This window comes from Lupinus angustifolius, chromosome LG09 (assembly GCF_001865875.1).
Source record: "Lupinus angustifolius cultivar Tanjil chromosome LG09, LupAngTanjil_v1.0, whole genome shotgun sequence".
NCBI classification, from domain to species: Eukaryota; Viridiplantae; Streptophyta; class Magnoliopsida; order Fabales; family Fabaceae; genus Lupinus; species Lupinus angustifolius.
Window position 1 is genome coordinate 17,558,600 of NC_032017.1, and position 71,249 is coordinate 17,629,848.

The window sequence follows — 71,249 nt, forward strand, 5'->3', positions numbered from 1 at the left end:
GTGAAACCGATCTGTGCTCTCAAGTATTCTCACTTAAAAATTGGTTGCCTGTGTGCCCCATGCACCCTGGAGCATCTTTACTTTTTTGACCCACCAAAATTCATATTGCTTGGATATTTTCGCTACATGCATGGTGTATAGTCTTCCATGTGGATGTCTGTTTAACTCTCACATTAAGTAATATGCTTAATCATATGTATGATATGAAATATTGAGACAATTGGCATGGTTTTAGACCTAGATGACCTGTCCTCAGTGAACATTTTCTTTGCAAAAATCCCCCAATTGCCATTTCACATGGGGTATAACCCAACTTACAAACAAGGACATATTTTGATATGAAATAGAACAGTTCAATATTGCTATGTATTAATTTCTAAGATATATGAACTAATTGAATACTAGTATACTACAAAGTACTTACCAGAAGTATGAAATTTTATGTAGCTGTGAAGGGAAAGGGATTCATTGCCAAAGACATAGGCTTCCACAACACTGCAGGTGCAGAAAAGCACCAGGCTGTGGCATTACGATCTGGTTCGGATCAATCTGTCTTCTACAGGTGCTCATTTGTGGGCTTCCAGGATACTCTCTATGCTCATTCCAACCGCCAATTCTACCGCGACTGTGACATTACAGGCACAATTGACTTCATATTTGGGAACGCGGCTGTTGTGTTTCAAAATTGCAAAATCATGCCTAGGCAGCCAATGTCAAACCAGTTCAACACCATCACAGCACAGGGCAAGAAGGACCCCAACCAGAACACTGGGATTGTAATTCAGAAATCAACAATCACTACTCTTGATAATGACATTCTCACAGCTCCAACATACCTTGGCAGGCCTTGGAAAGATTTCTCCACCACTATCATCATGCAAACTGATATTGGGTCATTCTTGAAACCAGTGGGTTGGATTAGTTGGGTCCCTAATGTGGATCCCGTAAGCACCATATCTTATGCTGAATACCAGAATAGTGGGCCAGGAGCAGATGTGTCCCAAAGGGTTAAATGGGCTGGTTATAAGCCCACTCTCACAGATGATGAGGCAGTGAAGTTCACAGTGCAGACCTTTATCCAAGGCCCAGAGTGGTTGCCAGATACTACTGTGGAGTTTGAGTCCACCTTGTGATTTTATTAAGGGACTCGTGTAACTTGTATTTCAATTATTTATTTATTTTTACCTTTTTGTAAAATTCTTTTAGTTAAAATGGCAGTTTAGAAAAGAATTTCAAAATATATCAAATAAACATATTGACTTCCAAGGTAAAAATCTACTGCTTGAATATCCTGCAAGCTGGCCAAACAGTAGGATTCTACAATGTTGCCCAAAAATTAACTATTTACTAATTGAAAGTTACGTTTTGTTTGTATGATATTCTCAATGTATTTGTTCTAAAGTTTAAGGAATCAACTAGGTAGAATTGGTAAATAGTTGGGCCCTTACTATTTTTATACGGGTTCAACCCCTACCTGTGCATGTGAAAAATGTTTTGAAGATATTAGTCTTGAACATGAGATGTGATAATAGAAATCATTGTGTATATGCTGCACCGTAAAGATTTTATATATAGTTAGTATATTATTCACCATTTATTTATATTATTATTTTTTGAAGACGATAAAGATTAAAAATGATAGTAAATAATAAATTGATAGTTTATAAAACTCTTATTTTCTCTAATTCAAATAGAAATTATTACATGATACACACGAATAGTTCTAATGGCATATGGATATTGATTTGGGATTAACCCATTTACTTTTAAATTATGGATGATCATGAAAATTTATTTGGGACTTGATGTTGGAAAATTTATTTGAGAATAAAATAAATTTTTATATTATGAGATAACTTATTTCTTTCAGTCAGTCAAACTATAATATGTGTATTATTTTGTTTAATTTTAGAAATATTTTTTATAGAAAATAATTAAATAAGACACATGTCATAGTTTTAATGGTAAAGAGATAATTTATCGAGAAAATTTAATATCTTTAACCATTTATGACAAAATATATACACCAATAGTGTAAAATCTTATATATTATCATTTATTACTTATATTTAATCAATTAAATTTTAAATAAAGTAATTCAAATAATATAATAATTATATATAAATCTTTGTAGATACATAATATAAGCAATTAAACACTCGTATTTTATTTGGCGAACTTACAAAAGCAAGAAAAAGTGAGGTTGAATTATAGAAATATGCAACCACCTATGATTGGCAAAGTGATGCCACTACAGGATAATCCATATCCAACCACGTATATTTTCAAAACAAATGCAACACGTGTTCATTCGAGACATGACAAAACAAAAGGACAAGAAACTTGCACATAACCGTTTTTTTTTTGCAAGTTGTCATTTGTTGAATTGTTGGTATTCTCTATAAGATAGCCACCTACCATCAAATATTTCAATTTTCAACTTTGGATGGTGCCTCTAGTTTCTACCTTTGTCTACAAACTTAGGCCTGTTCTATTTTCAGAAGTGTCCAATAATGTGTAAAGATGTTGGGATATAACATAAATAAATTTAGATAAAAATTTGCATATAGATATATACGCCACATTATATTTAGAGATAAGTATGTTTATATTTTTTAATGTTATTATTTATGATTAAATTTTAATTAGAATTAAATTTTTAATGTATTATTAATTTTTTATTGGTTGTCTCCCCATAAGTATTTCTTTTTTAATTAAATAATTATAAATCCTTCACATTCCAATTGTATAGAGTCCAATATTAAAAATGATTTCAATTCAGAAGCCAATAAACATGAGCCAACATATAAAGACTTGATTGAGATTTTAGAAGCATCCATCGTTGCCATTTGCCAAACCCCAAAAACAATTCATCACATTTGATTTGATAGTGTTGGATTGGTTTTTATAAATCTCCTCGGTTTAGTTTTTTGGTTCAATTTTAGGAATTAGATTGATCCTGTTCGAACCATTACATAATACATATACATATAAAAAGAAAAAGATTTTAGTTGTGAATCTAATTAATATTGCATTTGATGATCTATATTTTTTTAAACGTGGGGTTTAATTTGAAAATAATGTACCTCATGGATGACCTATTTCTTTCATCATTAATTTGACCTAAAATAAAAGCAAAATGATTATGCACTATCTATATGAAAAGTGAATCTGGGTTGAAATATGATATAACTCATTTGGTAATGAGGTTCATGTAGGCAAATTTTACATGCAATACAAGTACTCAAGATTTTCTAAAAAGTTGTTCTCTCCCTAACAAAGTGGTCCATGTTGCACTTAAAAAGCTGATTTAAGCATATTCTTTGCTTGCTTAATGCCAAACTATCATATGTTATTATTAAAAATACATATTTGAACTATTCATTTCATTCTATACAAATCTCACACATGAATCCTTATGCTTTAATTCATTTATGTACTACTCATGATTACATAAGTTCATTTCAACCGTGCATCACACTAATATACACATACTAATAATGTTTTATATCCAAGTCTATAAAAAATAGATTCTTAGGCATTATCCCCTTAATTTTTAACTAAATTCTAATTAATCAAGTTCATTGAGTCCAAAAAAAAAGGTTGAACAAAGCAGAAACTGATTTTTAGATTCACACTATTAAAGAGAAAGAAATTTGGCAAAACCAATAGATTCGCCCAAATATTATCTATTTCTGAACTGGTTTTATATTTTTTTTCAAGTAAGTTATTTTTTATTTTCAATTTTTTGTTTAAATTGTTTTTTTAAATTGGTGCTATAGCCTTTTTCCCCACATTGATATCTTTAAACTTTTTTTAAATACTATAGTAATAGAAAACTAATAATGAATTTGATAGACTTTTAGCTTTGAACTCAATGGTACACTAAAAGTAAAATAATGAATTTCATGCTAGATTTTCCAACATATTATCAAATTTGGTTTCAAAATTTCCATATTTGATTACATATTAATACTTAAAATATATTAGAAAGAGAATAAGTAATAAATAATTTTGAATGATACATTTTGTTGGGTAGAATGAACCATACATTTAATAAATACTAATTTCTCAGCCTTTATTGAACGATGAGATGAAAATTTCATAAACTGTGGGCTGAACTGTTTTGGATAGAATTGACGTGGAGAAGTGGTGGACAAAAAGATACAGAAATGTATACTCCATCTCAATCATGTCCTTTCTTTCCACCGTACAAAAAAAGTAAAATGATATATAGTTTTTTATAGATATGAGTATTTACCATGACAATATAATATTACTCCTTAAAAAAAACCTCATTTAATATTCAGTTTTTTTTAGTGATTTTTAAGAGTATAATATATGAGGTTAGTGAAGTGTTATAAAATCTTGCAATTATAGAATAATCTAAATGATAATAATTCCATTCATGATAGTATTGGTAATAGAAAAAGGTTACTTTATTAATCCAAACTTGACAAATAAGGTGCACACAGATTCTGCCATATTTTCAATTTAAACCCTTCATTTCTTGTATAATAATCTGAATCACCATTCATAACATTCTTCTCTCTGCTCACCCTGATCACACTATCGTTTCTTGTCTTCTTCTGCTGCTCCTTTTCCAATGGGTTCTTACTCTTCTGATTCATCCTTCCCTGTCACCGCTAGTAACATCAATCCCAAGGTTTATTTCTCTTTCCATTGCTACCCAGATTTTTATTTTTTATTCTTTTATTCTCATGTGTGCTAAAGTTGAAAGCTTTGAATGGTCCTGCATATGGGTTTGCTTTTGCTTCTTCTTTCTTATTGGTGTTTGTCATGTGTAATTTGGAAAATGATATATCATTTTATGTAAAGTGAATGATTGTTTTACAAGTAACATGTATCACTCTGTTGTAGATATGATGATTTAGGAGGAGAATATAACATTACTCGTGTAATTTTTTGGTTTAGAGTGACATTAATTTCTCTCATTATTTGGAAATCAATGTCTGACGTGTTTAAATCACCATTGTTTTTTGGGTTGCAAGTATTGATCAATTTTGTTATTGATCTGTGACTGAAGTTTCAGGTTTCACTTTGTTTTTCTTCTATGTTGATTTTCTCTCTAGTTGTGTGGCTGAGTTTTTTCCACTCATCAGTGGAGTATTGTGAAAGATTAATAGCTCATTTTTCTTGTATTATACTCCATTTAGTCTTTTTTGTACGAGTTCTGCCTACAACATTGAGATCAGTACAGTAATTGTAGCAAAGAATTGATTCTTATATTACTTCCAAATAGAGGCAAGTTTAACATATAGAAATGGTTGGCTAGTTTAAGCTTGATACTAGACTTAAATATTGAACTATTTGTTTATGGGATTGCCTTTTGCATTTGCCCCACATTTGTTTTTTTTACACTCAAGTTAGATATGCTATCACTGGTTTATATATTATTCACTTGCTTATTTGAAACTTATTCAGTTGTTTATTTGAAACTAAGTTTTTTCTCCTTTCTCTAGGTTGTGAAGTGTGAGTATGCTGTTCGAGGAGAGATTGTCACACTTGCCCAGGTACTGTGATTTTACATTTTAGAATTTGATCATTCATTGTAATAGTATCTTGTCTCAGCATATTCCAAGATAGGAACAGTTTATAATAACTATGAAACAATTGCTGCAATGTTCTTCTGGGACTAACATTTATAATACTGCTTTTACTGGAATATAGCTTAAAAGTGCTGTTTTTGCTGTTTAAAATCTGAAATGGATCTCTTCAGAACTTGTATTGGCAATTATTATAATATTTTCACCTTACAATTCCTTAATGCTGCAGAAATTGCAAGAAAGTTTGAATGCAAATCCAGGCTCTCATCCATTTGACGAGGTACGTTTTTTTTCTTCAAATTCATATCTTCTGGAGTATAGTTTTGGGTTTCTGATTCTTAGTATGACTACTAAAGCAAAGCTCGGTACTACGAAGCGTACCATATGCGAGGTCTAGGGATGAGTCTGGTCCACCAAGTGGGTCTATAATAGGCACTTAGGCAGCCTTAAGTTGCATTAGCAAAGTGCTGTTTCCATGACTTGAACTTGTGGTCTTTGGGTCACATGGTGACAATTCTAACCACTGCGCCAAGTCTTTTCTTCTGTGATTCATTATTTATTTTAACCCTTGATTCTTTGGATCTGGTGCATTAATTATGATATATGGATTTGGATCCTCTAAGACATTATTTTTCTGCATCTCTCTAACTTATAATTTCCAAGCATTGGATTCCTCTTCAACAGTTCAGATCTTAAGAAATAAATTAACACCCTGTTTTCATTTTTGTGATCTAAACGGTCAAGGGGAACCCAATGGTTGGAAATTGTGAGCTAGAGAGATGCACATAAATACCAAGTTAGAGGATCTTTTCACCTGCTACAATGATCCCTTTAATCATAAGATTGTTTGAAATGAACCTTGGGGTTTTGTTTGAAAAACTGATCAACGAAAACAACCAACTGAGCAGGATAGATTTCTTATCCTTTGGCTTCAAAATTCACTTTAAGAATGGCATGAGCAAAATATAAGATTCACTTTACATTTGGTTTCCTTTTCTTTTTCAACTGCCTTCTCCTGAAGGTTAAGGGGAAGGTCTATCTTAATTTCTCACACCGCCTCTAAGTTTTGATGAATATATTCATGAGGCATTCTGCAGTTTTAACTAACGGTATTGTTTTTCTACTCTCTTTTTTTGTATCTCACTTCTCTTTTGTCTGAAAATAGATACTCTACTGCAACATTGGAAATCCGCAATCTCTTGGCCAGAAGCCAATAACTTTTTTCCGTGAGGTTTGTTTCTTATAATTCTGTGGTGAAACAGAACAAATTTGATAAAATTAAGCAAATGCTTATTCTTACCTCATTTCTGCCAGGTTCTTGCATTATCTGACCATCCTGATATTTTGGATAGAGCTGAAACACAGGGTTTATTCAGGTACCGAGGAAAATATAAAACCAAGTGGCATCTAGATAGCTAATCATAGTGTAACAGCAAATTGACTTGAAGCTTTTCTTAATAGACCAACTGTATTGGAGCTAAAATCATATACCAACAGTAAGCTAACAGTTTCATGGCTGCTGCTAGTAAAACTCTAGGAATATCAGTTTCAGACTTTTAAAATTTATTTTTGGCTTTCATTAAACCATGTGAGCATAGCATTAAGACAAAAATATTTGCGTGGATGGATGCATTGAATGTGTCAATTTTTTAGTCCCTTGTCTTTTTGTAATCTGCAATATATCCTGTGAAACAGAGTAAAAGTTGCTTTTGTCACTGATGGTTTGATCTTAAGAGTCTCTAAGTTGTAGATTCTAATATTTCTTTTTTACCGATCTATTTATTTTTTCCCCGTGGTTTCCGTTTGACATATTGCAGTGCTGACTCAATAAAGCGAGCTCAGACTATTTTGGGTCAGATTCCTGGGAGAGCAACTGGCGCTTACAGTCATAGTCAGGTATTCACTGGCTTATCTAATTTGTCTTGTTTCTTTCTTTATTGTACATGAGGTAGGGAATGAAATTGTTGTTATTATTCCCGTACCAGGGTGTTAAGGGCCTGCGTGATGCAATAGCTGCTGGAATTGAAGCCCGTGATGGCTTTCCTGCTGACCCCAATGACATTTTCTTGACAGATGGTGCAAGCCCAGCGGTGACTCTCTACTTCACTTTTGATATTTTCTTGTTTTTGTTTTAAATGCTGAGTGTTGAGAGTTTTATCCAAATATGTTTTAAGACTATCATTTCTCTATTTTCAGGTACATACGATGATGCAATTACTCATAAGATCGGAAAATGATGGTATTTTGTGTCCCATCCCCCAGTACCCTCTGTACTCTGCCTCAATTGCCCTCCATGGTGGCACATTGGTAACGTTTTCTCTAAGCTCTAAATGCATAATTTAATCTAGGTCACTATTTAGATGCACTCAATTGTGAAATATATAGCAGGGTACAGGCAATATTTGAGAATACAAATCCTGAAAATGGTCTATATAACTTAGCATATCTATGTGCTTTTTGGTAATGAAGAAAAAACTTATGTGCTTGATTGGCTAGGAATCACTTGAAATTTTGACAACTTGAAGTTGGACTATCTTGTTATGATACTTGAACATCGGTTGGAAATCAGTTTAACTTTGATGTTTTATCTGAAGGTACCTTACTATCTTGATGAAGCAAGTGGTTGGGGGTTGGAACTATCTGAAGTCAAGAAGCAATTGGAGGATGCCAAGTCCAAGGGCATCAGTGTTAGGGCTTTGGTTGTTATAAATCCCGGCAACCCAACTGGACAGGTGATCTGCGAAGAACAACATAGTTGTAATATAAGACAGTGCTTACTACTTAGAGTGTGATGCTAAGCTGTTTTAATTGTATAACATGGAATTTTGTTGTACCTTCAGGTTCTTTCTGAAGAAAACCAGCGTGAAATAGTGAAATTTTGCAAACAAGAAGGCCTTGTTCTTTTGGCTGATGAGGTAAGTGGGCCGTTTTTAAAAATCTTATATATCCAATCAAATTGATGTTAAACAAGTTAAGTTAATAAACTTGGAAGTTTAAGTTATTGAATTTCATATGAACCTTTCACTAATGTCAAAGTACAAGATTCAGTTTCACAATATATGAGTGTGGAACTGTTGTTTTATTGAACTTATATAGCACAATTCAATTACTGATGCATGAAATTCAATTCGTAGGTATATCAAGAAAATGTGTATGTTCCTGAGAAGAAATTTCACTCGTTCAAGAAGGTATCTCGTTCTCTGGAATATGGTGAGAGTGATATCACACTAGTATCTTTTCAATCTATATCCAAGGGTAAGTTGATTCGCAATTAATTCAATATTTAGGATAACAAGAGAGAATAAATTGTTATGTCTATATGTGATCCATACTGAAGGAAGATGCCTTTCTCTTTGGCTTCAGGCTATCATGGGGAATGTGGGAAGCGAGGAGGTTATATGGAAGTGACTGGTTTTTCTGCTGAAGTGAGGGAGCAGGTATACAAGTTGGCATCGGTGAATCTTTGTTCGAATATCTCTGGTCAAATTCTATCAAGCTTGGTCATGAGTCCACCACAGGTTATTTCTTTGCCTCTTAATGTCAAATTTCTTTTATAGGAATGATTCTGTACTTCGAGAATATAAAGAACATTTAACATAATACTCACCATTGTAAGATGGGTAATGAGTAAGGCAAATTCTGACAATAATGAATTTACTCTTAAATGTCCTCACAACACCATATTTTGGAACATTGGTATCCTATGCCTTTGGCTTGTTAAAAGTAAACTAAACCTAGAATCCCTCTAGAAATTTATTTACAAATCAGAAAGTTGATTCTGTGAAATAATAAAGCACATTGTTAGTGATAGCCCCCATTAGTATTTACAAAAAGTGAGGGGCATGGGGTTTGTATAAAGAAATCAGCATTTCACTCATTTTTATCACTAGTATGATACTAAGGACATTATCTCATTTAACATTCAGTGAATTCAATGGATATGTCTGCAGGTTGGAGATGAGTCCTATGAGTTATACAAGGCTGAGAAGGATGCAATTTTATCTTCCCTTACTAGGCGTGCAAAGGTTAGTTACAACAACAACAACCAAACCTTTATCCCATTAGGTGGGGTCGGCTACATGGATTGAACAATATCATAATGTTTTATCATAAATTATGTTCAATAACAAAGCATTGATATTTAAAGCCTTTAATCATTCTCCTATGGTTTTTCTTGAAGTTTTCCACTGTTAGATGAGTACTGTTCTAGAATATTTCTAAGTCTCCCTTCTTTAACCTCAATGGCAATCTAGATTAGCTTAATTTAGTTTACTTTTTTTTGTTCATAAACTCTATCACAGTTCATTTTAATGGAATTCTCCTACACTACAAAGTAACCACCAAAGGTCCAAACCTACATAAGCATTTTCAAAATTTGCTATTCCTATTCCCACTATGACTGAAACCCTTTACCAATACTAGTGCTTACTCTTTTCATTGTTTATTTGACACAGGCACTTGAAGATGCATTGAACAAATTAGAGGGTGTGTCATGCAACAAAGCAGAAGGGGCAATGTATTTGTTTCCCCGCATTCGCCTGCCGGAAAAGGCAATCAAAGCAGCTGAAGCTGTAAACAAAGCTCCTGATGCCTTCTACTGTGCACGTCTCCTGAATGCTACCGGAGTAGTTGTTGTCCCTGGTTCTGGTTTTGGACAGGTTAGTTTATATACTGATTTGTAGTAAATGTCTTCTATCTTTAATTTTATACATAATTTATTTTCTGAGTGGACTACAACTCTACGAGAGTGAACCTCGGCACAACCGTAAGACTATTGCTTACTGATCAAGAGTTCATGGGTTGAAATCCTAGATATAATCTATCTGCTTATGAGATAAGACTATGTATATCTACTCACTCCAGACCCTACTAGGTGGGGGCCTCGTGCACAAGATTGTTGCTCAGTGATTATAATGTCACATGTTCAAATCCTAGAAACTGTTTCTCAGCTTACAAAGATAAGGCTGAGCATATCTACTTTCCACAGACCCCACTAAGTAGGAGCCTTGTGCACTTGACTGCCTTGGTTGATTTTTTCCATCCCCGTGGTTATTATCGACTGATTTGTATATTGTATTGTGTCTTGCAAGGTTCCTGGTACCTGGCATTTTAGGTGCACCATCCTTCCCCAGGAGGAGAAAATTCCAGCTATCGTTTCCCGCTTGACGGCATTCCATGAAAAATTCATTGATGAGTTTCGTGACTGAGCACTCTTAGTTCTGAGTTTTTCTCATCCCTATTTAAGGGTAGCCTATTGAGGTTTGACATGGATTTTGTGGTTAAAAAAACTGGCCCCTCCTTTGTTTTCTTAGGATGAATAATTCTGCTGTTAATTCAAGTTACATTTTGAATATGCAGACTTGAAAAGATAATTTCTAACTCTTTTATTTTACTTCTATGATGTAAGATGAGTTTGGTAATAATCATTTTCTGGTTCTTAATAAATTAAACATTTGTAGTCAAACTGCCAACTAATAAATATTTGATAATTGTCCATGGTAGAATATCGTAATGTAAACAAATTATTTGGATTTAGAAGTATTTAATTTTAGATAAAAATTACTTTTATACTTTTCTGTTTGACCTGAAAAATTATTTATATGATGGAGGTTGACATCAAATGATTTGCAATATAATGTCCTGTCAGTTGAAATCAAATTATTCTAACAAGGCAACTGTTTCAGCAAATAAATAAGCAATGAACAAAACAATAACAAAAGCTGTCATTTCCACCTGATTACAATGCAAACGTTTATGTATTTCAAATGAAATAGTCAAACTTTCACCGACTGGTCGTAGCTAATGAATCTTGCTTGTGAACTACTATATAATTTATTTATGCAGCCATGCATATAAATATGTTTAAGTCATTTTCTTTTATTCAAATCAGTTTGTTTAGAGGTGAATAAGTTTTTTTTTGGTATATAGAGTAGAATGAGTTTGATAACGTAGTAAAACTTAATGTGATACTTAAGATAGGAGGTTTTCTCATTTAATAGTGAGTGTATTAGGTTGAGCTTTCTCATGTATTGAAGTCTTAGCAATTAGTGTTTTAATTGAAAGTAGAAAATCCTATCACATAAATGGTCATCTATTATGGTAAAAATTTTAAACTTACTCCCCATCCTAGTCACTAATTCTAGGGAAATTCAATAGTTTGAATTAGTGAGTAAATCTATATCATTATATGTCCATAAAATTGATGGCTAGCATGTAGAGTGAGTCTAAAAACTACACTCTTAGAGTAAGTGGATCCTCACTCTAAGATATATTACCGAATATTATGGATGACAAAAATATTCGCCTCATGAGTACCCGCTAAAATACTCGTGCGGACATCCGTAAATAGTGCAAGTAGGGGTACGGAAAACACTACACGTGTCCATTTCGCCCCATTGCCATCTCTACTGAATACTGATAGATGAGTGAAACTGCAAAAAAAGAAAGGACTTCCATTAGACTAGTGTCAATAGAGTTAAAGTTATGATGGACATCGGTCACAACAATGTAGGAATCTCACATTGAGTAACATAATAAACTCTAGTACTTGCCATGAGATTCTATCACCTAATTGTCAACTCAATGTGGTACTGGCCATGAGGTGCCTTGCCACATAATTTCAAACTATATTTGCAGGAGACCTTATCACCTAATTGCAAACTCAATATAGTGATTGCAATATAGGCTCCTCCACCTGGTTGTAGATTAGTGGCTCTCAATGAAAACGCTAATGTTAAGGTTGAGAAAGACTTCAAGTCTTATAAGTAGAAAAATAGGTAAGAATTTGCCCCTTAGAATCATCTTCTTGACTTTATTAGTGAAGGTTTTAGACCAAAAAGTTTACACAAGCTATCATATGAGTCCACCAGTTTAATGGTTGGTGTCAAATTAATGGTGTAAAGTATTTTTAGGTGTATGTTGTTGAGGAGTTACGTGTGAATGGTTCAAATGTTGCATGCGTCATTGCGTGTGAAGAAGGTTCAAATAGTGAAGAAGACATGTGTGATTATTAGTTAGCTGAAACTAGAACAATAATAATGTGACAGTAATATTACACCAAAGTGTAAAATCTGAAGCAAAGCAAAAGGTCCTGCATTTTGATAAAGTAACTTCAAATGGAAAGTGACTCTTACTTGTGCCCTCATAACAGACACAAGTTTTAGTCCTGCATGAAAAGCAAAGGTCTTTTAAACTTTAAAGTTCAATGCAGCCAAATTTAACTATACTCTTGTCTGTTTGGAAGTGAATTGCTATGGTCATGTAATCTCATGACTGAGAAATCTGAAAAGTAAGGATACCCTTTACTATTTACTTGCCAATTTTGTATATATTGGATCTCCTAATCCAAATACAAAAGGACACAAGAATGGGAACAAGTGAGAAAAAACAAAAAAACTATATCACTTTCTAATTGTAATTTTCAGGTTTCAGTACTGTTGTGCAGTCTGAGTTAGATATGATGTACCTTGCTTGTATCAATATCCAAGTACTCTGAGTTAGATATGCTGTACTTTGCTTGGATTTATCCTTTTGAGTTTAGAATTGAGCATTGAATTGAGGCTTAAAATTAAAATATGGTCTTGGAATTGTAATTTTCATATTTGAAAATGAAATTGGAATTAGAATCATATATTCTTTGCATGGTTTTTAACACAATTCCACAATTAAAGTGCTTTCCATGCACAAAAAGACAACACAAACAAAATAATATAGCACAATTGCACCAATGTTATCACCATCACTGCCCAATTTAGACTTCTAACTCTTCATATTCTTTGCACAAATCACAGTTTATAATTATGAGCCAATTCCAATTTTAACAGAAATGGAATTATGAAACAACCCTAGATGGCTTTGAGTTTTCAAACATTTCTTATAATTAAAAAATGTTTCTTTCCAAAGATATTAAAGTGGGGTGGGGGAGTTATTCTAGGATTTTGTTTGCAGGCTCAAAATACTCATCAAATATTTCCCAGTTATGTTTAATGATAGTTGTTATTGAAAGGGAAGCAACCACATGAACTGTGTCTTGTAAAATGTGTGTTATGCTTGTGAATCATCTTTTGAGCTTGTTCAGTGGCCTTTTGGATTTGCTCCAAGTGTTGTTGTCTAGCATTTGTTCTCCATTCCTCAGCTTTTCTGTGAACTATTGACATTCTCTTCATCAACTTCTCTTCCAAGTTTGATCTCATCTTTTGTATCTTCACCTAAACCATTTAAAATTAGAAATGCTTAGTTTCCACTAAAAAAGGGTATGCTTAGTTTCAATGACATGCTTCAGTTGAAACTTGCATGATAATCTGCAATATTCTATAACAGATATTGTTTTCAATGGTTGAGAACTTTAGAAGCATTCATAATAAGTTAAGCACTTTATAAGTTTTCAATTTGAATTATGTTAGTATATTATTATTATGGGATGAATAGGATGGTAGATTGATATTCCCTATTAGTAGAATCCATTATACAGCTGTCAAATTTTTAACCTAGTATGGAAAATAAGAAATAATGCTTCTTTTACAACCTGTACAAACAGTACATATCCTCCATATAAATGTTCAGCTTTTAAGTGTCAAATCAATGTAGGGTGAAGTGTGATCATGTGGCTATATAATATGTAAATAAATGAAGGAAAGAAAGCACATTATTTACACACAATTTTCGCATATTTCTCACATAAAATCTATCATAAACATCCTGAACTTAATTGCAATTCTTTGATTGTTTTAAGTTATAATTTTGATGTTTTTAACTTTTCTATCCCTAAATCTTTTGATGTTTTATAAATTCAATATACATTTTAACTTTTTTCTATGATATCCTTATTTATCTCTTTATTTCCTTTTAATTTAGTTTTCAATGTGAATTAAATGAAGTTATTTTAATCAAATGGCATCAAAGTTCTATATCATTCAATAATTTCTTAAACTATTTAATAATCTTAAACATAAAAAAAGATATGGAATGAAGTTTGAATATTCAACTTCGAACATGGATTAAAGAAATTAAGGACTACTATATATATATAAGTTATCTACCCAACCCAGATGTTCCATACTTTTCACGAACTTCTAAATATAATAATGATCACATGTGCTTCCTAATACTACAATATAGGAACATTATGACTTGATTGTTTTTCTTTCAGTTTCTTAATATTACTAGGGAAGAATGATTATAAAGATGTATTTGATTGAGGAGGACTCAGAAGTGGGATTGGTCAAGAAAACAATAATGGGAATGTGTTCATAAGTTGGGGTGATTAGAAGAAATGGACCAAAAACATGGCTGACAAAGCATTTGATTGTAGTCAAAAGTTCATACCAGGAACTAATGTATAAAAGTTGTGAAATGCTAGTTTCACATTTTTATAAAATACATAACCATCTATCATATGAGTCCACCAGTTTAATGGTTGGTGTCAAATTAATGGTGTAAAGTATTTTTAGGTGTATGTTGTTGAGGAGTTACGTGTGAATGGTTCAAATGTTGCATGCGTCATTGCGTGTGAAGAAGGTTCAAATAGTGAAGAAGACATGTGTGATTATTAGTTAGCTGAAACTAGAACAATAATAATGTGACAGTAATATTACACCAAAGTGTAAAATCTGAAGCAAAGCAAAAGGTCCTGCATTTTGATAAAGTAACTTCAAATGGAAAGTGACTCTTACTTGTGCCCTCATAACAGACACAAGTTTTAGTCCTGCATGAAAAGCAAAGGTCTTTTAAACTTTAAAGTTCAATGCAGCCAAATTTAACTATACTCTTGTCTGTTTGGAAGTGAATTGCTATGGTCATGTAATCTCATGACTGAGAAATCTGAAAAGTAAGGATACCCTTTACTATTTACTTGCCAATTTTGTATATATTGGATCTCCTAATCCAAATACAAAAGGACACAAGAATGGGAACAAGTGAGAAAAAACAAAAAAACTATATCACTTTCTAATTGTAATTTTCAGGTTTCAGTACTGTTGTGCAGTCTGAGTTAGATATGATGTACCTTGCTTGTATCAATATCCAAGTACTCTGAGTTAGATATGCTGTACTTTGCTTGGATTTATCCTTTTGAGTTTAGAATTGAGCATTGAATTGAGGCTTAAAATTAAAATATGGTCTTGGAATTGTAATTTTCATATTTGAAAATGAAATTGGAATTAGAATCATATATTCTTTGCATGGTTTTTAACACAATTCCACAATTAAAGTGCTTTCCATGCACAAAAAGACAACACAAACAAAATAATATAGCACAATTGCACCAATGTTATCACCATCACTGCCCAATTTAGACTTCTAACTCTTCATATTCTTTGCACAAATCACAGTTTATAATTATGAGCCAATTCCAATTTTAACAGAAATGGAATTATGAAACAACCCTAGATGGCTTTGAGTTTTCAAACATTTCTTATAATTAAAAAATGTTTCTTTCCAAAGATATTAAAGTGGGGTGGGGGAGTTATTCTAGGATTTTGTTTGCAGGCTCAAAATACTCATCAAATATTTCCCAGTTATGTTTAATGATAGTTGTTATTGAAAGGGAAGCAACCACATGAACTGTGTCTTGTAAAATGTGTGTTATGCTTGTGAATCATCTTTTGAGCTTGTTCAGTGGCCTTTTGGATTTGCTCCAAGTGTTGTTGTCTAGCATTTGTTCTCCATTCCTCAGCTTTTCTGTGAACTATTGACATTCTCTTCATCAACTTCTCTTCCAAGTTTGATCTCATCTTTTGTATCTTCACCTAAACCATTTAAAATTAGAAATGCTTAGTTTCCACTAAAAAAGGGTATGCTTAGTTTCAATGACATGCTTCAGTTGAAACTTGCATGATAATCTGCAATATTCTATAACAGATATTGTTTTCAATGGTTGAGAACTTTAGAAGCATTCATAATAAGTTAAGCACTTTATAAGTTTTCAATTTGAATTATGTTAGTATATTATTATTATGGGATGAATAGGATGGTAGATTGATATTCCCTATTAGTAGAATCCATTATACAGCTGTCAAATTTTTAACCTAGTATGGAAAATAAGAAATAATGCTTCTTTTACAACCTGTACAAACAGTACATATCCTCCATATAAATGTTCAGCTTTTAAGTGTCAAATCAATGTAGGGTGAAGTGTGATCATGTGGCTATATAATATGTAAATAAATGAAGGAAAGAAAGCACATTATTTACACACAATTTTCGCATATTTCTCACATAAAATCTATCATAAACATCCTGAACTTAATTGCAATTCTTTGATTGTTTTAAGTTATAATTTTGATGTTTTTAACTTTTCTATCCCTAAATCTTTTGATGTTTTATAAATTCAATATACATTTTAACTTTTTTCTATGATATCCTTATTTATCTCTTTATTTCCTTTTAATTTAGTTTTCAATGTGAATTAAATGAAGTTATTTTAATCAAATGGCATCAAAGTTCTATATCATTCAATAATTTCTTAAACTATTTAATAATCTTAAACATAAAAAAAGATATGGAATGAAGTTTGAATATTCAACTTCGAACATGGATTAAAGAAATTAAGGACTACTATATATATATAAGTTATCTACCCAACCCAGATGTTCCATACTTTTCACGAACTTCTAAATATAATAATGATCACATGTGCTTCCTAATACTACAATATAGGAACATTATGACTTGATTGTTTTTCTTTCAGTTTCTTAATATTACTAGGGAAGAATGATTATAAAGATGTATTTGATTGAGGAGGACTCAGAAGTGGGATTGGTCAAGAAAACAATAATGGGAATGTGTTCATAAGTTGGGGTGATTAGAAGAAATGGACCAAAAACATGGCTGACAAAGCATTTGATTGTAGTCAAAAGTTCATACCAGGAACTAATGTATAAAAGTTGTGAAATGCTAGTTTCACATTTTTATAAAATACATAACCATATCTATATGTGGCAGAATAAGAGTAGATATATATATATATATATATACGGTGAAAGTTATTCTCATAGAAGTGATGTGTGTAAGAATGTATTGCATGTGGGTACATAAACTCCATGGCTAAGATTGTCTTGGGTTTTGACAACTGTCAACACCATGTGCATCAATGCTCTTTAGAAACAGTTCAAGGTCCTATTAATGATAATAATGTCTTGTATGTACTAGTAACGTTGTTTGGCTTCTAAACAAAAGATAATTAATTCAAATCAGAGAAATATCTTATTCACTTGTAAGGTAAGTTGCATATATCTACCATTTCCAAACCTCACTTTGTGGTAATCTCGTGCATCAGCCTATCATTTATCTATCTTATTAGTTAAGGATAGAATTGTAAAAATAGTAATAATGTTACCTTCATTTAGAAAGAAATGAATAGTAACAAAATTTTCCCTAAGCAAAATGACCACCAAGAAATTGGGCACAAAAGTTACATTGTTTGTTCATTCATGTTCAACTGAATCAAACAATTTAAAGCAATTTTTATCTCCTACTCAGAAAAGGTACATGCGTAACTTGTACTATGTAATAGGACCGGCAAAAAATTGAGTAGTGGCACTGGTCAAGGAATAAAAAAGTAGAAACATTGCATTGAAAATCATGTTTTAAACTTCTGATGTATTTAAATACATCATTTTCCAATGCAAGGTTTCTCTATTTAGGATTTCTTAACAAATGCCTCAGAACACTCGTGAACATTTCTCATATTTAATTCAAAGAGTAAGAAGGGGTTGAGCTCTAGTCATTTGGTCAAAAAAGCATAATTGATCTTGAACATTTTCTCTTTTATAACACTATTGATGGTTTCAACTAGAATTGGTGATCATAGGTTGACAATAAAACATAACTCATGAGAAAAAGGACTTGAAATGAAATACCTCTAGCTTTCTTGAATGTGCTTCTGCTTTAGCATTTTGAAGGTTTACCCAAGCTTGGATTTTTGCTTCTTCCCTCTGATACCTGCAATTCAAGTCAAAATTTAGTTCTAGCCATATACACATGCATACATGATGAAACTAAACTATAATGCACTGAAATAGTGAAATCTGAAACTCCTTTAGTTACCTAAGACAGCACTTGTTCTTCTCCTCTTCTTCCCATGTAGCAGCTCTACATTCTGAATCAGCTTTCTGGCTAGAATTATGTCTCAAGCTCTTTGATATTTCCTCTTCATCCTCATCACTTGTGCTCCAATTTGAAGTGACAAAATCATATTGTGCTCCTAGTTTGAGTTTAGAGAAATGACATTCCTCTAGCTGAATAAGGTCAAGAGTGCAGCTAGTTCCATTGGGGTTTGGCAAGGCCAATAGTCCTGACATACTTGCAGGAGTGTTATGGCGAGCCGGCGATGAACTTTTGATTGGTGTGTGGCACCTTGAATTAGTGGAGCTTCCAAGAGGAGTCATTTCTGTTCCAGCATCTTTATGCTGAAGATCATGAATCACTTCTGTGCATGCATCTTTCATTGCCTCTCTGGCCGGGTTTCGGAACAAGAACACTTCTTTAGTTGGTTCTAAATATCTGGAATTTGGCAAGATAGGCTCTATGGTATCTGTGAATTTATCTGCATTGTAAATTGTAATTCACAATATGTAAGAGTTGTTTCATTAGTAAAATTGAACCCCATTATAGCATTCAATTTCAAATGCATCCCCAATAGGATGAGGAATTAAGGTTCAGACTTCAGAGTATCAATACATGTTACCATCATGCTCAAAAGCTTAGAACATGCAACAAGGAAATCAGAAACTGAAAAGGTTTTGAATCTTCAACAATTTTGTGCCTAAGAGAGTGAGAGACCATAACATAAGTACAAGATAAATTGAGACTAACTCCAATAATGGCATATGGCATATTGATTTGAATCTTGAAAACCCAAATGAGCTTTTAAAGTCAATTAAAGTATTAATTAAAGATGAAAAAACTTTACAAAGTATGCAAAAGTTTAGAACTTGATAAAAACAAGAGAAGAAAAAAAATATAATGATGGCAAAATGAGAAGACTGAAAATAATAAAGGAAATGTAAAAAGGGAAAAAGTTCAATGTTAAAGTTAAGATGTTGATCCCACCTTTTAGTAGCATGTGGTCTGTTGAAGATGCTGAGACCACTCCATTGAAAGCACCAAATGGGTTATAGTGGTCCAAAGATGCAGACCTTTGGAAACTTGGGACAGTTTTGGACACCCTTTCTCCATTGACTATGACCTTGTTCTCCACTTGCTGTTTAAAGTTATCACACTGTCTGCTACTGCTTCTGCTGTTCTTTGAGGACTCTGATAGTGACAGATTCACATGAGCTGGTGAGTCATGGCAGAATGAGGAGGTTGTAGTACTCATGAGCCATTTCTCTGCATCATCCCATTTTGAAGGGAAGTTTTTTCTTGAAAGGTTTCTTCCAAGTCCTACATTTGTGAAGCTGAAAACAGGTCTACCAGGAGTTGAAGGAGCCTCTAGTCTCCTATGTTGTTGTGTGACAGTGTTGTTGTTGTTGGTTTCTGCATTAGCATTTGGTATTGGAAATGACTTGACAAATTCTGAGGTTTCTTTGAGATTGAGCTTGCAAAGTGGATCAGGGAAATCATCCTCAAAAGGGTTGTTTTTGTTCTTACCATACAAGTTCATGTTGCTCTCAATAGTAGATTCCTGAATCACAAAAATGAAAAAAGTGAGTAAATAAAGAAACACAGTGAAAATGTGTAATGCATAAGAAATGAAATGCTTACACCATGTGGAGTGAAAAGAGGTGGAGGTTGAAAGAATTGATGGGTAGGGAGGTCCATGGTTTTGGTTTTGGGTTTGAGGTTTTTGGGGGGTCACTTATTCATGTAAAGAGAAATGGAGTGTGTGAAGTGAAGCATGGCTATGTGGTTAAGTTAGATGGTGCATTATTAGTTAAATATTGGAAAAGAAGGAAGCAGGGTAAAGAGAAAGTGACCGGAGAAAGAGGCAGTGGAGTGGAACAGGAAACTAAACCAATGATAAAGCATCTAATACACTGGTTAGAAACAGGCTCTAGAGTTGGGGTAATTAATAAGGGAGGGGATAGTTCATGTCTTATTTCCCGAACCAATTTGTCAACAAGTCAAAAATAATATTATTTTTTTTAATTTTATTAAAATAATATATTATATTCATATGTATATATATAAATGGAATAAGACAGGAATGGGATACTAAGTTAGGATATGTGATCTTCATCCATTAATAATTAATAAATACACCCGTAAGAATGGGATCACTTGTTGTCATTTTTGTCCTATTTGGTGTTTGATTAAAAATAAAAATTATAATAAATTAAATTAATATTTGTATATTATTATATGAAATTTGATTGGTTTAATATACATGGACATAATTTTGTTGGGACATAGGATCTTTCCCCATACATAAAGTCTCACATGTGATTGTAAGAGTGTCTCTTACTCTCTTTTCAAAATTTATAATCACTTATTATTTATTTGTATTATTTATAATTAAAAGTTAATGATAAATAATTATAGAAGGTAGATATAATGAAATAACCTTACACTATCTCTCTATATATATATATACTTTCTACAAAAAAAAATAATTTTTTTTATTTAGGATAATATTCATATAAAAAGATAAGTACTGGTTAAACCAAAAAATATAAAAAGTAAGTTTAACATCCGGATAATATAATAATTTTTATATAATTGGTGTATCATCTATTATTTATATTTTAAAATGATTATTTATTTTCAAATAAAAGTAATATATAAATAAGTAATAGATAATTTTCTGATGGTGTAGAAAATATTGTATTGATAATGTAAAAGTTATCACACTTACTATGCATAAAAATTAAATTCATATTATATTTGTTAGTGTAAATATGAGTTTAAAATTGTATTATATTTGAAATAGAAAATAACATATTCTTATTAAAAATAAAGCTTTATCTGTGGTGAAGGAAAGAGTACATCAAAAAAAGAGGGACCTTTAGCACATGCATAGGAATCAGTATATAATTCCATTATGGGAATTATTTGTAGTTTGGTTTGGTTGAATCAAAGTATAAAATTCAATTTCATATAATATGATTTAGTTAAATTTGTTTTTGAAATTTTCATTACTATCTTTTTTTCCTATACAAAATACAAATTAAAAACCTCAGCAAATAATGGTTATTAGAGTCCACAGATACTTAATGAGTCAACATTGCAAGCAGTACACGAGGCCCACCAATACTTACATGATTAAAATAAATGAATTGTTCTATAAGAAATACAAAAAAAAAATAATTATTGATAAACAACAAAAATCACTGACTAAAGTAAACAATTAGTGTTAGTGTATACCAGATAAATAAATTGCATAGTACTCTCAATTAGCTCAGCTTTTTTAGCTGCATGATAGAAACTATGTGCATGAGTTTAAACTCTAGCAGCTACACAATTTCTCACTCCCCTACTACAAACTTTGTCTATAAAAAATTATGTATATTTAACAGCAAACATAACAAAGAAAAATATATTGCTGTCTTTATTTCATCAAAGATTTCCTAAGTCCAATGTGAAAACTAATCATTTTCAATCATAAGTGAAACACTTTTTTAATTCAATTTCTGATGGATACTTCTTGTATAGTTCTACTGTTTTCTTAAATATTTTATGCTTGAACAGTTAAGCATGTAATAAAGTAACATTTCTTTTTGTAAAAATAATAAAGGAAAGATTCTCTCCATCTTCATGAAAATCAGTTTTTATCTCCATTCCCTACATGATCCCTTGTTTGTAGGTTCCACAGTTCTACTCTGCCAGTGGGGTTTAGCACCTTAGCAGTCAAACACATCAAGTGTCTGTTTCCTAGGCTTAGCTTGCATGCCAAATGATCATGTTATTTCACTTCTACATCTCATAGCCTTTTAACCCTACAACAAAATACCCTCTATTCTAATATCAAAAGGGCAACTTTGAAATATTAATTCTTACCCATTCATTTTTTAGTATAACTAATAGTATATTTTACAAGGAATTAATCTATTTTAAGTTACATGATTACTTTTAACACATGTTATTATTAATGATCAAATTTTTAACATTTTAACCATTCTGAGGATCAGTAAGATCTTATATATCATTAGATTGACATGATGTTGGTATTTAACATATATATTTTATTTAGAAGGATAAAATATTCATTCAATGTCATTATTTTTGTATGATACAAAAACATTACTTTTCTTTAACATTTTGAACATAGGTGAAAAACTTGTTTGAAGAATAGAAGTGTATGTCTCCCTAATCCTGGTGCAGAATCAAACCATTCAGCTATAGACTTGATTTAATGCCTTTACTTATTTTGGCACCAACTCTTGTAGTTACAAAATCAGATTACCCAGAAGCAGATTTAGCTTTTTTTGTACATAGCAAGAGATCTAACTTATAAGTCATCTCGGATTAGATTGAACAAAAGCTGTTTCTTTGACTGCCAATAAATATATGAAAGGTAAATTATAATATGAAGGCAGACATGTAAAATGCACACCCTAATTATGAACTGATCTGTGGTTGGTAGATTTTTTTTAAAGAATAAGGTACATATTTATGTGAGTTTTGTTGATTCCAGAATTTTATTAAATATGATAGAGATGCATTATATCAAAAAACGATAGATGTAATATGTAGAAAGGGAATTTTATTAAATATGATAGAGAACCTCATCCATCAAACTCTATATAATAATAATATTTCTATCAGGTGCAAGTTCTATTACATAAATAGTCATTCATCCAATTTATGGCATCTCCTATAAAATATTTTGTAAGGGGGATTACTACAAATGCCTATCATATATTTGTTAATAACCGATCATGGTTGATGAGGGAATTAAGAATGGATGGTTGTTGTTTCTCCTCTTTTTCAACTTTATGAAACATGTCTCACATATTTTAGAAATATAACTTTTCTTGAAGTTAATCCTTTTATTCATATTTTTTTAGTACTGTCAAGGATATCATCTTATTTTATGGGTAAAAAATTAATCTATTTTAAAAGTTGTGACTGACACTCTCAACAAGTATCACTCTTGTGAATCAAACTCTTAACTTTTTAATCTTCCTGAGAATCTAGAAAACCTTAATCACTAAATCAACGTTTTATTGATATCCTTCTATGCCAACACTTAACTAATTAGAATGGTTTAAAAATAAGATTTAATATATATAGTGTTTTTAACAATTTGTTAAAAAAATATTTAAAATATATATATATATATATATATATATATCATAACTTTAGTGGTTGGAGGAGATAACTTATTGATATTTTGTTCTCTTGAAATATAGCTAACTAATAAACAACATTTTGAAGTATATTAAAGAGAGGCTGCCTCTTTAAGTGGGTGATTTTTCCATATATTAGATTCAAACGTGAGATTTTATTTAAGGAAAACATATTACTTGAATCAACATTTACTGATTTTGAATGCTAATTTAAGAATACTTCCAGAATTCTGGCAGAAAATGAGATGATATTATGAAAATCGTTTGACTTGAGAAGCCTAAACAAAAAGGTAAAGGCCTAAAAAGTATTGGGCTACGGGATAAGTTAGAAAGTGGGAGATTAGGTCGCTCTCTTTAAGATGTTTCGTTACACTCTCCAAAATATGGCTACCTGTGTTATATTACTTGAATCGTTTTACTTACAACCAGTGTGAGTTCTCGAAATCTCACAATATGGCTGTGTCAGTTCTTTACCACAATACTCACTATCAGTGCCAGTTTTCGAAATCCTACAATATGGCTACCTGTGCCGTGCCAATTCTTTTCCCTCAATACTGACTATCAGTGTCAGTTCTCGAAATGCATCAGCAGAAATATGAGAGAGGAAAAAAAAACTTAATGAAAGCGCATTCAACTTGGGGCAAATTATAATGAAGGGAGAAAACCTCTATTTATGACATAATATTTTTTTCCAAGTTCTTCATATCTCTAATGTGGGACTTGGGAATAGTTTTATTTCAAAACTTTTCTATGTGGAACTTGAGATTTTTTTTAGATTTCTCACTCACAACCAAGTTCCAACATAAACATATTATACTCACACAACAAAAACCCAAGTCCCGCGTAGAAAAGTCTTGAAAGAAAACTACTCTCAAGTCCCACACTGGAGATGAGGACTTGAAAAAATCTCATATTATAAATAGAGGTTTTCTCCCCTCATTATAACTTGCTCAAAGTTGAATGCGTTTTCATTCAATTTTTTCTTTCTCCCTCATATTTTCCGCCGATGCATTTCCGGCAAACTTCTCTCCATTTCTTTCTGTGGCACTAAGAAATGGCACAGGTAGCCATATTGTAGGATTTCGAGAACTGACACACTGGTAGTCATAACCATATTATTATTTCATACCATTTATAACTGTTACAAGCTACGATAACAACAATATCAATACTGGATGTGCACATAAAATGGTTCCTTAAAAAAATGGGGATGTTAGGCTTTTTTGAATGAGTTGGCTCAGTTTGGTTAATGAGTGTCCTAGATTATTTAATAAGCACAAATTTAAAAATTAAATCCAGTATTTCTCAAAATTAAAAAAATTACAGGATAATGTGATATTTTTTCTTATACTCTCACACTTAACCACCACAATCATACCACTATATCAATGCTATTATTATTCGGTTCCCATCAAATACAAAATACATAAACTTATCTTATTCTTATTTTACACTCTGAGTTATTATCTTATCTTCACTATCAACATTCAAAATAAAAATATAATGAATTCATGAGCTAATCACTTGAGTTGAATAATGGTTCCAGATTTTAAAATGTTGTAAGTAATTTGTGATTGAATATGTGGACTAGGATTAGTTTGGTAATGGTAGAATTTGTGATTAAATATGTGGGTGAGAAGAGTTTGGAAATGGTAGAAAGTCAACATTCAATATACAAAGATACTTGTTATTGCGCGTGTAATTCATCCATTGGATACGAAAAGTTCAATTATTGCATTGCTTATTTTATTCTGAGGTCAAGAAAAATTATAACGGGTTCATTAAGAAAAATATAAATATAAATATTTCATCAATAAATATAATAAAATATTAGGACACTGTTCAATCTATGTATTAGATTTTACCTAATAAAATAAAAAGTTTTTGATATGATACATACATGCATAAAAATAGAGTACAATAAATGTCTACCTAATTAGTAATTAATTTCTGAAGTTATAATAAGACAAAGTTATCAAGTTAATAATTGAGATTATTTGAAAACTTTGCAAGGTATGATTTGCCCACGTTAAGGGAAACCACCTTGTCACTATGAATCAATAACAAGGTCCAATGTTTCACACATGGCCGGCCATTAAGAATATGCCATAAATACACAACACATAACTCATAATAAAAGAGGTATGTTTTTTACTCATACAACTAATTTTAGTTCTATATCATACATATGCTATTGTTTTAAATGTGTTACATTTTCAATTATTATTATTCTATGCATATATTCCTTTAATATTTTATTGGTTGTAATGGTCATTTTTTATATTATCATATGTGATTGAAATAATCACCTGACCTAAAATGTTACATTTTTTACATTGTTTTACACTCTTAAAGGGGATGACCCCAAAAATATTGGACTCAAGTCTTGGATAAGTAACATCTTATGTTTTCACATTTTATATTAAACTTCATTTATTTATAATTAATTATAAAAACATTACTTAATTAAATTCCTTTGTTATACTGGGTATTTTATTTTGCCATCACAATTTATAAAAATGTCAATTTTGTTCCATATATTTAAGTTAGAGACCTAATTTTTCTCTCCCATCAAACCTAAAATGTAAAGACACTCGTTTCACATATAAGGAAAAATTATTACAATGGTTATGTTTCATTAATCATATCTCTATCACCAACCAGATTCAATTTTCCTTGCACGTAAAATATACAATGAGCTGAGTCCCACCAACTAGAATTAGTATTCAGTGCAGAGTCATATTCAATGCAATGCTAACTATTGCGTTTGGTTTACAAATTCCTTTACATGTTTTAAATGCCAAGTGGAGAACTATAATAGGTTAGTGCCGTGTTTTTCTTTCTTCCAAAGACTTTAGTGCACAATATAATATGAAGTTTAAAGCAGGGTTGCGTCATACACTGATACTGTGTTTGTTTAATTAAAAAAAAAAAAATGTTTAGATATTGTCATAATTTTATATTCTGACAGTCGATCATTTACTAACTATTTTTAATAATCATTGATTTTTAAAAAAGTAATATCATTGAATGATAGATTATATACTTATCGTTATCAATCTTTACACGAACATAGTATATATATTATATTTGTTTAATTTGGGTTTCATCTTACTATATATACACTATTAAATATTTAATAGGACTGTCATTATATCTCATAAGATATAAAACAATTAAACATTACGTGTAAGTCTTTTTTCTTTGCATTTAGTTTTCAACAGATTTGGAATTGTACCAAAATCAGTAGTTTTAGAAAAATGGGGCCACTTGCTGTTCATAGCTTGGAATCATTGTAGAATAATATCACATGTTTTATGGATAATGAACAAATAAAACCTTTTTTAATATAATTCACATCATACATTCTATACAACCAGAATTACTTTTCTATAAAATGCATATGGGTTCTCCTTTTAAGACTTTTTTGTTTAGGATTTCAACTCAATTATTTCTTTCATAGTATACTATACCATGTGTTTTTAAAGGGATATGATAAGTGATAACTGCTAGAAATAATGGTGCCAAATAATTGGGCTACTGCCCACAATTAAATGAAATTACAATAATAATAATAATAATAATAATAATAATAAACTAGCTAAAAGAGTTGTATGCTATCTAAGGATTTTTTACATATGTCATTACTTTTCCTAAAGGTAATATACTAATTCTTTTTTAATATATGATTGTCTCTCTCAACAAGTAATACTTTCGAAAATCAAATCTTTAAATTTTGGCCTAATATGGTACTTGAGAATTTAGTGGAGTCTTACATTCCTAGATCAATATCTTATTAATTCAAACGATAAATTTCGTAATATAAATTTGCCATATATAATTTTCATCTTCTAGATCCCTTTACTTTTGTTTTTTATATATGAATTTTATTTGATTTAGGTAAATTCCTTTCTTTCAAAAATCATGTTGAACGGCTTCACAATTTTTTCTTATTATAGTATAGTACAACTTTACATTGTCTAGCTTATATGATAATCCCACTAAAAATTCCAAATGTGAAGTGGAAATAAAATTCTGAACTACTTTCAGACATTACCATAAATGAAAAAATAACAAATACATTAATGCCCCTTTATATTGATATATATCTATGATGAATGGACCAATCGAATACAATTGATATGATAGAAGCACTCCAATCATAAACAACATAGTGATCTGTAGTTCACTGGAAACAAGAGGTGTGAGATTGGAAACTTTGGCTCCACATGACTCTATCTATACAAATAAGTTAATATATTAATTCATACCGAGAAATATTTGCTGTCACAAATTGTATTTCAAATCATGTTCGGACTAATGATATTGAAACAAAAACAGAAAAAATAATAAATATTTAATTTTTTAATTATATGATATATTTTTATTGGTTCAAAACATAATTTGTAGAACACATTTTAGGACAATGTTCCATTGACAAGGCAACAATAATTGATGAGCAAAGCATACAAAACCAATGCTTATTATTGGTAACTAATCCATGAGATAATTATATTAATTATACTTGTATTATACTATATATCCATAACCCACCCAACAACAATTCTATTCTTTTTCTTCACCTTCATCTCCTTGTTCTTATCCTCCTCCTACTTCTTCATGTGCTTGGAGAATTAGATTGATGGCTGTTAACTTCACTTCTTCAGCTCAAATCTCAATTCAGAAATATGGTTCATTCCTAAAGTATGCTAACAAAAAGTTGATAACCAAACGCAGCTTTGTCCCACAGAAAAAGGTACCAGTTGGACCAGTAGTACTAAGGATCACAGCATCAATTAAGAACAAGGTCAATATTTTTTTATATATCATCCATGATCTTACATCTATATCCTATGTTTTCTTTCATTTATTACTCTTATCCTAGTTGAAGAACTTTACCAATAACTAGGTAGTCCTATATGGATAATTGATAAACAAGGACTAGTTTATAGACAATGAATTTAAGGAACTTTCTGTTAATTGATTTCTATTCATTATGTATCTAATTAAACAGGTTTATGAGGATGAATCACAGGGCATAATTTGCTACCAAGATGAGAGTGGAGAAATAATTTGTGAAGGGTATGATGATGGGTCTTGTTGTCAACAAATTCCAGGACCAACCTATCACCCAAGGTACATAACTAATCTTATCAGACCGTGTCTTGTATAAACTAATCTTATCTGACCCTGTCCTGTCATCCAAAACAAGATGACATCAGACACAACCAAACCTTAATCCCACTATCTGGGGTCGGCTGCGCAGATCAAATTGAGGATGTCATAATTTGTACTTCAAATTTTAAATTTATTATACTAATCTGACCACATGGATTTTTGTTGTGTACAGGGATGCTGAAATCATGAATCTTCTTCTGCAGCAAAGTTGGCTTCAGATTGTTAAAGGGGAAGAAATTAGTCATGCAGTTGAAGGTGTTCATCTGCAAGAGGATTTAAACTGTAACCAATGGCTTTAATTTAACTAACTATGCTAATCAATTTGTAACACTTCAAAGGTCTGAAATTTGAACAGTTGCAAGCAGTGCTAAGTATGTATCATCAGAAAGGCATATATAATAACACAAAAACATGCTGTGAATGTTGAATCACAAAGAACATGTGCAATTGTTTGTTCCTTCAGCATATTTCTTCATGCAACTTGTACAAATTACAAAACAGTAATGGCAAATAAAAAAAGTATGGCAAATTGGACATTTTTTTAGGCTTGTTTCAATAGATTGTGTTTTTAGATTATGAATTTATAATTATAAATTGTGAGATGATAATCTATATTATAAAATGAAAAAATAAATCAAACTTGTTAACTGAACAAGTGTAGATAAAAAAACCAAAATCTAGTTCTTCTAGTGGACTTATTATTTGTCCAATACACTATTTAAAGAGTCCTATTATTTTGTATATCTAATTTTAAACATTATACTAGATGGTTAAAATCAAATATTGGTCCCTATTGGTGAGTTTCTATTATTTGATAAAGGAGCTCAAGAGGGGAAAAACAAGTATATCAAATAGCATGAAAGCCCAAAAGGTAGCATAATAGAGGGTAATTTATTGCCCCTCTTATTTGACTGATTTAGAGTTTAGTGAGTTATTGTACACTATTAAAATTAGTTTTCATATTGTTATAATTCACTCATCAAAATATTTCTATTAAGAATTAGCCTAGCTTCTGCTTATTAAGGAATTGGATTAGTTTCTTAAGAAATTAAAAATTAAAATAGCGAAAATATAACAAGATATCAAAAGATAAAAAAGCATAGGGACCAAAATGTTATTAACTTCTATCCCAGCCCCAGGAGAAAAAATAAATAAATAAATAAGGACACACTAATGCCATTACTTTAACCAGAATGACATGTTATAGTATGTTTTCGAGTTGAATTTTGAAGAAAAATTGAAGGGTTAAGAACCATAAATACACTTGTAAAATAACTCTTAATTATAAAACATTCATTCATTCTCAACCAAAAATGAGTTTGCAAACATAACCTTAAAGTCAGACACAATATGTCCATTACAATGAAGTTTGAGATAGTCAAAAGCATCTTAAAGAAATTTAAGGAGTATATATTATTAATGCTTGAAATGTGACTATGTTTTTGTACAAAGATATAATCAGGCAGAGTTCATCTAATATTTTTACCCCAGACAAACATCATGTGGCTTCTAAAATTCCCTTTCTTGGTATCTTCTAAAGAATAATTGATAATATTCTAGTTGACAAAATTAAAATGAACCAAATGAATTCCTATATAATCAAGAGAGAAAAAACAAAATGTAAAGAAAATAAAATTATGGGGGTAAATAATACCCCAAGTTGGAAATAAAATATAGAGAAAAAAATAATCAAAGAATCATTCAGCTGAAGTCCTAGATTGTGTGTTATTGTTGTTGTTGTCTTCAGCTAAATCAGATTGGGAATGACTAGTAATGATAGATGGAGGAGACCACTGATCTGGAAGCATAAGAAAGTAAGTGTTCATTGCTTTCCTGAACCTTTTCTTGTATTGCTTGGGTGATATAACTGTTGGAGGTGTGTTCTTTGGTCCTCCAAGGATGCCAGAAGCTTTCACCCATGTTTCAAGATGCTTGTCCCAAGTATACTGTCTCATGAAATCAATGATTCCAATTACTAACTCATGCTTCTCTTCATCCACCCCAACAAGTAAAGAATAGTCCATTACATCTACTGACTGCACAAGAGGAAGACACATGTGAGACAGACATAAGACTATGTTGGTAACACCAACCTTGACATGTGATCCATCTGAGTACATGAATTTACTGAATGTGTCACCCTTTAAGCTTAAATATCCTCTATAGTATTTTATTTCTCCTATAGGGAGTCTCCTGCGACTTGAATCCATGATCTAGCGGAGGCTTCCTCTAGGAGAATAAAATACCGCAGGGGTATTAAAGGTTAAAGGGTGGTATGCTCAGTAAATTCATGGGCCCGGAGGGAATGCATGAGGTGTTACAATGTGCATTGTGAACTTTACAAGGTTAAAAACAGAAGCCTACTCAGACCCCTCCTAAGCAAGAAACATGAAAATGAGACAATAACAGATGAAGTTTTGAAACTTACTGCAAGAAAACCAGTATCATTCCAGACACCTCTTTCTAGCAATCGTTTTGCTTTGTTTCCCACAAAAATAGGAGAAGTTGGCATTGCTTCAATCAAGTTCTGGTCCAGCAGAACTTTGTTTTTCCCACTACTATCTGGATTATACCGCGACCTGGAAGACCCCTTAAGATCATATAGTCGTGTCACGGTCCTCCTAAATAGAAGATTCTCCATTACCAAAACATCCATCTTTGTTTCTTTCCCTCCTTTAAGATGCTTTGATGTAACCTTTCCAATAGAAGGCAATCAGAAAATTAAGTGATTAAGATATGTAATTAAGTGAGGCAAAGTACAGAATTGCATAGTATCAATCCAATGACCAGTAAACTTATGTGATGACTGATTGTGCTGTCCTTCCGTCTTCTCTTTAAGTCATCATATATTTAAAACATTAAGATGACTTCGATTTTCAGTAAGTCGTGTAAGAAATCCCTGGAAAATTGGATTAACAGCAAAGCTATGATTCCTTTCTTCTTTTTTTGGCTGAACAAGCAATGGTTTTTTTAAGTATAGAAGGGTTGTCCTAACAACTATGTATTCACAAACAGACACATGCATATATGATATTGGGGGCATATCTAGTGAAAGGAGAGAGAAGAATATCTTGACCATTAAACCCATGGACACCACCTCACACATAAAAGGTGGCCTTGACCTCCCCATAAAAAATGTAAAACCCGTTAGTTAGCATGTAATTTATTTTTAAATTGTTTTCTAAGCATGCCCCTTCCTCAGTGAATGAAAAAAATACTCTACCTAGCCAGGCCACTGGTTAAGCTATATATGAATGGTCAAAATTAAAAGTTAGTCAAGTTCATATGTCTACTTAAAAAGTCACATGAATTTATGTTCTAATATCGATCATGCATGTAAATCTAATGGTCAAGATTTGCCCCTCTATGTAGATATAGTCATATATATAGTGTGTGTGCATGTGCGAGTTCTAATGTGAGATGCATTGACAAAAGATGAATGGTTGTTTTTGTATTTATTCTCTCATAATAACTAGATATGCCTTTAAAAGATGAAAATACATTTAAAAAACTTAATCGGGTTATTGTATGCTTGGTTCCTGATGAATTTTTCATCTCACAACTAGACTACTCAGCAGGTTTTCATCTTGACCAGTGAAATATGATAATTTAGCAGCTTTAATATTTGAAGCTCTAAAAGAATATGTAAGGCTCAAAAGAAAAGTACCTGGTATATGCCAAGGATCTTTGCCAGGCATGTTGGACTTCCTGTTCCTATGGATTCAGAAAGGTACTTGAAGTATTCAGGACCAAATTTAATGAATGACTCAAGCTCTGTTTTGGTAACTTGCTTGATGATGAATCGATCATCCAAGGTTTTCGCAAAGAATACATTACTCTTGCCACCTTGAGCTCTCCATTTCTTACAGCGACTCAGAGACCTTATATAATCAAGCTCTGAAGGACAGCAGACCCTTCTTAAGGCTTCAAATCGGTTGGCATAGTAACAAGTCACAGAATATTTTACCTTGCCAAGGGGACCATCTTCTCCAAAGGAAATTCTGGTATGCATGGACTTTGTATATGACATGGGTTCCAGCATTGATGAGTTACGAGACCCAGATATGGACAATATCATATCCTCTATTGACCCAAAACTTTTCTGAGAATCAAAAGCTGTATCATCAGCAGATGTGAATGAATGAAAGGCGCTTGAGTCAGAAAGATATGATGAAGCCAATTCAATCCCATCTTTTGGTCTCTCTCCATCATCAGTCAATTGGAAATGATATTCTGGTGACGTTAAGGCATAAGCTATAATACTTGAAGGCTCGTCATCATATACTGGAATTACAGTGTCATTAACACCAATTGGCAGAAGTAGCCTTGCCCCACCTTGGAGTTCCAGCTTCCGGAAGGATGATACATAAACAGGATTGTAATCAACTATTGTGTCAATGTTCTGTGTACTAGCAAAAAAGTTCTTATTAAATTGGCGATAGAAGTTTAAGAAGGGCATTCCTAACCAGCTTAAAGAGTCTTCCATATTATCATGACCCTTAGAAGCAGAATGGATACCCTTGGGGCCATTCTGGTCTTCTGCATGATCCCCAAGATTGTATGCCTCTTTATGTACAGTGTTTGCCAAGGCATCAACCATAAATGTATCAGAATTTACAGAAGTGTTCTCCTTTTGAATTCCTAATCCTGAGTGGTCTTCACCTGTCCATTTTGCATCAAGTGTATCAGACAAACTAGGTATGACAGGAAATGGCCCATCAGAGAGAGCTATATGAGCACCCAATTCAGGTTCAAAGAGCTCAGATTGACCACTTATGCTTTTTCTGATTGAAAGGTTAGGTGGATCTTCTTTCATATTATTTTTATTTTCGGCCATGTCAATTTCTTGATTTGATGCATCAGATTGGGAAATTCCACCATCAACTCCTCCTCCTCGTCCTGCTCCAACACTATGGCTTTTGTTAAGCATTGGATCATCGTGAATAGAATTGACACCACTGAAGCCCTTTACTTCCATGGAGGCCATACTTGTCTGATATTCATCTATATGTCTCTCCTTATCATCTGGAATTGAACTATTTAAATCGGTTTCATTGCCGGAATTGGCTGCATAAATAAGGCGGTGATCCCACATGTAGGATTGGAAAAGTAACTGCCTCCGCAATCGATTAATTTCTAAAATGTCAATCCCAGGTTGGCCCTTTCTCCTTTCTTGGTTCAAAATCTTGTGAAGGGATTCCTAAGAAAACAGTAGAGAATGACTAAACCATAAGCCTTTCAAGATGCTTATATAAAAATTTCAGTTCAATAAGCCTCACATGACAAGACTTCCAAACAAGAATTTTAATATTCTAACACACATGAATCATTTTATACTAGCAATACTAATCATATTAATCACTCTACAGGGCCACTACACCACAAGGAACTTGACTAAATCAAGCTACAAAATTAAGAATAACTACTGAAGACCTCACCTCAAATTCTAGTTTCTCCTTTTGCAGTATCCCCTCCAGTTCAGCAACTTGGTGGCTTAATTCAGGTGTTTTAAGGCCACTATTTACTGGGACAGCGATAGATCTTCTATCACCAATTTGACTAAGACCAGTGAGTACATCAGAGAATAAAAACTCTGCCCGGCTAACCACCTGTAATAACTAACAACCAGAAATTACGTCTACTATCATACAACCAAATTTTAAAATCCAAGGTTGCATATATCGAACCTCATTGGATTCTTTTTGTATCCAGTTCAGATCCTCATAATCAAATACCAGTTTGTGTGGGGGAAGGTAGACTGAGTGAACATCAATTGATGCATATCGAAAACAAGCAACCATTTTCCCAAATCTGAAAGAAAAACATGAGTATGGTGAATTAATGAATCCCCAAAAAAATAATACAAACATATATGAGGTACAAATAATCTACAGTCTTGAATGGGATAATAAGATAAGCAAGTTTACATGGTTTTTAGAATGAGACTCAAACCCGTATGTCCTCCAAAAGGAGTTTACAAGAATCTTCCCATGCATAATCAGGATGAAAATAATAATAATAAAATGTTCACTTTTCAAATCCAACCAGTTGTATCCAAATCATCAAGTTCATCACAATTATAATTAATTTGGAGATAAAGACCAAAAGCATGACAATTTTGTTAGAAATGTGCAACAACATCTATAAAACTTGGACCGGATGCTTGTTTAGTTCAACCACAAAAATAGGGAAGACTATAATCACCCATAAAAACGAAGACAGTCTCTATGTAAGGAATGGCCACAGCTCGCCACCCTGCTGGCTGCAGCATGGTTTGAGAAACTGAGCTCCAAAAATTTCCCAAAGGATAAACCCCACGCAGCATCAGACATTACTATTCTCTGTGTAGCAGGAGGAAACCCATTGATTCTTGGACACCGCAAGCACCTATGCCACATCCAAATCTTGCCATCCCTTTCACCAGGTAGGAGAATTTCTGGTATTTTCTTGACAGATATGGTGAGTGTTCCCTGTCGATGAGTATAACAATGTACATGTGCTTCGGATGGCATTTCACAAGAATGGCACCGGTAACTCTGAAAAGTAGTGATACTTAAAATTTCAAAATTACTGTCACATAGTTCTAATAGCAGAGACATTTATTCCCAGAACAAATAATTACCTGATCAAATAAATGGTCACGCAGAAAGCGACCCAATGGTTTGTCAAAGCTGCCATAGTATTTAATTCGAAATAGGTGGGACCTCTCACACACAGTTCCCTTCCAAACGCATCGGGAGGACAACGACACCAAAATGCTTTGGTGGTCGGAGGGTGATGGAGGAAACTCTTCTTTTAGAGGAACTGGCTCTTCATTTATTATTTCCGGTTTCACGGAATGTTTTTGAACATCTTCTGGAGATAGCATCTCAGACCCACTTAATTGATCAACTTTGCTATTATCATTTTGAGGAGTGTCAGCTGAAATGTGTTGATCTAATTTTCCACTTACAGTAGGATCATCCATGACCGCCAGAGTGTTGTCCACTGCAGAAATTTCTTCCACTACAAGTTGTTTGGAGTCCGTTTCATCTTTTACTTTACTGTTAAATGGAAGAGGCTTCTTATAGTACAAATCTGAAATTGAATTTTCTTTGGTAATGGCAGTTGAATGGTTGACACTTGATCCAGGTGGCATAGATTGAGAAAAATCATTGGGTGCACAGGGTCCTGCAGTGCTGGCTAATGAGGCCAGATCAGCAATTGTAACACTTTTGGTTCTCCGTGGTTCAGTGTCGGGTTCAAGCTCCTGGGGCTTCTCATTGCCAGGAACACTGAAACCAGGAACTGTTGAGATGGACCTCTGGATGGATGATGATTTATTTGGAAGGGCTAAACTGTTTAATGGAAGTTCTGGCAAGGAGACTCCTTCATCAGCAAGAAAAGATGTCTCCATGGCCAAATGGTAAGCTGCAAAAACTCCATACTGAACTACGTGCTTTACCTTCTTCAGATCATCCGCATCAGCACCTCTAAGTAAAATCTGTTTAAAAGAAACAAATGAGATCAATGAATATTTATTACAAGTCTCCAAATGACTGCTAAGTTGCAATAAAAATACATCTAAACAATCGCAAAACATAATAGAAGAAATTTTAACTAGTAAAATATGTCAAGGATGAAGGACCAACTACTTCATCTCTAAGACTCTAACATGCTACCTCACAAGTTAGTTTTAGTAATTTTTCTTTTCTTAATGTATCAAAATTATATTATAATTCATAAAAATTAAATTTAAGACTTACTGTGCAACCCAACGGTTTTGGGCAGCCTTCAAAAAACATCAATGTTTTCACTGTTTTTTTCGCACCCTGACCAGCACCAATTAGGTCTTCAATGAACTTTTCAACGTGAAATGTTTCACAGCAACCTAACTTTTGCGATGACAGATGATCAATTGAAGGCACTATTTGAGTGCCTGTGCAACGAGCTATGCGCTCCAGAAGTGGTCTCTTGACATTGAGAACCAGAGATATTTCTTTTGCTAGAAGATATTCTTGTGCATACCGAGAAACTGATTTCTCTACCAAAAGGATATTTGGATGGTGTGATGCTATCTTTGCCACTGCCATCTTCAAATGGTCCATTTCCTAGGATAAATGATATAAACCCATTAACACAAGCTCATGATAAGATCATGTGAACCAGAAATGAAGCAAGGAAAAATATCACACAATTTCAACCTGCTGCAATAGTGTATCTACACTAGACAGGAGGTTGGTAACACGCTGGTACTCAAGAGCCCCTCCAAGGATCAATATGCGAGCTTTATCAACTTTTGACGTCATTCGCCGATGAGCCACATTTTTCTTACAAACAACTCCTTTAACCACCATACTGTAAGAATGTAAATCCAAGAAGTATATCAGGTAAAAGGAATGCAAGGACTGCAACATATGAAAAGTTCTCTTTCACCTGTCCTACAGTTTAATGATAGATTACAGGGTATAACAGGAGATAAGAGCTAGTGAGCAACATAAAATGATAATTAAAATCTAAGTTCCAATTTAGCTTATGATGTGGTAGATTTTAGTGAAAAACAATAAAATAAGTGTTTGTGTGGAAGTTATTATTATTTTATGTATTCCTATGTTACAGAATAAAGAAAGATAAAAACACATAAGTAATCAGAAGAGATGTTTAGTGTTTTCTAGATTTCATACGCCAGTTTCTGTTTGATCTCCAAATATTTCTCCATGATTAATGCCCATTCTCTGGTCATATTACGTGCATATTAACCCCAAACTAAACAAATAATGCAATCATATATGTTTACTAATTCGTTCTTTTTTCTTATTACTTGAATTACTTTTCTGACTCTTCAGCAAGATTTGTCTGTCTTCAGTGATGGTTTAGTTTAATAATTCATTTCTTTTTTCTTTTTTTGGGAACCAGAAATAAAATGTCAAAAAGTAAAAACACCATATCTCTAAAATATATTATTTAGTACATTAAAGGACAGTGCTTTATTACATTCAGACACATATATTTGTATTTAAGGAAGGTGCTTTATTTGTATGTGCCTTCATGTATTTAAGCACATGAGATAATTTGTATCAAGTATCCAGAATGATAATTTGTATCAAGTATCAACTGATGAAGAAGAGCATGGACCAACACTAAATAAACTCATAGAAGTTAAATATGGAAATTCATATAAATTATATCATTTACCTTTCAATACGGCTCCCGGATGCTATGCATTTGATTTTCACATAACCAGCTGGGTCCATCCCTCCACCTTTGCTCATATCTGGCTTCAATAAAGTAGCAGCTTCCCATGACAGGGACGTGATTATCTCCAACCAACTGTTTTTGTCATTGTCTTCGACAGGTAGGTTCTCGACCTGTAACAGCTGAGTTACCAATGCTCTGAAGTGCCCGTCAACTACATTTTTCATTACCTTCTTCTGCTCCTCGCTAGACCTTTCTCTTAGGTGATGCTCTCCACTTCCAAAACTGCTTGAATTGCGCAGATACCCCCACTCTCCAACAGTATTCACATCATTATCATCCTCATCATCATCGAACAAAGTAGCTTCCCGCTCATCCTCTTCATCTTCTGGTTCAGGAGGGAGCCAGAGAAGTCCATTATTTTCGAAATCAACAGGTTCAAGATCGACATCCTCTGAAACATATAATGAGGAAGGTGCTTCATTTTCATCATAGGTATCAGGTTCGTCTTCGTTTTTTCCAACAATTGGGGCTCCTTCCAAACCCTGGGCATCAAAACTGTGTTTTGAAGAGAACTTCGCACTGATGTTTTCTCCATCAGGACGCGCTTTCTGTGAGCCATCAGTGTTGTTTACCCCATCAAACTTAGCCTGCTCAAAGTAGCTATTCTCCGGAGCATAATGCCTCAAATCAGAATCTGATCGATATATACCATGCTCATCCTCATCATCGTCACTCCTGAAGCAAGATAAAAGCATATGATCCATTACAAACTATCAGAAAAAGCAGAGCACTCATGGACTTGATGTGGTTTAAATACAAAAAATGTCGGTTAATAGAGAACACATGCCCTAGCTAAATACATGACAGATCAATCAGTAAATATCATTCGCATGCTCAGTTTCTTTGATTCTTAATGACTAAATCCATTGGAAAAACATGTTTATGTTATCACTTATCAGATTCCACATCTTAATGTCAGCTATAGTTAATTACTTAATTATAACGTACTGCTATAACACTCGTTTTCAATTATGCATGAACAACGTGAGAAATATGATTCGCTCAAATCAATTTAAATACAAAACTACATGAAGAATCTCCGAGGAATGAAATATCAATACAAACAACCAAGCAAAGTTCTCTCTTTTGATGAACCTAAGAGAAATATAACAATACCTGTTAATTGAAAATCCATATTGCTTTGATAATGGATTCCCGAGGTCTGCTACAAGATTATCTGTCCCTCCTGATACTGATAAACTCTCTCCCTCGCTGCCTATTCCACTCATAGGCGATTGGTACAAGTCCAGAGAGGAATCTTGTTGCATTTGTTGATAAGACCCAACTGAATAAGGCAAGGAGAACAGAGTCATGTTACTACTGTTAGCAATGCCACTGCTTTTACTGCTAGCCACACTTGAAATTGACATTGAATCACAACGATCCAGATCGGAAGGCTGGATACTGTTATCATGAGCAACTATGCCCAGCTCCCATTGCTTGTAACAATAATTGCATACACGAATCTTCTCCAGCTCATCCCAGGAGTTCCTTTCGCTGCTAAATGAGGCAGGAATTGAGTTTGTTGTACAGTTGGCACAGAAAATTCGTCCACAAAGACGACAATGGTGTCTACGATTAAATATGGTGAAATGGGAATCACACTCATAGCATACTCTACAACTGTTGTCAGGCATCCAAAAATCCCTGGACACATTTGTTGGCTCGGATCTCCAGGGAATCCATGATTTGATGGTGCCAACAAGGTCAGAAAAAGCTTTGTCTAGTGCATCCATTGAAAAGCAATTTCGCTTTCTCGCTCATTATGACAAACCCATTTGCCACTCCTAAAAACCATGTTTAGAATAGGAAACAAATCCAAGAACTGGGAATCCCAACAGCGCTATAATCAATCCTGGAGATCATAAACTACTGTAATTATGAGTTACAAGAGAGATGTGAATCGTCACTAACTGAAATTCGATTCTTCTATATCCATAAACCACCCCAATCACGTCAAGCCAGTTTATGGTTCTCTGTTGCAGTCTAGGAAAAGATCCATTAATCAATCAACACTTCGAAAATGACCAATTGCCACATGTATTAAACCTTGAATTCAAAATTCATAAAAGGGATGCTACTCCTCCAATAGTTCAGCCAATTCGACTTTCACAAACCATCACGCCACATTACTCAACAAGGATTATAGCAAAAACTAACCAGCGTACACTTCAAACAACCCCGGTCAAAATAAATGAATGGTGGAAAATTCACTAAGTTCATAATCAAACGAGACAAACAGCTCACACAACAATGAAAATCTTACAACACCATCAATACAAGAAAAGAACTATGGAAAAACAAAACATCACCGAGTGTGGAAAGAGGGTTAGCAAGACAGAAACTTTAACTCCAGAGAACATAAACTCATGAACCAAACAATAAAAACAAAGCAGCCCAGGTGATCAAACAGGGAATTGCATCAAATATTGATCAAAATCCTCAATTGAAACTATACAAAGTCATAATCAAATCCTCCTCAGATAAACGACAATAAAATGAGGGTGCAAACCAGATTTGTGCCACGCAATTAACAGACATTGTTACACCAGAAGCTCAAAGACAGAACAAGAGAGAGAAATTGTAGAATGAATCAAATGTGAAGAATATCAATATTCATGGAAACAAACATCAACCCAGAAACGACTCGATGCAGAATGAATCATCCACAACTTCAAATTTGGATCTTGACCATCCATGAAATAACACCAACATAATCATTATCCACAAAATTGACCAATAATTAATGAGAGAATGTGATTAAAGGAAAGTACTAATTGTAAGAATTATTGTGGAATTGTATACGTTTATACAAATCTGAAGAAAACGATGATCATTTGGTTATGGAAATTGAGTTATGGTTTTTCCATTTTTTCCGTATGTTTGTATAATCATTTTTTAATTTTCTCGTTAAGAAAAAACTTGGTTGTAGTTTTGGTATGGTTACCCTTTTTCCCAGACATTTGACAAATTCAAAATTAACAGCTTATTAATATTAATTAACAATTAATAATACTAAGTCATTTATTTTCCTTTGAACAAACACAGTTCTATCTTGTTTATTATAAAATTATAAAATAAGTTCTATTTTCAAAAAAGAAAATTTACCTCTAACTTCAACCATAATTTAATTAACTTCAAATAAAAAAGCAAGTTAATAATAACAACTCCATATTACTTCATCTTTCCTAGAAAAAAAGTAATTTTTAATATGTAGTGAATATGAGTGTAATATATATATAATGTCGGTATAAATATTTATATATACTTAGTGTATAATTTATTATTAATTTGTATTACTTTTTGAAGAAACAATGATGATTAAATATAAATGATAAATGTTATAATATATTGATTATGTATAAAACTCTTAGACTTTGTGCATACATATTTTCTAAATTTGGTTTTTCATATATGAACTAACTATATCAAAATATTTAGGAAGGTGGTTCTGTCATTTAACACAATGATTCTCAACAATTATGAATACCTAAACCATAAATGATTCTCAACAATGATTCTTCCATATGCACCACAAAATCTACTCAACTTTTAAATATGAAAGAAAACCAATTTGTTCACTAATGGAAGAAGAATAATTTTTGCTATTTTGTGAACACTTTTAGGTCCTACAGAGTCTGGTAGATAATAAATAACTCTTCATTTTATTTGAAAAGGGTGTATAATTTACTATTGAAACTTGAAACAAGTTGAAACTAACATCACATCCACTTATGCATGATCACGTATAATGATACAAAAATATTTTTCAACCAATTAAGTTTGAACTAGTTTTAGATATTATGGATTAATTAGTGAACATGATTTTAGTTTTGAATAAGTGCCTCTAAAATTAAGAATATAAATTGACATGAATCTCTACCATGAAATAATATGTTGGACATTTATAATATGTAAAAGTCATACATAATATTATTGTAATATATATTGTAAGTATAATATACAATATCATACATCATTTATTTAAATTATTTAAAAGATTCAATGATAAATAATATATTAATATTGTAAAACTCATCCACTATTGGTGCATAAGTATTACTTTTTATTTTCAATAAAAAAAACTATATAAACGCACCCTAAACTTTGTGTCATTTACAAATAGAGCTTAAAATCTGTACACTGATAGTTAAAGTTTTTTACATTGTCATCATATCATCCACTATTAATTTGTAATACTTTTGTTTGAAAGTCAATGATAACTAATATATAAATAGTAATGATTTACTGAAAATGTAAAAACACTTACACTACCCATGCATACATATTTGTAGTGAATGTTAGATTAACAACAATAAAAAAAATTCTAATTCTTATATTTTGTTTTTAGTTTTTAACCTTAACTCTCATATCATTATTATTTTATTTTATATATATTAATATTACTACATTAATTACTTAGTTTTAACTATCAAATTTACTTATTATACCCTTCTCAATAATTTTTGATGTTGTTTCCTCTCCACTAGCACACTGCTAAAGTTGTTACATTTATATTTTGAGTCTAACGGTAGTGATTTACATATGTTTGACTTACAAATAATTTCAAAATACAGTTTATAGGACCAATTTTACTAACGGATAAATTATAATAAATGAGTAAAAAGAATGAAAAAAATAATCTATACTATTAATAAAGGGAAAACACAAAATAACCACTCATCATGGTGTAATTTGTGTTTTCCAATTTTGCCCTCAATATCTTTTTATTTCTACCAAAAAACCATATAATATTATTTTCTTATTTTAAAAATTGAATATTAGACCAATTGAATAAATTCGTAAATTTAGGATTTGATTCTTGCGATTGTGATGGACACTTGTCAAAATTATAAATACATTTCGAAAGTAGAATAATTATCCCAACAAAAAATACCTCATGCCATTTTGACGTGGCATTGTTGACGTCGTTTCAGAAGTTCATTGTCGTTGGTCTATTCCCTGAGATCTTCATCTGTTTCACCCAACTTCCACTACTATGCTTCTTCTTCTTCTCTCTCTGAAACCCTAACAAATGGTGTTACCCAAAAGGCATTTCCTCCCATTAATCATCTTCTCCATAACCGTATTCATCTTCTACATCTACCACCATTCCTCTATCCCATCTTCAATCCCTCAATTCAACCCCAATTTCACTCTCCGATCCCCAATTCAAAACCCTAACCCTAGCCCCATTTCCCCCAATTTCACCTTCATCGTCAAAGTTCTCGCCTTTAACCGCCTTGACTCACTCTCCCGCTGCCTCCGCTCCCTCGCCGCCGCCGATTACCTCGGCGACCGCGTTCACCTCCACCTCTACATTGATCATTTTGCCATCGCGAACGGGTCTTCTGCTGCCACTGTGGATCAGAAGCTTCTCGAATCGCATCGGATTTTGAGCTATGCGGATGGGTTTGATTGGAAATTCGGTGAAAAGGTGGTGCATTATAGAACCGCCAATGTGGGTTTGCAGGCACAGTGGTTGGAAGCGTGGTGGCCTGGTTCTGATGACGAGTTTGTTTTTGTTGTGGAGGATGATTTGGAGGTTTCGCCGCTTTATTATGAGTTTGTGAAGAGTTTGATTGTGAATTTCTATTACAATGCTTCTAATTATAGCCCTTCCATCTATGGTGTTTCTTTGCAACGAGCAAGGTTTGTTCCAGGTACCATTTTCTTGTTTTTATTTATTCATGATTAAAAAATTGGCATTTAAGTTTTGGTAGCTAGTGGAGGTTTTTGTGTAAGCTGGTTAAGTTTAGATATTAGAAGAACTTGGTTGCTTCCTGTATGAAAATACTGTGTTGTTGCTTGTGCTAGTTCTAAGTTGGATACTGCAGGATCACACATTTGTGATATATAATAAGAATCTGGTCTATGCTAGGATGCATGGGTGCTTCAAAATGGGTATGGTGTATGTATCTGGTACTGGCACGTGTTGGGTACACACGAGTACTTACTCAATACTCATTTGATGAGTAGGTACCTCATACCACTCAAGCATAAGGCTCCGGTACATGCAAAATACCAAGTTTTGTTGCCAAGCTGTTTGATTTTCTATCAAATTAAACAAACTAGTGTTCCACTCCTTTATATCATAGGCCTTCTTAATGTATCTTTGGTTACTTGAATTATAGTAGAGATGTCTGTTGTATATACATTAAGTTAGAGCATTGTAAAAATTGGGTTTATCTTATTATTGTATTCTATTATTTATGTTTTTATGTTTCTAGTTTCTACATAATATATCCTGCTATACCTGTAGCACAGTTTTTAGAAATTTGTCGTACCCAGTATCGGTACCAGTTCCCCTATTTGTACCTGTATTATGGTCTATGTAAAGATGATGTTTTGATGGAATGGAGCACATGGAGTTGTGTGTATTACTGTTTCTGGTTACATATTCCAGATTTCTGTTCTATAATCTATTATAGTAAAGAGGCAAGAAAAGTGCCAATAGTTAAACCATTTTGTGTGCTACTATGATTTGAAAATGGATATTACTGAGTAGAGAACAGTGGAAGCTTTTGGTTAAACAACTTTGTCTGACTTTCTTCTTTTATTATATGTTTCCCTTAGTAATTGTCATTAGTTGCTTCATTACTTGTGTTGTGTAACATTTACTAATCTGATGATATAATTGGTTTCTGATGGCAGGTAAACATGGAAATAAATTACATTTGGATGACAAGACACGGCTTTTCTTATACCAGTTGGTTGGAACATGGGGTCAAATTCTCTTTCCAAAGCCATGGAAAGAGTTCAGGTTGTGGTATGATAAAAACAAGGCGAAGGGCAATAGGCCATTTCTTCAGGGCATGGTAATGATGTGTTTTGAAGAAAAAAACTTTTTTTGTTTTTCACTGTCATCCAGTTCTCAGTTTTGATGCAGTTCATTCTTAATTCTTTATCTGTAATTTTGTGCAGGTGACTACAGGATGGTACAAGAGAATGGGGGAAAGAATTTGGACTCCTTGGTTCATTAAATTCATTCAATCCCATGGTTACTTTAATATTTATGCAAATTTTTTGCATGAGAGAGCATTAAGTGTCTCTCACAGAGATGCTGGAGTCAACTATGGGAAAACTGCTGGACCTGATTCTCAGTTACTAGATGAAAGATCTTTGGACTTCAATATTTTGGAAATGCGGTCTCTGAGTAGTTTAAAATGGTTTGATTTTTGTTTCAGAGAAGTACTTCCCGGAAGGGTTGTCAGGAACATAGTTGAAGTAGAATATTTGCTTCACTCTCTTCAGAAACAAGACAGTGTCTTCTTAGTAAATCTTTTTGGGGTACAAGATGCTCTTGCTAGTAACATGTTATGTCACTTTGAGAGATTAAATATCAGGAATTATATACTTATGGGCCCTCCATCAGACTTCCTATTTGACTTGGCTAGGAGGGGACACCCTGTAATTGATGTGGACCAATTTATAAGTAGTGCTGGCTTGAATAAATTGACTTCACATGGTTCCAGTTTTGATGCCATGAAGGGTGTTTTGGTACAAGCTTATGTAGTTAAGAAGTGTATCGAAAATAGGTATAACACGTGGGTGATGCATGGGAACTTGCTTCTTACATCTGATCTCTTGATTGAGTCTAGGGAACACAATAATGACTTCTTTGTTGCAAACAACTTGGAACTCTTTTATGCTAAAAGCTCATCTTCTAGCGAGAAAGTTTGGAGTAATGGCTTTGTTTCGAAGGTTATAGCTATGGCAGACTCTTTGGCAAGAAAAGATTCACCACCCCATGGTAGCCTAAGTTTTGTATATGTTGTAACAAAATTATTAGAAGAGAATGGTGCAAGGATTGAAAGAGTTGATGAGACTACTTTTGGCATGAAAATTGGCTCTGGTAATGATAGGATATCTTCTTTAGGGGATAAAAAGTTGGTATACTGGTCAACTGAAATGGAACTGGATTCTATTCAGAAATGGCTTGAAGAGTTGAGTTTATGGAGTATAGACAGTGATTTGTCCTGCACAGCTGTGGTCTGTCATCAGTCATAGCATTTTAATATTTTTGGTAATATTTGAGGGTTTTTTGTGCCTATTTGGCTTATGTATTCTTTGTACTCATTTTGCATTACCATTGGTAAAAAAATTGAAGTTGTCAATGAGAGGGTTAAGATTGGCTAGAATTAAATTTCCTGACCTCAATTTGGTTCTTGTGATTGGTCTTCTTTGTTTTTTGTAGTGGCCCCAGTGTACAATACACAACCAGTGCATTGTAATTTGTAATAGACACTTCTTTAAAGTTTCCTAAAAAACATCAAAATGGAGAGTGCTGTTATTTATAAGAACTTTGTTTCAACATTTAAACTGGTGACCTTAGCTTCATACCATATTTAATTAGTGAAAAATATTAAGTGTAAATTTGAACTATTTTATATGAAAAATCAATGATGATTAAATATCAACGATAATGCAATAATAGCGAATAAAGCTTATACGCAGTAAATGCATATATCTTTTTTTCTATCTAAATTCTTTCTTAAAATGGTTGCATTGATGATCAAAAACTTTCCCAGTAACAGTAACAGATTGAAGTTTCCATGATAAATGGCGGGCTTAATATAAGCTGACATTACAAGTATTTAGTAAATATTATTTCTTTGACAAATGCTTTTAATGCTACTATTAAATATAGAATTGAAGTACCATTTTAGTTCTTGAAATTATATAGCAGTAATAATAGTTCTTGATTTTATGACTCTTTAATTTTGATAAACGAAATTATTATGTAAGTCGAAATTTGGAACCTCAATTATGTAAATTTGTAATATTGTAATCTATAAGTCAAATATGTTACAGGGATTGATATATTTAGACTTTGTTAACAACTAAGTTAAGAATATCATTTAAAAATATATAAGAAGTAAATTAAATTTCAAATATTTAGTACCACATTTTTCAATAAGTGAAAGCATTAGTGTTAAGGCAAAATTTATATTTTATATTCCTTAAACAATGTTCTTTGACTACTTATTAATCTTCCGTCCACATATATTAATTACACTTTTAAGGGTTAAAAGGAAAATTTCTTAAAATAAAAAGTAATGCTCACACTTTTCCTTAGCGTGTTGACATGCACTGTCGTGCCTGTCAACCCGCTTTCCTATCGTTTATAATGTATAGTTTGTATTTTATAAATTCAAATACAATTTTTTACGCTAAATTTACGGTTTAATTTATTCAATTGGTCTAATATTCAATTTTTTAAATACACTTTTAAAATAAGATGATAATAAGGATAAAATAAGAAAATAATATTACATGGTTTTTTTGGTAGAAATAAAAAGATATTGAGGGTAAAATAGGAAAACACAAATTACATCATGATGGGTTGTTATTTTGTGTTTTCCCTTTATTAATAGTATAGATATATATAGTATATACTATTGCGGCAAGTGTCCGCCGGCCCATATTTTTACTTTCTAATTCAAAGATTTAAGTTTTATATATTTTGTTTTGTAAATCAAAATATTTTTTATATTAAATATAATTACATATGATTAGATATTAAGGTGATGGTGAGAGTAGTTAATATGTTAGTGGTGATTGTATATGATTAGATATTTTTTGTAGAAATTATAGAAGGTTTAGGGCAAAATAGGAAAGAGAAAATTATACCATGATGATAGTTACATCATGTTTTCTATTTTTATATAGTATATATATATATATATATATATATATTTATTAATATTTTAGATTTTTTATTCTAAATATCTTGATGTTTTAGAAATTAAATATTCAATTATATTTTTTTCAAGCTATATGCTTATTTATCACATCCTATGTTTTACTTCAATATTTTAGTGGAGGGGATTGAAAAACTTAGAAAATATGACCTATAATTTAAGTTGGGAAATGATTAATATGATTAATTATAGAAAATGATATAAATATATCTTTTATCTATTTAAGAAACTTAGTGGTTTATATATATAAACGTGTGTTGTGTTGGTGAATTTGTTAGAAGTCTAATTAAAAAAATAGATCAAATAAAAGTTAGTGTAAATTTGAAGGGAAGGCAAAAAAAACATAAGCCAAATAATTAAAAATATATAAAAATAATAACATCATACTATACATATAGGCATATAACCCACTCCACTAAGACTAAAACTTTATTGTCAATATAAGAATATTTCAATTTAAATATATCAAAAATTTATATTGTTTTTTAATATCTACGTGGAACTTAAACATGAATGTATAAAATAAAATACTTAGTTTTAGTCTATAATTGATTTTGGTGACCAACTGTGTTCGTTCAAGTGGTACATGTTTTCCTTAAGCAAGATCTTGGTTCGTCATGTGGATGAAAAATTAATTTTGGGGGCAAGGTTGAGTTTCCATAATGCTATTTAAGTAATAACCCTCTTGAAGAGAAAATGAAAATGAAAATAGAGTAAGGTTCGCTAACCAATTAACCCAAGCATTGGAGAAATTGACTTAGCCGCATTTGTCGATGGAGATTTCTGCTTACTACGAAACGAAAACTGCGCACTTCGGTGTTGTCAGCACCGATTGGCTCGCTCAAGCTCAATCCGCAACTTCCATTCCCAATCCCACTCTTTCATCCCCAATCCCAATTCAACATAACAAACCCTTCTCCGTCATCGATGAATTCAACACGTGGCGCAATCAACCTCATCTCGCTGAAGCCGTCGCCGCCATTCGCGCCTTGGCCGCCGTCATCAGATCCAGTCAAGCCACCACTATGATGGAACTCGAAATCGAGCTCAAAAAAGCTTCCGATTCTCTCAAAGTACACTCTCTCTTTCTCAATTCACTTTCTTTCCGTTATTTTATCCCTTAACGGTTCTATTGTAGTTCTTAGGGTTGTACATGGTTTATCCCTTAACGGTTCTATTGTATTAGTATTGTTGAGTTTTCTGATTAATTGTTTACTTTGATGTGGTTTTTACAGTCTTGGGATACAACCTCTATATCTTTGACAGCAGGTTGTGATCTGTTTATGCGATATGTGACTAGAACTTCTGCTTTAGAATATGAAGATTTCAATTCGGCGAAGTCTCGTTTGATTGAACGTGCTGAGAAGTTTGGGGAAATCTCATACAAGGTATGCTAGTTATTGATATGTTGGTTGTTCAATGCTCGATGGCGTGTGATTTCAAGTACTTACTCGTGTTAGTGGTCAAATTGATTTATTTTGCAGGCTCGCAAAGTCATTGCAATGCTTAGCCAAGATTTTATATTCGATGGTTGTACAATTTTGGTTCATGGTTTCTCCAGAGTTGTACTGGAAGTTCTGAAACTTGCAGCACAAAATAAGAAACTATTCCGGGTCTTCTGCACAGGTTTTTTCCCCCTTACTTTGATTATGTATTTACACATTGGCATATGTTTTCAGTTTTAGTTTCAAATTATCAGTCAGGACTTTGTCATTTTGTCATTTTAATTTCATGTTAATTGTGACCTATTTTCTCAATATAATAGTATAAGAATATCATTTCTGGTTCTCTTTAGGGAAGGAGAGTTAGATTTGTTTTTCTTAATTCTTTTGGTCTACTAATTTGATGGAGAGCTTTAGGTTCTATGTCACCCTAGTTTCTTGATTATACCTATTTTAAACTCTTCACTCTTGGCTGAAGTCTGTATCTTTGTTGTTTATGTTGATAGTAATTTGTGATCTGGACTTCTAAAACTTCGTTGTACATGAATTTGCAGAGGGGAGACCAGACCGTACAGGTTTACGGCTGTCCAATGAACTGGCCAAGCTCGACGTTCCTGTGAAAATTGTGATAGACTCTGCCGTGGCATATTCTATGGATGAGGTGGACATGGTGTTTGTGGGGGCAGATGGAGTTGTTGAAAGTGGTGGCATAATTAACATGATGGGGACATACCAGACTGCATTGGTTGCAAAGAGTATGAATAAGCCAGTTTATGTGGCTGCTGAGAGCTACAAGGTATACTTGCAACATACAGAACTGATGTTAATTTTGAATGCTTGCATCTTTTGGCACAAGAGTTATATTAATTCAGAATAGATCTATAGTGACCTGTCTTGTATATGTTGCTTTGCAGTTTGCTCGTCTTTACCCTTTGGACCAGAAGGATTTGGCCCCTGCCTTACGCCCAGTTGATTTCGGTGTACCTATTCCGTCCAAGGTTGAGGTTGAATGTTCTGCCAGGGATTACACTCCTCCTCAATATCTTACCCTGCTTTTCACAGATTTAGGTGTTCTTACACCATCAGTTGTTAGTGATGAGCTCATCCAACTATATTTGTAATCATCCATGCGTAATCTTCTTTCAAAATCAATATGTTTGATGAAAATTTTGTAACAAGTACGTGTATTAGCAACTTCGGTATGACGAGAATAGTTTTGATTGTATTTGTTGAGCATTTATGAGAAAAAAGTTGCAAGTTCAATCTATAGAATTGTGTTCTCCTTGGTTTCTATAATTTTGCTGCAGGTATCTAACACTGCTATAGTTGTACTGATTTAGTTTGTAAATGATTAGCTACTTGATATCTTCCCATTTTTCATGGATTGTGAATTTATTTTCTGATTTGATGTCATCAATCAGTGAGAACTTTTCCCCTAATGCTCCTGAGTTTGGTTTAGGCCAAAATCTGGTTCAATCTCTTTTGATAATGATGGAATAACACTATCGATGAGAGTAGTAGTACATTGATCATCTTTAAGACACCAATTACATCTATAATCTCTCTGAACAACCCTTTCAGGTTAAATATCATTTTTTGAACTGTCACATCAACATTTTTTTCACGTTCACTCATTATACTATGGTTTTGCACACAGTTGCAACACACACCAAATGAAAATAGTTATGTTGAGAATTTATTATTTGACTGGGCCTCATAAAACCCCTTAAATTTATTTTGAAGATTTGAATGCAATAAAATCTTGGTTGGACTTGGATTAGCTTCTAGAGTTCTCTATTAGCAGAACTCGTATGCAGTAAAGTCACCATTATCTAGTTTTCTATGGACTGGGCTGACATTTATATTCTGATCTAAGGTTCTTTATTGAATGGAATGGAATTTCATTTCTAGGGATGGCTCACAACCAATCAAATCAATTTGATTTTCTTTATTTAACTCAATAAATTTAGTTAATAAACTAAACAAGTTGAACTTGAATTTAAATTGAGTTCGTTAAATAAATGTGTTTAAATCGAGTCAAGTACATTCGACTCATCAGATTTATGAGTTGACTCAATCATATATAGAAAAAATCTTTAAGCATATACATATTAAATAAATAATAATCATTTGAGCTGATGAGTTGAAGTAATCGAGCTAATGAGGTGAATTAAACATGTGGCAAAATGGTTACTAACTAAACCAATTTGAGCTGACTAGTTAATTGAATGGTTTGTGAACTCAAATTGGGTTGAAAAAATAGCTCAAATCAAGTTTGACTCCAGTTTCTAGCTTGAGTCAAGTTTCAAGGTTAATCAATTCTTGTCAAATTAAATCAAGCTTAGGTTTGAATTAACTCAATTAGTTTTTGGCACCCACTAATAGTGACTTTAAAAACAATTTTGGGTTAACTTTTATAAAAAATGAGAAATTCTTTTCCTCTCCTTTTTTTAAAAATGGCATGTGACAGAAGTTAGATGTACAAATAACATTACTCTTATTACAGATGGAGATCTCCTGTCTTTATTAGTGTCCTCAATGGTATCCCAAGTAAGATCAACAACACAAGTTAAAGACAAACCGAACACATACACATGTAACAGCAACATAAAGTGAAAGAAAATGCATGTTAATCCCAAATCATATTATTGTGTTCCTCAAAAAGAAACTTGTTGTTTCAAAGGTTTTGTCTCTTTTGGAGAAACTTCTTCCTCAACTCTGCAGCTTCAACCTCACCAAAATGATTCTCTGGAACCCAGTTTCCTGTCTTAGGATCTCTCATCCAAAAAACTTTATTTATACTTGAAGCTGAACCATTATCTATTGCTGACTCGCTCAACTTTCCTTTCCCTACTACACTTGTTGCTGTCATCTGAAACCTTAAGCTTTCTGCTACAACTGCATAGTAACGCTTGCTGCAACATTGTCTTTATCATCATCAACAAAATATTTATAGTTGATGGGGGAAAATATAATAAAGAATTAAAGTAGCATGCAATATTAGTTTGATACACCCACATATATTTTAACTTGTATATTTTTTTAATAATGAACGAGATAAATAACAGTGAATATTAGTTTATCAATGTTAAGATCACATATATGGGAATTTTTCCCAACATCCCGACGTGTTGGAATAGGTTATAAGTTAATTCTAATTCAAGTTAAGTTCTGACTCTAATACCATGAAATAAGTAACATGTATTTAAACATCGTCTAGAAGAATGAAATAACGATGTAGAATTTACTTCCTAAAAATGATCTAAATATTAGGAGTGTAAGAGTTTCATATAATATACCAATTAAACTTGAGAAAAAGGAAACATTGAAAGAACGTATAGAAAGACATGCATAGCAAAAGACAAAGGTTTAGAGAGCAAGACGTTAACCTGATAAAGTTGATAATCTTAGTCATGATGAAGAAGTGGATGAATACTGGTTGGGTTTGAGAGATTAGTGTAGGGATCACGGAAGTGATTTTCAAACAACTTATAAGCAATATAATTGTCAGTTATGACTTGTGACTCAAGAATATGCACGTATGAGAATATAGCTAATAGTGGAATTCTATAATATTTTAGTGACTTGTTGGGTCTTGTAATTTGAACCAAAAAGATCTGTGCTATTGTGCTTTCAACAAGTAATTAACTTGAAGGAAATTATATTGAGATTGTGACACAAGTTAAGATTAGATTTGATCTTACAATAATTGTAGAAGTATTTATCATACTTAGTGATAGAACACTATCTTTATTATAATTTATTTTTATTTTTTGAGAATTTTAGTTAATTTAATTTAAATTTATATTTAGTTATCCGTTATTTTATTATTATTTTATCTTCTATAACGAATTTAAGTATTTAACTACACTACATGATGATAAACCCTTATGGTATTAGATTGGAGTTGTATAAGGCTTAATATTAAAAAAAATGTTTTGTTAATAAATAATTGAGTTTCTTAACTAAGAAGAGAGAATTTGATCTTTATCATGTGCATCAAAAATATATTTTCTTGATGAAGACTCTTTTCGTCTCAAAAAGGAATGTCCTATGTACCCACAATTCATTAAAAAACATTAATTCTTTTGATTATTTATAATTTACATGTAATAAATGTAACATTCGTGTGCACTTAAATAAACAGGTGTTTGATTAATGAAAGACATTAAAGAAGAAATTAAGTATTCCAAGTCACCACGAATTTTATTCTACTATACCAATATGACATTTTATTCTTTTTCATTGATATTGATAGCATGCATCTTAAATTGAGTCATAAAATTCACGTTAGTGGCATATGGCACTTCTAAGTGGGGAATCTAAATATGCATGCGTTGGGTTAGTTAGATGCACTATTGTGATTCTAGTAAAGAACATTCATTAACCAATATTTTCATAAGGCAATAATTTATAAGAAATTTTTTACATTATCAATATATTTATTTGTGTATTACTAACTTTGGAAAGAAATAATAGATCATTAAAATAAAAGAAGGAATGTACATGAATGATATATTAACTGTTTAACAAATTCTACATCCATAATGTAAAATGCTCCTTTTTTATTTATCCATACCTTCCAAAATTACTTTATCAATATTCTTTACCAATCTATTTGTGCATTACTAACTTCGGAAAGATGTATTTTTATTCCTGAGATTTAATACTACTCCGAGGTAAACAATTTTGAAGGTGAAATTAGATGGTTGATATAGTAGTAGATTAGTAGCAACTTATTAGATTGTAACATCGTTTAAAATACAAATTTTGGAAAATTTAGCACCACCCAATAAAATATTGACTAAAAAGGTAAATAACACAGTTTAATTTTAATCCGGTAATAAAAAGGTACACCAATTCAATATGATGATTATTATCTATACATGTATCAAAGGATTAAAAAATGCACGTAACTTAATTTTTACAATATTTTCTCTTGTGAGAACTAGTACCATTTAAGTAAGAGGATAATCCTATCTAAATATGTTTTGATTTGAAGTTACGTGCATTTTTTTTGCACTATTTCATCAGGATAATTAATTATGTCTATCAGTATCTATAATAAGTTAAAATACATTATATTACAAAAAAGTATATTTATTATGCAGTTCGTATTGATATATTAGGAAACACCGAAAAAAGGATAACATGAATTTAAAAGTGGCAAATTTGATGAAGAGGAGATACTTCTTTTTTTAATTTTTCCAATTCATATTTTCCTTTTTATTAGTTTTTTTATCCTACCTAAGTTATCAAAACAATATTTAAACATCTTGTTGCAATTTTTTCACGTTACAAGAACATATTCGTAATGCAAATGGCAAAATCAAATTTATTCTAATTAAAATTATAGATACTGTATATTGTTACAGCATGTATAGGCAAATTCCACATGACAGAATAATAAAATAATTCCCCGTCAACAATAACAAAGATAAAGTAGATTCTGGAATGATTCTAATTCTAAGCAAAATAAAAATCTAAAAAGTGCTTTACAGCCATAAAGCTAGATACTCATTCTTGTTCGTAGCTATCAAACTATTCACTTAGAAAGTCTTCCATCTTTATTCGAAATTATATTTTTTTAGACACTGACACCCCTAAGTTTTAGTGAAATTATATAAATTACCTCTTTTTTTTTTTTACACTTACCCAAACCCTTAGTTTCTATATTTCGTTACACTGACCACCCCTACGTAAAAAATAAATATAATCTTTTAAATAAAAGATATGATAAATACAATTAAGTTAAACAAAATGTCCAAATAATGTAAAAATTAATGTATCATTTTGTTATTTAAACCAGGTCATGCATAAAGACCATAACTATTGTAGTATTGTTTCTATATTTTATTAAATATATGCAGATGGATTTACAGAAGGGTTTTCACATTTCATTCTTCTTTACAACTCATTGGATAAAACTAAAATTGCAATTTTGCCCCCTGAATTCTGCACAATGACCACCAAGTTTAAAAATGACCTGTTGAATGAAGTCATATAAACTTGTTGAGTGCATAAGACTATACATTTTCCTTTCAATACAATAGAACGCTGGGAATAATCCAAATCATTGCTCACAAGGAAGCCTTGATGGGCTTAGAAAATATTACATAACACCTTGGAAAATGGTATGCATAGGAATGAAGATGACTATAAATTCATAGATATATAAATAGCTTATTAAATTATAATTGTTCGATAAAACTACAAATCATATGAAAAGTTACAAGTTCGAGTTGTCAAACAATGCCTACGTGATAGCTCCTTCAGAACTCCATCCTAATTTCTAGGAACTCCTGATGGCTTACCAAAGATTTTGGTCAGTGCAATTTGGAAAGTGCTCCCTATCAATTAAGTTGTTATATATTTCAATTACATAATTTAAAAAATTACTGTTTTTGTACCAATCAAATTGTGTCATACTCCTTGAGTCATAGATTTTGTCCCGGACTGGTCCATTTACCATCACAACTGCCACTTTAACAACATGCAGTGGATGGTTAATGTCCAAAAATATGCAGATGTATTTACAGTATGATTTTTCAAAATTTTCATTTGTCTTTACAACTCATTGGACAAAAAATTATTGCATTTTTTTCCTGGATTCTGCACAAAAGGCCATGAGTTTGATCAAAACATTTTCAGGTATCATGCTAAACAGTGTACTTGTGAATGTATGCATATATGTTTCTGCAGAGTCTGCAAGTAAAGTTTAAATTAATTCATATAAACGTGTTGAGGTGCATAAAGACTATACATTTTCCTTCCAACATAATAGAATGTTGGTAATAAATATAACTTCCAAATCACTGGCTCACATTGGAGGCCTTGATGGGCATCGAAAATGGTAGAAGTCCCAACAATAACCATAAAATTGGTTATGAAGAGCCTAATCCTAAAGACATCTGAGTTGCTTAAAACTAATTCTCATTTTCTATCTTATATCTCACTAATCTAAAACATGGTGACAGATAAATCCAACAGAAGAAGGAACTAGTTGTACATGCCACTCTAGGAAGGGAGAGGGGGAGACTATCAAAGGGGTCGCGACAACATTGACCCTTGAGAATACCCATTAGCAATACTTTGTTTCTTTTTTAAATTTGTAACACTACAATGAGGACATATATAATCTAGTCCATCTGTTTTTGCATAATCCTGCAGAAGATGAAAATGAAAAATGGAATCCTTAGTATAACTATAACAAAGATGCATTATATTGCTCTAAATAACATCAAGGCTCTTAATGTATAACAATGATACGAGATGCAGTACCTTAAACGCGCCAAGGCCCTGCCTTCTATCACAGCCAAAATGAGCCCACTCACCACATATTCCACAATTCACCCAATCCCCAGCTGCACTACTGTTGAACATTGAATGATTGTAAGGAAAACATTTACAGATATATATATATATATATAGAGAGAGATAGAGAGAGAGAGATTAGCTACTGCTACTTGTATGCACAACAATGCATATCTCTCTCTATATACCATATTTGCCAAAGTTAAATGATAAATTACAAGTTCCTGACAATTCTACATGAAGAGAGGGTATGTGCACAATCTGCGGGTAAGCTATACTCTAATGTAACTACTACATATCTTAACTCTTGACCAGAAAAAAGGTACAAACCTGTGACACAACAAGCAGCACTCTCCATCCACATCATCATGTGCTAATTCATATTCTAAAAGGTAGGTTTCATAATGTCTTTTGAGTGTGTTTCCAACACCCTGTAAAAGAATACACATTATGGGGAAAAACCTTAAGTTCCAATTAACACATGCAATACAAACATCCAGCCACCATATAATTCTCAATTAGTTAGTGAGCTTGTAACTGGTGCAATTTAAACTTTTCTAGATTTATCAAAACAATGCTGCTTATGCATCACATAATATTTTGAAGAATCAACAGAGCTAAAGCAAACCCATGTACACATGTTTGTCACGAATCACAGTAATGTCCTCTCACAAAACCCAAACCCAGAAAAAGGAAAAACTAATTGCACCACTTCGGGAGGAAAATAATAATTACTGCGGAACAAGGAAAGTGATTAATTTGATGAAGGTTTGTAACTTTCTATCATAGGGAGTAGGGAGCAAGTGATGGTCAAGTTTGAGGACCAAATGATAAGATATACATGGACCTGGCATAAGAATACCTTCATAATGTATTCTATTTTACCCGTACAAAGACATGGTACATACTACATACCACATGAAACGTGTCAACTGTGCACAGATTCATATGGCAGCTTCAGTTTTGTGGGATTCTCATTAAGTAGTTATTGCTAATTTGGGTTTTATTTATGCTTATTAACTGAGAAATGAGAAAAATCATCCCATTAAGACAGGATAAAGCATGCCTTATCCTGTATTTCCAGATTCTGAAAATGTAGAGTGGAATTCAAGAGTCAAAATTTAAAAAACATACGGTCATTCTATTGGTGGATGTGTAATTGCGCATCTTTGAGAAGATTTGTCCCTTCCAGTTGATGCCATTGCCAACATGGAATCCTCCCCTGGTAACCACCTAACAGAACAACAAATTCAGTATCAAAATTTACTCATCCATAATCATCATCAAAGAACACAGTATAACTAATTCACCTCTTTATACAAGTTGTAGAGATCAAGGCGTTTTCCATTGAGTATAGCATCAGGGAACTCAGTTAGCCCTCCCTGAGGAATCAATCGACTATGTCCACGAAGAATCAAAAACTCCATGACATCTTTAAGAAATTCCTCCTACACAAAAAATATAGACTACTTGAATTTTAAGAATTAAGTCACATTACCCCTAACTGATTGTTAATAAAGTCACATTACCCAATCATTTAGAATACTACCAAATCATAACTCTATTTTGCTCAATGACAGCAACCATTTTTATCAACTTATGTAGCATTTAGGGTTTCTACCTTATGAGCACAAATGCTACAATTAAGATCAAGAGACTCTGGGTGTAGTACTCATTGAATTTTCAGCACAAAACTTTTGAGATTGCGTATCAACCTAGACAGCTGAACGATACTGAAAATCATATTTAACAAAACGAAGAAAGAGAAAGTAACCTCGGAGCAAGTCTGCACTGGGCCTCTTCCACAACCATGTTTCTTCAAAGGCAGTGGGTTTAATGAAATAACCTGCTTAGACTGAGCTGAGGCTGCAAATGATTTTCTCTGTGTTGCAGAAGTTGATCCAATACTAGTGCGTTTTGTAGGTGCAACAAGAGGCAAATTAGCCTCAACTTGGGCACCATCAAAACCATTTGTCTCAAAAGGCCCATAAAAAGATGTCAGCCTATGGCGATGTACATGAGGAATAGGCCTCATTGCAGATACTTTTAATCTTTGCCTAGCTGGAGTTAAGGGTGTGCTAGTCCCATTCACCATTTTTCTATCCTTTTCCTCCTCGTCTACTTTCCGAACAGCACCTTCCCCTGCAAAGAAACCATCATCGGGGCCCGGGATATCTCCTTGGCTTGGTTCACACCTCTTTCTAGTAGGAGGGGGTGGTTTCAACCAACAAGGGGGGTTGCTAAAAACTATATTATTTGTATAGCTATCTTTCTCACAACTTTGATAGAAGAAAAGTAAGCGCTCAGCATCATCTTTCTCAAAAGAAGCTACAGGCAGCCCCTGAATACTAGCAATGCCAAGTACAACTAAACTTCGATACGAAACATCAGGTGCTAGCTGTCTCAATATCTGGGGAGTAATAAGACAGAAAATAAGAAAAGGCAAGAGAGCATAAAGAGATAGAAGAATTCATTTTCACTGTATTGACACTCCTATGAACAAAAAAAATCCAAATTTGATTAAAACACATAATTTGTAAGACATAACCTTTATATCCTATAAGCAACATCCAGGTATTTATAGGCAAAAATATTCTACCATCCTGCTTCAATTCATTTTTAACCACGCAATTGAAGATCACTGAAATTGAAAACAGGTTAAGCAGAAAGGTCCAAATTGGATGTTTCATTAGCTGGGATAATGTATCTCAATGCTAGTGGTAACATATTGATACAGCTAAGTGTACAAGTCATCAATTATCTTAGCACCATTATGAATAACAATAAGGCTAATGAACAGCATATTTAAAAAATAGTCAGCCCTCTCATTTGAAGGGGGGAAGATAGGTGATACTGTGGTAGTAAAAAGAATGGTACAGGGAACCAGTCCTAGAGATCAGTAGCATTATAAACAGCACAGCAGTATAAATTCCTAATTCTAATTTCTAAGTCTCATCTTCCTACATGAGACCTGCCAAAATTATAGCTCCAACATGTCATATCCTCATCATGTTTATATCATGATTTATCATCCAAATAAGTTCAGGTTCAACTCTCAAGACTTTTCCTTGTACCAAACACTACTATATTGCTTCTTTTCTGAAATGGTTTTAGAAAATTGCATTTTTTTAATGGCAAAATATAGAAATTAAAATCTTGATGGATGACCTAGTAGGAAACTAGCAAGAAGTTATCGGACTCGAAAAAATAAACTTTTAACTCTTAAAAGAACATCACAGAAAATATCGGAATTAAGGAGTAAAAGTAAATTATCAAGACCTGCAAAGCCCATTGAGGAAGCTTCATGCTAATTTCAAATACTGTTGCTCCACAAGCAATTGATGCAGATCTGCGAGGTTCAGAGATATTCTGTTCGTTCCCCTCTTTGTTGAGGTGTGCATGAACTAGTTGACTCTTCTCAATTATCTCATTTTTAATATGACTCTCCAGGAGCTAAAAAGTGAAATACATAGGCCAAATAATAAGGAACCAAAAGTTTCAACAGGTAAAATTACTTGCAGAATTCATATCTTAGACCTTAGATTTGAACAATTGACTACGTTTTTAAAAAAATGTTCATTGGACAATTTAATGGATAAGGGAAATGGTCAAAACTCAAAATAGTCTTTCAAGAAAAAAGGCCGAACTAAATCTAAATAAAAAATTGTCTTATAAGGTTCTTGAGAAAAAAGCCAGAATTTACTTCAATGTTTAGAAACACGATGTACATCTATGACCATAAAAACTGTAATTATGTGTGAGAGATGTGAGATTGGCATTAAAAGAGTAAAAAAGGTGCAAATAAGATTTATTTCTTGTTTCAGTAATAATCTTAAATTATAGTAACACTGAGAGGATACCTGATCACTAAACAAAGTTTGTGCACTGCCTGATACCAAAAGTGAGATATGTGCAGAACTACAGGTTGATATATCGCATCGCATGGTCACAACTCCACGAGAAAAAGCGGCTGCCTGAAGAGGTGGTGGGGGAGCACTGTACCAGAGCATAAATTAATATATTACATGGTGGCAATCCGTATTTATGCATCCAATGAAGTCCCAAAGACAAATAAATGAACATAAAGGAATTTTGGAAAACAATTAAAATGTTTGAAGTGATCAATATTTAGGTAATAATCATATACAAGTTTTATAAACATACCTAAACTTTCCATGGAGCTTGCAACCACGTATCTGAAAATTTAAAAGTAAGATAATTGAGAAAACCCCCTAAAATATCATCTTGAGAGATGAAATAGTAAACAAAAATCTATCCAACAAGAGAACAGATAAAATGCCACTGAAATAACAATAGGGAGTTGCAGATGTTTTTATATTGCTTCCGAGGAAAGACCACCAGGTTGAATACTGAGGAAAAATGCAAGCAGTCCAGCTTAGGTAAACAGTAACGTTTTTACATGCAAAATGGGTTGTACTATCACTTGAGATTTTGCTAAAGACTACAATGGAGATTTATCCAAGATTCAAAGAAAAAATTGATTAAAGCATACAGTCAACATACTTCAATAGTTAAGAGAGCTCTGAGTCCGTCCTCCAATGATCTCAGCAATGACTCGTCCTGAAAATAAGAAAAAACAAACCCATAGGTAAAAGGTTTTGGCGAACATTGTCTGCTGTGGATGTGAGTGTTTATTTGAAACAACTACTTCACATGCAAGTAAGTGCAGGTATTAAACAAACATTTGCATTATGTATATTCATGCTTAAGTGTGATTTTAATGCACACGCAATAGGAAGTAGAACTCCACAGGAACATACAACAGTGGAAGGTGCACCGCAGATGAGAAATCTCAAGTTCACTTCATCATCATGTATCGTTATATCAGCAAGACTGCCTGAGGAATTTTCATCATCGTCTTCTTCACCCATCTCAGGAGGGTCAACATTAATTTGGAGATGATTGCCAAGAAGGTGTGGCCCCATCTCGCAATTAGTATCATGGCTGTCACCAGGGAGTACTTGATTGTTTTGACTGCAGTAAAGCTCAAAAGAGGCAAGAGCTAGGTGGAAAGCATCCCATGTATGTGTAGATGAACTGCAACAAAATTGTACACAGCATTAAATATTAAGTAATGTCTCAAAATTGTTAACAACACCCTCTATTTTGGTATCTTTTCTGTAATCTTCAAAAAAATATGTTTCAAATATTATAAGAACTCAGAAACAAGTCATACTGGACTCAGCAAACTCTGGTAATTCATTATTCAAAGCAAAAGCTTAGTTAAATATTAATTTAATAACTATCACAACAAGACAAGTTCACACTAAATTATTCCTTTCATAGATGACCCGCTACAAGGATGCATCATAAAATGTATGTACACACAATCACATGTAAATATGACTCGTATAATTAGGACAATTAGATTGAGGTCATACAAAGTCATTTCATAGTGAATGCATCAAGTGCTTGCAAGTTGCAATCAAATAAAATACGACATACCTCTGCACCACTGAAAGAAATGCTTGGCGAAAATGGCAGGCAGCATAACAAGAAAAAATATTCCTCCAATATATCACATATGGGATTCCCTGTAATGTCAAAATAGCTTGCATGAGCCAATTTCCCACCTTAAAATTCTTAGAAAGCAACGGCTCTTGTAAGTAAGTATAAGACCCATTCCATTATAATCACTCAATAACAGTACTTTTCTCAAGCTACCTAGACAAAAGTACCTTAAAATGAAGAGCCTCTGCAAAACTTTTTCCATTTGGGATTTCTAAATAAACCTGCATTGAATTGTCCAGATTATATCAGATAAAATACCATACCTACAATGTCAATTGTGATCTAAAGCATAAATAAGATGATGATGACAACAATCAGGCAAACCACATTAACTTGTAAAAGATCAAAACAGATAATTCCACCTTAAAAAGGTTATGAATTAAAACAGGAAATGCTAGACTTTGAATTTGTGAGAAACACAAGTCAATTTCCATCTGGTTAGTATTTCTAAATATATTGTCCAGTGAATCATTCAACCACCAGCACTTTATTTTTAATGTATACCTATTGCATTTAAGTGCTTTAAATATTCACATCACTACAAAATTCTATGTGATTAACTGCTCAAGGGAATAGACCATGGTGTCTAAGTTCTAACGCCCTTCACAGTAAGCAACTCCACTTCTGGGTTTCCTTCTTTTTCTCACAGGCCGTTGCAGTTGGTACTTTCCACCAATAAAAATAAATAAATAAATAATACATCAATCAACAAGACAAAAAGAAGCAATGTTACATACTGAATCTCTTCACAGATCATGACATACCTATCCTGTAGTCATGTTCACAAGAATCAAGTAGCAAGAACAAAAAGTAGCTAAAAATCCAGAATACATACAGCAGTCGGCAATGTGGGACCGAAGAGCTCTGTTATAGCTTCAGGGGTGGACAATTCCACACCTTGCCAAACCAGCGAACCAACTTCACCATTCGCTAGCTGTTCTCCTTGTAAGTAAACAATATTTGGTTGGTACGACTCAAGAATTTTACAAAACTGTTCCTTTTCTGGATTGCTCAAAGTTTGAACCTGCATTAAAAACATCCATATAATGCTATCTCCCATGACAAAAAAGAAGCAACTTAGGTAGTGTTTGGTTGACGTGTCAAAACATGATGGAGCAGAATGCATGGAATATGTTCTATGCTTGGTGTATTATATAAAAGAACATAACAAGATAAAGGACCGAGAAGTCCATGGGACCAAAGTGAAAAGAACATAGAACTTGTTCTGTCCACACACCAAACACTACATAGGCTCTGTTTGACAAAACTAGCTTATCTCTGTGAGATTATACCACATAGGAGTGAAGGTAGTTGAAAGCTTATAGTTGCATAGCTAGCCAATTGAAATAGAGCAGTTTGGCAAAACTGGTTGTGCCACTAGATAAAATTTGTTAAATGGCTCAAAAGAAAATGCAATATTATTAGATATGGTTTGGGGTAAATTGTCATTTGTTGAAAAATTAAAGGGCATATGAGACATGAATCATCGGAAGAGCTTAAATATAAGATAGATATAAAATCTTAAATATAAGATAGCTCTCAAAAGCTAAAATCTCCCACTATTTTTCATTCACAAAAAAGAAATCTAGTCAATGACTATAGTTACCAAATAAGCTGCAAGTTTGTCATGCCAAAAGACACACTTAACACTGATACAAAATACAAACATTTCTAAACCTCAAACATGAATGATAGATCCGAATTATAGTACTATAAATTCATTAAGTTTAATATTTTATACCTCGAGACGTCCCACAGAAACTAACTCAGGGAAAGGGTAATTGTGGTGATTCTGAGATGGCTTCTGCTGCTCAAAACTTGTGCCACAAGTGACAGCAAGCAGAGTACAAGTCTGTTTAGTAGATGCTTGAGGATGAAACTGAAACATTGTTCAACCTAAAACCACCACCACAGACACACAAACACTGAAAATTCAAAGTGTGAAGATGAAAACAACCAAATTAACTTCTTCTGCAAAGAAAATAACCAATAAATTTGAACACGCAGATAGTTATGTATACTACCAACCAACAAAGAGAACATTAATACGCACCGTATTCGCTAAGAATCGTTTGATTCGCGAAGTTATGGAGGAATTGGAAGGGTACGATGCATCGTTGAGTGCAGTGAGTTACCAATTGAGCATGGAGGGAGAGAAACGAAGGGGAAGTGGAAACTGTGAAAACCCTAATGCGATGAATGGATTGGATTGGAGGATTAAGATTGAACAATGACAAAGATGATTGTGGAAAATTCATTCACAACTTCTATGGTTGTTCTTCTAAACTCTAAACGCTGTCGTTACATAAGCAACAAAAAATTATGAATTTCTCACTCATTTTTATTTTTACCCATGACTCATAATCTTTCCATGTAACTAACATCATACCGATTTGAGATTGGTAGTGTAAGCTAAAATAATAAATTGTGATTTTTTATATTATTTGATGTGGTACTGTATTGTTTAAGTTTATACACCAAATTTCTAGTATATATCAACACAACATGCAAGTTAATATGAGTTTAATGTGTAAGCTTATGTTCAAACATTGATATCAGTTAGTTTAATGTATAAGCTTATGTTCTAAGTATTTACTCATCTTTAACTCTATTATAATTGTTGTTGTTACTATAATTGTCTTCACTACCACCATCACATTAATACTTACTCTTAATACCATTATATTTACGAATTTTAGCTTCATCTTAAACAAGCGAGTACTCAAGACTTTGTAACCAAGGATTGCCCATTAGTTCTCTTGTGGATTCATAACTTGAGAGTTTCTCATGTCCCTTGCTATTTGGGCTAAAATGTCAGAAATTAAAATTATTAAAATTAGGCTTGAGATTATTAGAAATGCCCAAAACATTGGCTCCACCTTGAATTGGAAGGGAAACCATTGATAAGCTTTTAAACAACTGTACACATTTTGTTAGGAGTTAGGAGTCTCATATTAAGTAGAAGATTAAATTTAATGTGGTACTTAAGCCATAATATTTTTTTAATAGGCTAATTTTTTGGGTTGAATTATCATCATGTGCTTAAGTCCTAACACATTTCTATTCCATTTATTCAAACATCGAATTAATTTGTTCAAACAAATTAAACATACAATTAATCCAACTTTAACTCATTTGAGTGCAATTCTAGTTAGAGAGTGAAATTTAGTTTTAAAAAATTAGACATTATCTATAGTAAGTCAACTCTTCGTAAGAAAAATTGTTCTTCCTAATTAAAGTTCATATATTATATTTGATACAAATTTACTTTTATATGTTAGTTGTTTTTTTTCATATATATAATTAATTACCATCAAGGCTGTCAATTTGATCAAATAATGTTTAAAAGATCGGTTTGACTAAGATATATATATATAACGTTTATCTATGAACAATTTCGGTAAGATATGCTATGTATATAACGTTTTTAGGTAAGACATTATATATACATATTTATACAAATATATATATATATATTATATATATATATTATATATATATATATATGAAGGCAAAATATGGTGTGACTATTACGTAGCGTAAAAAATTTACTTTCATATTTTGTCCTTAACATTATTTAATTTCTACAAAAAATTATATAATCCGAAGTAACCATCATCGCACGTTAAGCGCCAAAAATATATTTTAATTCTACAAAATGAAATATATAAAAATTGAATACTAAGTATTACTCACACAATATAATTTGGTAAATATAGTGTTAATAGTATATTCATTAGACGTTTGTATATAATACATGTAGTATCACTACCTAGTTTAATTGGTCTTAAAAACAAAATAAGTGTTAATTGTTGCCTTAAAATAAATAAAATATGAAATTAAATGTTAATATTAGAGTTATGAGTTTAACATTTATGGATGGATAATATAATCCTACATTGTTTATGTGTTAAATACGTAAATAAACGTAACATATATACCATGCATGATGTATTAATAGTTTTTTTATAGGTGTATAAATACTAAACTACTTGTATATTATTTTGTCACGAGTATGACCAAATTGAATACCTGAGTTCAAGTGTAGCTTGGTGGGGTGGCCAAAAAAGTGTTTGTTGAATATTAATCATGCACAACTTTTTGAATAAGTCCCACAGCAACCCCAACCTAACCCGATATTAAATTTTATAACTCACATATTATTTGTAGCTATATCCATGTGTGCATGTTTATTTCCCACGTTCTAAACGCACCAAGTTAAACAATCATGTATAATATATTAATTAATATAAAGTATACATTAGGTAATATGGACATCACGTGACCATACTATAAATGACGAAATACAAAAGATAAAAAGGTACAAATTAAACTAACCTTGGGTGTTGAGTGGGTGTTAGCCCCTTTATATCATCATAAAAAAAACGTATCCTTGTATTATAACTTGATGAATAAGTCCCACAATATTTATGAAATGTGGACCTTAGCCATAGCTACTTTCTTTTCGAGTGAGGTAAGAGCTCAAACTTGCTCGTGTGTCGTATTTATGATATTTCATGTTCATTGATGTATAGTGCTGTAAGTACCGAAAACATACTAGATTTGTTAATTGGCCTGACCGCAAACTCATTTAAGTGATTAAGGTTTAATTTTATAATTGAATCATAATACGTTTATATTAATGTGTTAGTATTTGTTGTAAGTATGACTTGAACATTTAATATTATTCACTCTAACTCTTCACTCTAACCATTAGACTACCTTATAACTCCTTTTTTTTATTTGTTATGGATGAGACTCGAACTCAAAATATCATTTACTTCATTCCTAACCCATTCATCCTAATTAGCCATCAGACAACCTTATCACTCCAATTCAATGATGATACTTTTTTGGACTAATTAAAATCAAGTAAAAATTCATTGGATTAAAGTAATATTATTTTTACAGAAAAGGAGAACATTATTTGTTCATATCTTATAAATAAACTCATGCATAAATATAGGGTTGTGTTAACACTTATCTTAAGTGCATTATTTAATAAATGCAAAAAAAATTAGGGTTGTGTTAACACTTATGTTAGGTGCATTATTTAATATTGTCTTAAACCGTGAGAAGATGATTAAACAAAAAATGTTCTCACACGAAGGGTACCTATTTTTCTTTCCCAAATGGATGCTTGGTTTATTCCAACTTTATATATCAGAGGAGTTATTATTTTGCCTACGTTATTAGGAGATTTTGATTCTATATGTCTTCATAATGGGTATCACTTGGATCCCATCTCTTGAGCATATATTCATCTATATCATACCTATGTTACTTTCCTCTTGGAATCTTGTGCTAAAGGAACAAGAAATCTCTGCAACTTTGTTCGGATTCAAAAGGTGAATTAAACTTTGAGTGTGAGGGGTAGTGACGAATCTAGGACCTATAGGTAGAGTGTGCAATATATATTAAAAATTAAAATAATAAATATCTTCAATTATAAAAAATGAAAATATTAATGAAATTACAAAATTTAAATATATTTCATCAAATAAATTACATATTTCATAATTAATCTCTCTATGATTTCTTATTTTGAAATTGTTGAATGGTCAATTCATTGACAATATAGTTGAATACTTCTCACTAAATATAAGAAATTAGACAATCATTCTTTCATGCATCTCTCATTCAATTACACAACTTAATTTTTAAAATTTTTATAGTTGAAGAAACTCTTTCTACAATTGTATTTCTAACTTTGACAGAAGATAAACTAATAAGTAAAAAATTTGTCTTCCACTTTCAACCAACTTATCATAAAGATTATTGATTCATTCCAAAAAAGAAAACACAATATTGTTATGCATATCAATAATTTAAATCTCAAGTTTATTATCAAACATTACCAAATTATTTGAGCAAAAATCACGTGGATAAAACTTTGCAGATTCATTCAGTTTTGCCATACCAAAACTAGAGAAGAAATCTACTAGACTCAAGCAAGACATACAAAGAAGTAACTGAGTAATTGTCTCAGATAAACGATCATGAAGTTTCTTAAGTTACATATTCATAATCTTGTAAAATAGTTCAACACAATAATGATTAGAGAAAAATTATAGACACTACGATGTATGAGTTTTATACACCGTAAATTTATCGTTCATGTTTTATAATCATTAACTTCTCAAATAAAATAATACAAATGTATGAAATATTGATTGTGTATAAATTTTTACACAGTATACAAATATTACACCCTAGTAATTATTTGTTTTCACAAGTTATATTATATTGTTTACAAAACAAATAAAATTTAGACTTATAAAATTATAAGAGATAATACATTTATTTTTTAAAATTTTAGGGTGTGCATTTCTACACCCTGGAGCACATGTACCATTATCGTCAATGGTGTGAGGTGAACATAACATCAAAAATGGAATCCTTCGTTAATTTTTTATATATATATTTCTTTAATCTTAACTTGGTCTACTCTTATACATTGTGAAAGGACTCACTGTTTGATGTTTTTATATTTGGATTTATACAAATATTAGTAGTACAAACTTTGTATACTATTAAATAATAAATTTATATTATTAAAAAATATTTATAATTTCTTAACAACTTAGGAAGTCATACTATATCTTTATATTTATGTAGTTTAAATGTATTTTTCAACCCTCAATTTTTTTCATGTACAAAGTTTGTCCTATGATCCTTTTGTGAGGGTTTAAATCCTCAACACAAAATTGATTATTTAATGATAGTCTCTACATCCAATTTTTATCCAAAAGTTAATGAAAGACTGTGACTTGACTTTGTTGATCATTAGTCAGCATATGCTTCTTTCATTGCTTAATTTCGGGTCAAAACTTGAATAGGGGGCTAACATTGCTTGAAAATTTTGGGGACCATAAGCATCCAAAAAAAATATGGGGATAAATTTCTATTTATATTTGTATATCCTTATCTAATGAGATAAAAGCTTAGTTATTGTATTTATATTGAGATACAAATTTGACCTAAAAAATATAAGATTATCTTCACCAATAATGCTTTAGGGTTAGTGATTTTTTTGTTCATGTTAAATTTCAAACTAGCTTCCATTGTTTCTCTCAAGCTTTCTTTGGTAGTGAAGGAAATAAGTTTCAGGTAGAGAAAAAATCCAAGAAGATAGATGAATGAATACCTTAATATATTGAAAAGAGAGAAAAGTTAAGTTACATTATGGATCTCTAACTAGCTTTATATAACATTTTCTAATAGTGTAAAACAGAAAACGGAAAATAACTAACTTAACAGTCAAAAGTTTCTAAAAGTGGAAAGTTAATAGTTTTGGTTTATTTGTTGAGAATCATCTTGATGAGTGTCTTGAATTGGATCTTTAAGTTCTTGATGTAGTTTCAACATCCCCCATAAGCTTGCATGTGTATATCTATCATGTTAAGCTTGGAGATTAGTTTTCTGAAAGACAAAGGATTGAGGGATTTAGTGAAAATGTCAGCAATTTGTTGAGAGGTGGATATGGGTAGGAGATGGATTATCTTATTGATTACACATTCACGAATAACGTGACAACCAATTTCTATATGTTTGGTTCTTTCGTGGAAGACCGAATTTGCAGCTATATGTAAGGCGTATTTGTTGTCATAATAGATGTTGATGGGATATGGATGATGAATCCCTAAATCTTTCATAAGGAAGGTAAGCTATTGAGCTTCACATGAGGCCATAGCAAGAGCTCTATATTCTACTTCTGCGAATGAACGAGACACATTTTTTGCTTTTCCAAGAAATTAGAGAGGATCCCAAGAAGAAGCACCACCCTATGACAGAGCGCCTGGTATCTAAGCATGCTGCCCAGTCAGAATCTGAATACCCTTTTATGCTGATAGAGCTTATACTAGGAAATAAAACACCATTGCTTGGAGAATGCTTGAGGTATTTGAGTATCTTGTTGGCAGCTTGATGATGTGCATCTGTTGGTGTAGCAAGGTACTGACTGAGGAATCCTACTGCAAAACAAAGGTCTGGTCTTGTGTGGGTCAAATAGAGAAGTTTTCCCATTAGTCTTCTGTAAGGTGATGCATCAGTGAGAGTAGTGCCTTATGTTGCATGGATTTTGGCATTGTATTCCATAGGTGTTGTTGCTGGTTTGGCTGCTAGTAATCCAGCTTGTTGTAATAACTCTAAGGTGTACTTTATTGGATATAGATGAATTCCTTGTTTTGATCTTGCTATCTCCAATCCCAAGAAGAATTTTAGGACTCCAAGATCCTTGATGTTGAACTTCTTGTGCAAGGCTGATTTTGTTGATTGAATGTTGTCTAGATCATTTTCTATTAACACCAAATCATCAACATAAACAAGTATTACAGTAAATTTTGAATTAAAAGACTTAATGAAAAGAGAATGGTCAGAATTAGATTTGATGTAACCCATTTGTAGTAGAGTTTCTATCAATTTGTCATGCCATTGTCTACTGGCCTGTGTGAGACCATATAGTGACTTCTCAAGCTTGCAAACAAGGTCAGTTTTGGTGGTTTGAAGGCCTTGTGGAATCTGCATGAAAACTGTTTCCTTAAGTCTCCATGTAGAAATGTAGTATTGATGTCCACTGATGGAGGTACCAGTTGTGGATGGCTGCAAGGGCAAGTAATGTTCTGATTGTTTTCATGTTCACCACTGGGCTAAAAGTGTCCAAGTAGTCTATTCATTATGTTTGGTCGTATCCCTTGGTCACTAATCTTGCCTTGTATCTTTCTATAGAACCATCTGCTTTGTGTTTGATTTTGAATATCCATTTGCAGCCTACTGTCCTTTTTCCAGGAGGTAGTGGACTTAAAGTTCATGTGTTGTTTGCCTTGAGTGAGTTTAATTCTGCTTCAATGGCCTTTCTCCAACAGTCATGATTGATGGCTTCATTGTAATGCTCGGGTGTATAGTTGGTAGAGATAGTTAGGGAGAATTGTTTATGTTTGGAGGAAAGGGAACTGTATGAAAGATTGTTGCAAATTGGGTATTTGACAGACTTTTGTAGGTTTGAATTAGAAGCTAAGGCACAATGATAGTCACTCAAATAAGTTGGTG

General features: G+C 32.4%; 9 protein-coding genes across 12 annotated transcripts in view; 5 read left to right on the forward strand and 4 right to left on the reverse strand.

The window, feature by feature from the left end:
• The window catches only part of LOC109356594 (pectinesterase 3-like), a 2,905-nt gene extending 1,649 nt beyond the window's left edge, over positions 1-1,256 (forward strand). The window contains exon 2 of the mRNA XM_019599992.1: positions 448-1,256. Coding sequence (XP_019455537.1) covers positions 448-1,133 — 686 coding nt within the window. The 3' untranslated portion in view covers positions 1,134-1,256. The remainder of the gene's footprint in view (positions 1-447) is intronic.
• Positions 4,477-11,012, forward strand: LOC109356595 (alanine aminotransferase 2, mitochondrial-like). The gene is made up of 15 exons (XM_019599993.1): positions 4,477-4,666; positions 5,484-5,534; positions 5,797-5,847; positions 6,733-6,798; positions 6,882-6,943; positions 7,385-7,463; positions 7,553-7,657; positions 7,764-7,874; positions 8,162-8,299; positions 8,408-8,482; positions 8,702-8,822; positions 8,931-9,085; positions 9,518-9,592; positions 10,022-10,225; positions 10,658-11,012. The coding sequence occupies exons 1-15, from the start codon at positions 4,607-4,609 to the stop codon at positions 10,772-10,774; spliced, it is 1,470 nt and encodes a 489-aa protein (XP_019455538.1). The 5' UTR covers positions 4,477-4,606; the 3' UTR covers positions 10,775-11,012.
• On the reverse strand, positions 16,003-20,546 carry LOC109355897. Of its 2 annotated transcripts, none has more exons than XM_019599170.1 (5): positions 20,288-20,546; positions 19,617-20,183; positions 18,612-19,110; positions 18,425-18,506; positions 16,003-16,312 (listed from the first exon to the last, which is right to left on the reverse strand). In XM_019599170.1, the coding sequence occupies exons 1-5, from the start codon at positions 20,325-20,327 to the stop codon at positions 16,088-16,090; spliced, it is 1,413 nt and encodes a 470-aa protein (XP_019454715.1). In that variant the 5' UTR covers positions 20,328-20,546; the 3' UTR covers positions 16,003-16,087. The 2 variants fall into 2 exon arrangements, with proteins under 2 accessions (XP_019454715.1, XP_019454714.1); XM_019599169.1 differs by having other exon boundaries at positions 19,617-20,190; positions 20,271-20,546.
• Positions 28,335-29,460, forward strand: LOC109355927. Its single transcript, XM_019599217.1, has 3 exons — positions 28,335-28,601; positions 28,809-28,930; positions 29,145-29,460. Exons 1-3 carry the CDS (start codon positions 28,437-28,439, stop codon positions 29,269-29,271), a joined length of 414 nt encoding a protein of 137 aa, XP_019454762.1. The 5' UTR covers positions 28,335-28,436; the 3' UTR covers positions 29,272-29,460.
• On the reverse strand, positions 30,380-41,127 carry LOC109356900 (1-phosphatidylinositol-3-phosphate 5-kinase FAB1B-like). 2 transcript variants are annotated; one of them, XM_019600526.1, is made up of 12 exons: positions 39,326-41,126; positions 38,147-38,884; positions 37,156-37,309; positions 36,718-37,062; positions 36,082-36,455; positions 35,595-36,045; positions 35,177-35,508; positions 34,660-34,783; positions 34,411-34,581; positions 32,640-34,172; positions 31,401-31,667; positions 30,380-31,008 (listed from the first exon to the last, which is right to left on the reverse strand). In XM_019600526.1, the coding sequence occupies exons 1-12, from the start codon at positions 39,943-39,945 to the stop codon at positions 30,670-30,672; spliced, it is 5,448 nt and encodes a 1,815-aa protein (XP_019456071.1). In that variant the 5' UTR covers positions 39,946-41,126; the 3' UTR covers positions 30,380-30,669. The 2 variants fall into 2 exon arrangements, with proteins under 2 accessions (XP_019456071.1, XP_019456070.1); XM_019600525.1 differs by having other exon boundaries at positions 35,595-36,455; positions 39,326-41,127.
• On the forward strand, positions 43,120-46,443 carry LOC109357446. Its single transcript, XM_019601412.1, has 3 exons — positions 43,120-43,872; positions 44,864-45,027; positions 45,134-46,443. Exons 1-3 carry the CDS (start codon positions 43,245-43,247, stop codon positions 46,217-46,219), a joined length of 1,878 nt encoding a protein of 625 aa, XP_019456957.1. The 5' UTR covers positions 43,120-43,244; the 3' UTR covers positions 46,220-46,443.
• LOC109357533 (translation initiation factor eIF-2B subunit alpha-like) lies at positions 48,625-50,614 on the forward strand. The gene is made up of 5 exons (XM_019601537.1): positions 48,625-48,986; positions 49,149-49,301; positions 49,398-49,539; positions 49,910-50,151; positions 50,270-50,614. The coding sequence occupies exons 1-5, from the start codon at positions 48,687-48,689 to the stop codon at positions 50,474-50,476; spliced, it is 1,044 nt and encodes a 347-aa protein (XP_019457082.1). The 5' UTR covers positions 48,625-48,686; the 3' UTR covers positions 50,477-50,614.
• Positions 51,895-52,847, reverse strand: LOC109356434 (protein SENESCENCE-ASSOCIATED GENE 21, mitochondrial-like). Its single transcript, XM_019599755.1, has 2 exons — positions 52,745-52,847; positions 51,895-52,270 (listed from the first exon to the last, which is right to left on the reverse strand). The coding sequence occupies exons 1-2, from the start codon at positions 52,768-52,770 to the stop codon at positions 52,033-52,035; spliced, it is 264 nt and encodes an 87-aa protein (XP_019455300.1). The 5' UTR covers positions 52,771-52,847; the 3' UTR covers positions 51,895-52,032.
• Positions 56,047-64,533, reverse strand: LOC109357114 (AT-rich interactive domain-containing protein 4-like). Of its 2 annotated transcripts, none has more exons than XM_019600851.1 (16): positions 64,255-64,533; positions 63,943-64,126; positions 63,037-63,225; positions 62,369-62,422; positions 62,136-62,224; positions 61,451-61,727; positions 61,194-61,250; positions 60,834-60,865; positions 60,530-60,665; positions 59,949-60,122; positions 58,444-59,079; positions 57,980-58,117; positions 57,804-57,902; positions 57,000-57,100; positions 56,637-56,727; positions 56,047-56,519 (listed from the first exon to the last, which is right to left on the reverse strand). In XM_019600851.1, exons 2-16 carry the CDS (start codon positions 64,087-64,089, stop codon positions 56,397-56,399), a joined length of 2,343 nt encoding a protein of 780 aa, XP_019456396.1. In that variant the 5' UTR covers positions 64,090-64,126; positions 64,255-64,533; the 3' UTR covers positions 56,047-56,396. The 2 variants fall into 2 exon arrangements, with proteins under 2 accessions (XP_019456396.1, XP_019456395.1); XM_019600850.1 differs by having other exon boundaries at positions 63,943-64,097; positions 64,255-64,532.

Coding starts and splice junctions, on each gene's coding strand:
- LOC109356595 (XM_019599993.1), top strand. CDS start 4,607: ATGGGTTCTTACTCTTCTGATTCATCCTTCCCTGTCACCGCTAGTAAC. Junction 7,658..7,763: donor CAGATGGTGCAAGCCCAGCG/GTGACTCTCTAC, acceptor CTCTATTTTCAG/GTACATACGATGATGCAATT. Junction 7,875..8,161: donor CCCTCCATGGTGGCACATTG/GTAACGTTTTCT, acceptor TTTTATCTGAAG/GTACCTTACTATCTTGATGA.
- LOC109355897 (XM_019599169.1), bottom strand. CDS start 20,327: ATGGACCTCCCTACCCATCAATTCTTTCAACCTCCACCTCTTTTCACT. Junction 19,111..19,616: donor AGACCACATGCTACTAAAAG/GTGGGATCAACA, acceptor TTTACAATGCAG/ATAAATTCACAGATACCATA. Junction 16,313..18,424: donor CACATTCAAGAAAGCTAGAG/GTATTTCATTTC, acceptor TAAATGGTTTAG/GTGAAGATACAAAAGATGAG.
- LOC109355927 (XM_019599217.1), top strand. CDS start 28,437: ATGGCTGTTAACTTCACTTCTTCAGCTCAAATCTCAATTCAGAAATAT. Junction 28,602..28,808: donor CAGCATCAATTAAGAACAAG/GTCAATATTTTT, acceptor CTAATTAAACAG/GTTTATGAGGATGAATCACA. Junction 28,931..29,144: donor GGACCAACCTATCACCCAAG/GTACATAACTAA, acceptor TGTTGTGTACAG/GGATGCTGAAATCATGAATC.
- LOC109356900 (XM_019600525.1), bottom strand. CDS start 39,945: ATGGATGCACTAGACAAAGCTTTTTCTGACCTTGTTGGCACCATCAAA. Junction 36,456..36,717: donor CAAAACCGTTGGGTTGCACA/GTAAGTCTTAAA, acceptor TCTTTTAAACAG/ATTTTACTTAGAGGTGCTGA. Junction 31,009..31,400: donor ATGATACTGGTTTTCTTGCA/GTAAGTTTCAAA, acceptor CCTCTTGTGCAG/TCAGTAGATGTAATGGACTA.
- LOC109357446 (XM_019601412.1), top strand. CDS start 43,245: ATGGTGTTACCCAAAAGGCATTTCCTCCCATTAATCATCTTCTCCATA. Junction 43,873..44,863: donor ACGAGCAAGGTTTGTTCCAG/GTACCATTTTCT, acceptor TTCTGATGGCAG/GTAAACATGGAAATAAATTA. Junction 45,028..45,133: donor GGCCATTTCTTCAGGGCATG/GTAATGATGTGT, acceptor AATTTTGTGCAG/GTGACTACAGGATGGTACAA.
- LOC109357533 (XM_019601537.1), top strand. CDS start 48,687: ATGGAGATTTCTGCTTACTACGAAACGAAAACTGCGCACTTCGGTGTT. Junction 48,987..49,148: donor AAGCTTCCGATTCTCTCAAA/GTACACTCTCTC, acceptor TGGTTTTTACAG/TCTTGGGATACAACCTCTAT. Junction 49,302..49,397: donor TTGGGGAAATCTCATACAAG/GTATGCTAGTTA, acceptor TTTATTTTGCAG/GCTCGCAAAGTCATTGCAAT.
- LOC109356434 (XM_019599755.1), bottom strand. CDS start 52,770: ATGACTAAGATTATCAACTTTATCAG. Junction 52,271..52,744: donor AAGATTATCAACTTTATCAG/GTTAACGTCTTG, acceptor ACAATGTTGCAG/CAAGCGTTACTATGCAGTTG.
- LOC109357114 (XM_019600851.1), bottom strand. CDS start 64,089: ATGTTTCAGTTTCATCCTCAAGCATCTACTAAACAGACTTGTACTCTG. Junction 60,666..60,833: donor AAGCTCCATGGAAAGTTTAG/GTATGTTTATAA, acceptor GCTCTGGTACAG/TGCTCCCCCACCACCTCTTC. Junction 60,123..60,529: donor AAACTTTGTTTAGTGATCAG/GTATCCTCTCAG, acceptor TTCACTTTTTAG/CTCCTGGAGAGTCATATTAA.